At 43.2% G+C, this 72,089-nt stretch overlaps 1 protein-coding gene across 2 annotated transcripts; it reads right to left on the bottom strand.

The window, feature by feature from the left end:
• Window positions 1-29,746: 29,746 nt before the first annotated feature.
• On the bottom strand, window positions 29,747-53,018 carry OGFRL1 (opioid growth factor receptor like 1). 2 transcript variants are annotated; one of them, XM_065911286.1, is made up of 7 exons: window positions 52,581-53,018; window positions 48,413-48,499; window positions 48,180-48,261; window positions 45,255-45,333; window positions 45,093-45,159; window positions 44,841-44,986; window positions 29,747-36,703 (listed from the first exon to the last, which is right to left on the bottom strand). In XM_065911286.1, exons 1-7 carry the CDS (start codon window positions 52,827-52,829, stop codon window positions 36,043-36,045), a joined length of 1,371 nt encoding a protein of 456 aa, XP_065767358.1. In that variant the 5' UTR covers window positions 52,830-53,018; the 3' UTR covers window positions 29,747-36,042. The 2 variants fall into 2 exon arrangements, with proteins under 2 accessions (XP_065767358.1, XP_065767359.1); XM_065911287.1 differs by having other exon boundaries at window positions 48,180-48,258; window positions 52,581-53,017.
• Window positions 53,019-72,089: the final 19,071 nt, after the last annotated feature.

Here is a 72,089-nt window from a genome sequence, read left to right as displayed (position 1 = left end):
CCAGCTGGGAAGCCCTTTATTAATTTCTTAATGATGTATAGTTTCGTGAGCTGACTGAACTGTCTACAACCCTCTGTTTCCTTGTTGGTCATTTACTGCATTGGAACACAGGACCCAGGGGAGCAGAGCTATTGTCCGTTTGTTCTCCACGCTCCTCCCAGTGCTGAATGAAAGAATGAGGCAGTGAGGCAGTGACCATGTGCAGTGCTTAGCACGATTATCTTTCTCCCCCAGCATTTCCTGGAGTCTTCTTCAGAGACCCTGAATCGCTTTTATAATGGGAACAAAGGAAGCTGCTTTTTCTCTGATGAAGCCGTGTTGCGCCTTTAAAAATATTCATCTGTCCTAAAACTAAGTCTTTGGAAAATTCCTTTGTCTATTGTTCTCCTTTGCAATGTTTGGATTTCAAAATGAGACCTAGTTTCTACAATACAGTAATAAGAGCAGGACACAGTTAAATGTTCCCAGAGTCTAAGCAGAGTGCGCAGAATGTCAGCGGGCTGGGGTGGACAGTATCAGGGCGGGTGGCCAGACAGGCAAAGTCACAGAGACCAGATGTCCACAGACAAGGAGCTGGCTGCCAGACTGAGAACCGTGGACAAGGGGAAGAGCCTTATGCTGACGATGCAGACACAGGATTTTGTAAATGAGGGCAGCGCTCTTCAAACTCAGAAAGAAGCAGGAAGGCACCTGAGTCAGCAGGGTGGGCGGGAGGCCAGCTCTGGGCAGGCAAGTCTTCCCCCATGGGAGCCAAGCAAGTCAGCTCCTCCATAAGCAAGAGGGAGTGACCAAGCCCTTCTTCAGAAGGTAGTCTGGCCTTGTCTGGGCTGCAACATCCCATGTTGAAATTGTTCCTATCAATTCTCTGAGTGACACTCAACTGAGGATATTAGGCGATGCTACGGCAGGTGAATCCAGACTTTCTCAGGGTTATTACTCAGATCCTGGTGGGCTCACTGGGGGAGCCCAGACAGGCTTCTGGTTTCCCTTCATTAGTGTTGCCTTTGCCAGTCACCAGGGTCCCTTGACCTGGATTCAGGGTCAGGATTTGGAGAAAAGACTAAACTGGAGATTTTCATGAGGCCCAACTTCACACTCATGGTCAAAGAACCATGCCTCTTGGATAGAACTCCACCAGAAAATGAGGCCAGTGGGGACCTGCAGCCATTCTCTCAGTCACTGAAATAACTCCACCCAAGCCAGAGTGATCTATAAAAGCCACAGGAGCCCCAGAAGCAGAGAGAGAGCTGGTTGTCTGCCAGGGAACACTAAGCTTCATTGCCAGGCACCATGTATACCATCTACTACCAGCCCCCTGGTGAAGTGAGTGCTGGTCCCAGTCATGCAAACCCCAGCAGGACCCAAATCCTGCCAAAGCAATTAACTTACATCAAAGAAGCAGACTTGAAATGAAAACAAAAGGATTTAAAAAGTTCAACTGTGAGTTAAAAAGTGCACAGCTGCTGGCACAAGTGGCTAAGCTGCTCTGAAACTGGTGTTGGGTTCATAATGGGACTTGATTACTTCCATGTGGTACTTAACAGGCTCATGAAATTCCACTAATAGGGAAGAAATGCATTTTAAATGTTGCTTGACAGAAAAAATAATACTTTGCTAAGAAATGCAAAAGGAAATTTTTTGGCAACTTAAATGTATTATCTCAGAATATTGATTTAAATCTGTTCTAATAACGTGGAAGAGCTTAAATGATCATTTGTTATTAATGTGTATCCAGTTGATTATGTTGGAACCTTTTCTTGTTTGTAAGAAACTATTTTAAATAAACTTCAATTATGTTTGAAACTTCCATGTGTGCATGTGTGTGCAGCCGGTCATGTCTGACTCTTTTGCGACCCTGTGGACTGTAGCCCGCCAGGCTCCTCTATCCATGGAATTTCCCCAGCTAGAATACTAGAGTAGGTTGCCATTTCCTTCTCCAGGGGAGGAAACTCTTGACCTGAAACAAATAGACTGCCAGGTATTTCTCCAGTGAACATGGGTTTAATCATGATCTGCAGAGAATTGCAATTCAAGGTCTGAAACTATGATGAGCAGCAAGAAGGTCCCTCTTCTAATTCCCAGTAAGGGAAGATGAGACCTTTAATAGAGAGGAAAGGAAGGTATGAGAGCTTAAGCAATGAGTCTCCTCTAGGAAAGAGGAGTCTTTCTCCTACCTGTTGGGCTATGTGATCATCACAGGGTGTGAGAGCTCCCCCTGCTGGTCTCCCCACTCTACTTAATTGAGATTCCTCTTTATTAATTTGTTACAAAACCTTCCAGCAAAATATTTAAGAGATTTCCAAGACTCCTCGAGCTAGACGTCATCTACTGTCTGGATTAATCTCTTAACATCTGGACCCTTCTGTATTTGAATTGTGGCTGAGCAATTCTGTTCTGTCTGGACTCGGTGACATAAACATGAACCATTACTCAACAGCATGGTTTCATTGCTAACATCTTAGATCCTGGCTAAGCCCCCGATTAGCCTTGTGACAATGAGCAAATTACTTAACCTTTCTCTGAGTTTTCCTCCTCTGTGAAATACAATACTAGCTAAGGTTGGGAACCCAAACAAACAAAGACCCCATCAACAGGGTCATCCACCTTAAAATATGTATCTAAGACTTGCATTGATAACATCCACACTCCCTAGGCCACCTTTCCAGACTGCTAGCTTCTAGAGATTTGTCCCAGCTTCCCCTCCTTCCAATCAGCTCTGCTCTGACCAACAGCTGGCACAAAACAGTCCAGAAGTGCAGACCAACACTGGGTGCTCATCTAGAGCCCTTAAGAGCAAACTCTGCAACAGACCACACTGGGCCCCCAGACACGCTGAAACGAGAGCCAGGTCCACAGTGGGCAGCATCGATCAGCCTACCCGGGAGATGTCACTTGATCAATGTGTGCCTCTCTGCTTGGGCCACGCAGTTAAAGCCCTCAGAAAGAGAGACAGCTCTACATTCTCAGTGCTGCTGTATGCAACCCTGGAGGAGGAAGTGGCAGCCCACTGCAGTATTCTTGCCTGGAGAATCCCGTAGACAGAGGAGCCTGGTGGGCTGCAGTCCACGGGGTCACAGAGAGTCAGACAGGACTGAAGCCACTCAGCATGCACACTGCATGGAAGGCCCTGTTTGTCATCTACAACGTGATCTCGTTTAATTTTCGTCTTTATCTTTGCATGGTTGTGGGAGAAACAAAAATGTCAGCCAATTTCTGATGCTGACTCTCTTTGAGAATAGATAATTCCATTCCCCAAGTTCCTCCACTAATGATATTTTTCAATTCTTTGTATCTCCACTGATGCTATTTTTCAGTTCTTTGTATGAGGGGCTGATGATGATTTCATATTCAATTCTATTCCTATTCAATATTTTTATCAGAACTACAGTCTTGATAAAAAAAAAAGTCAGTATCTAAAATGTAGCAAATTTTAAATTCATTTTTTTGGATTTACCTTTTTATTGAAGTATAAGAAACATAAGGAAAAATGCACACATAATAACTATATGGATTGCTGTATTTTCACAAACTGCAAACAGCACCCAGATGAAGAAATAGAACATGGGCAACATTTTGCACTTCCTTCCTGTCACCATCCTCTCCACAATGACAACAGTCACCCCAGCTTGCAACCCCACGAACATGGTTTTGCCTGTATTTGTCTCTATAGGATAGAGTCACAGAGGATATAATCTTTCATATCTGATTTATTTCACTTAATATTCTGCTTGTGAGAATCAACTCTATTGCTATGTGTAGTTATAAATGGTTTCTGATCATTACTATATAGAATCCCATTTTATAAACACACTACCACTTACTCATGACAGTGGCAGTTTGATGGGCAGTCTGCGGCTGTTATGAATAGTCTGTGTCCTTCACTGCACAAATGTGCACTTCTATTGGGCATCCACCTAAGAATTCAAGTGCTGGGCCACCGGGTATACATGTGTTCTCTCTAACAGCTGCTGGCAACTGGCTTTCCAAAGTGGTTCCTCCAACTTCCATCTTATTGTTAGGGAAGAGGCATTCCAGTTTCTCCACAACTCAACCAACACTTGGTACTTTCCATTTTTTAATTGCAGCCATTCTCATAAGGGGATTTTAGCTCACCTCTGATTTACTCTCTAACCTAGCCTTTCCTGTGGCTGTGAGGTATAGCACACTGCTTGGCAATAGTACAGAATCACTCTGGAGGACAATCTCAGCACAGTAATATGACCTACAAATAACAATCCTAACCCCCAAAGCCTGGAAAAACAATGAGGCCTCTGTTTAGTCTCTTGAGGAGGAGACAGAGAATCAGGACATGCATTGCACAGCAGGACGTCCTGCAGGACACTCAGGGCAGCCCCCACCCCCACCCCCATCATCAGGCCAGCCTCCCCTTCTTCCTCAGGACTCCCCCTCTGGTCTCCTCGTCACTGGACTCTTCCTGTCTTTCTTCTAGCCTTTATGACTTTGGGGCTCTCTTCCCATCCTTCTTACCCTGAACCTCAGGTTCAGGACAAATGGTCTGACAAAAACTTGGTTCCTTCTCCTTTAAAGTGAGAGGAAAGGCAGATCATGAAATTATCCCTGGGCATTGCCCCATGATACCTGTGTGGTGGGAATTTGACATGACACCATCTTAATTTACCCCTGTCCCCTATCCCACACTGGCAGTCAGGCCTGGCAACCCCTTTCTATGAAGGCTTCCATGCTTAGATGGGCAGAGAGCCAAAGTCAGTACCCAAAGGCCTTCTCACTCTTTTGCAAAGTCTTAGATCCTCAAAAAGAGATTATGCTGGGGTTCCCTGAAGAGAATGAGAGGAACAGTGCTTGTGAAAAGTGGCCACTTAGAGAAGAGACTGCCTTCCTGGGTGGGGGAAGAGGACCTGGCAGAGGGCTACGCAGGGCAGCCCCTGGGTCTGGGCTCCCTGGCCATGTGGAAAGGAGGAAGGGCAGGGAGCAGGAAGTGCATAGGAGGAAGCACTGGAGAGGAAGTGTGGGGAGCAGGAAGGGCCAAAGGAGGAAGTGTGGGGAGGAGGAAATGCATAGGAGGAAGTGCTGGAGAGGAAGCATGGGGTGGGGGAAGGGGTGAAGGAAGAAGTGCTGGGGGAGGAATTGTGGGGATGAGGAAGGGTCAAAGGAGGAAGTGTGGGAGAGGAAGTGCTGAAGGAGGAGATGCTGGAGAGGAAGTGTGGGAGAGGAAGTGCTGAAGGAGGAGATGCTAGAGAGGAATCATGGGAGAGGAAGTGTAGGGAAGAGGAAGTGCTGGAGAGGAAGTGGGGGGTAGAGGAAGGGGTGAAGGAAGAAGTGTTGGGGGAGGAATTGTGGGGATGAGGAAGGGCCAAAGGAGGAAGTGTGGGAGAGGAAGTGCTGGAGAGGAATCGTGAGAGAGGAAGTGTGGGGAAGAGGAAGTGCTGAAGGAGGAAGTGCTGGAGAGGAAGAGGAAAGGCCAAAATGAAGAAATGCAGGAGAGGCAGTGCAAGAGAAAGAAGTGTGGGAAGAAGGAAGCACCAGAGGAGGAAGTTCAGAAGGAGGACAAGCAGGAAGGAAGAAGTGCAAGGAGGAGGAAGTGCTGGAGAAAGAAGGGCTGCTAGTCCACAGGAGAAGCTTTTGTTCAAGCGGGAAGAGGCATGTCCCCCTCCACCAGATGCAGGCCAAAAGCAACAGGCTTCCGTGTAGATGGGGCCTCTGCCCAGCCTGTGCCAGTCAGAGCCATGAGCATGCAGGCCTTCAACCCCTAGCGGCCCATACAGCCCTCTGTGCAGATGGACATGGGGCACACCATGACCCCGCGACCCTGGAAGACATGGTGAGACTCGGGACGATCTGCAGTCACTGGTCACCAGGAGGTGTCCCGGGTGCTGGCTGCCACCCCCACTTGCTATGGAGTAGGGCCCAGAAAGTTCTCTTTGGGAGAAGAACCCAAAGGGAATCTGGGGACTCCACAGTGTTCCTGGAAGTCTGAAAACATTGGAGTCAGTCTTTTCAATTTGATTTAAATGCCATAAGAACTGGGATGTTTCCTGTATGCTTGAGTTTATTTCCACACCTATCACACCTGAATTATACTTCCTTTTCAAAATAAACCTATTTTTGATTAATGAAACTATAAATTTGAAACTGCAAAATAAAACTGAGATTACTCCCATGTTGGTCTAAACAAGTAAATTTTTATTTAACCCATGTGAACATTAGAATACAATATAAAGTTTGGATATAATCCTGTATAATTTTATATGACATTTTATGTAGGCTATAATGCTCCTCACATAAAACACGGGGAATTCAAGATTATAATGAGTAAATATCTGACATTTCCAAGTATTCATGTGAGCATTTAAGATTACTTGTCATTTTTTCTCTTTGTTACCCTGTTTTTTAGATGCTATTTTTTTCACAAGGTAAGCAGAAATACCTGAAATATTACTACTGTCTTAACACATACCCTGAACTATTTGCAAGTGTCTGCAACTGAAATGTTTATTTTTGAACACACGGCAGTGATGTGTTTTCATGACAATGAAAAGTGGTACTTGAATAATACACAGCCTGATTTTGAGAGAGCCAAATTAATCATGATTAAAATTGAAAATTAACTTTAAATGTTATTGTGAGACACTACAATCACAGTCAGAAACATCCAGAAACAAAATGAAAAATTGTAATATTATTCTCATTTAACCTAGAATAGGTATGGCTAATAGATTTTCCTTATGAATAAAAGCCTGGATAATAAAACAAGCATTTATTAAAAACTTGCAATACCCTTATATTGCAAATTTTTCATAACAATGACCAGGAGGATTATGTTATATTATTATAGTGAATAAAATCATGATACTAAGAATCATAAAAATCTGATACCTCAATTATGCTGTAGATTTTTAGATGCCTTTCCTTTGAAGTGTTTGAAATACTTGAAAGTGGATTATCTTAACACATTCCATTTTCTAGGATGATAAAAAGGCAAATATGACTATCCCCAATGCATAAACAAACTGGAGCACAAAATTTAATAAATTCCTCAAGACCACAGTTGGCCATTAAATTATTCATATGCGTGTATACTATAATGCTTCTATGCTTTTTTCTTTTATCATAGGATTTTTTCCTTATTGTCTCTTCTTCAAAATAGTTTCTAAAATCTAAGGCCAAACTGAAATGTTACCCCTTCCATCAAACCCCAGGTAGAAATATCTGACGTGGCTGTGTGTTATTCACCAGTTCCATTTTCTTTAATAATTGACTCTCATCCCTTTTGATTTTGAATAATTTTCTTAAATTATGCTTAAAAACAAACCCAAAGGGCTTCTCTGGTGGCTCAGCGGTAAAGAATCCACCTGCAGTGTAGGAGATGCAGTTTCAATCTCTGGGTCAGGAAGATCCCCTTGAGAAGGAATGGCAACCCACTCCAGTATTCCTGCCTGGGAAATTCCATGGACAGAGGAGCCTGGCAGGCTATAGTCCATGGGGTTGCCAAAGAGTCAGACTCGACTTAGCCACTGAAAACACAGAATGAAACAAACTAAAAGCAAATAGAAAATATACCAGAATTGTTAACCATGATTATGTGTGGGAGTTGCACCATGCATAACTTTTCAACTTTCTATTTTCCAGATTTTCCCTAAAGTTCATAGAGTTTATAATTGGAAAAAGAAAAACAAAAACAAATCAAATGGTGAAAATGTTTTATGAGATATCCCTTTAACTTAAAGCTGGGAAAAAGCACTGATCCAAGGCTAGAATATAGAAGAGACATCATAGGAGGGGACAGAGGCCTTTGGATAGAGGAGGGACCAAAAAATTCCACCCCATTCCCAAGATTTTACCTCCTTCATGTATTACATATAGACACGACTCTGCTCTCCAGGAAGCCAGAGAAATGTCAGAGTAGCCACCGGAACCCGTGTCTTAGTTTCAAGAAAGTATAAGACAAAACTCCAGATGGACAGGTGGCATTTGAGAATGCTAGTCTCTCTTCCTTAAATGAAATAGAGAGGAAGGAGTCACTTAGAACCTCCTTGGGCGAAGGAAGAATCTCCTTGGGAGAACTTCCTTGGGCTTCTCTTGTGGCTCAGCTGGTTCTGCCTGCAATGCGGGAGACCTGGGTTCGATCCCTGGGCAGGGAAGATCCCCTGGGTTTGATCACCCGGTTGGGAGAAGGGAAAGGCTACCCACTCCAGTATTCTGGCCTGGAGAACTCCATGGACTGTATTGTCCATGGGGTCACAAAGAATCGGACACGACTGAGTGACTTTCACTTTTATTTTGGGAGAAGTAAGAGGTGGTGATGAGTCCATCTCCGGAGGCTAGAGCCCAGCTGAAGTGAGTCTGGGAAGAGGCAGCAAGTCTGCTCACATGCTGGGTGGGGAAACGGGCCCCAGAGGAGAGGGCTCTGGTCTGTGGGCAGCCCCAGGCCCTCATCCGGGCACCTCTTTCTACCCACAGAGTCTCCACTGTAGGGCAGGAGTGGGAAAGCTTCAGGCCTGTGAGCCTGATCCAGCTTGCCACCTGCTTTTGTAAAGAATGTTTTATTTGAACCAGCCATGCCTATCTGCTTACCTATCTTCTTTGGGTGCTTTCACAACATGAGCCAAAGACTGTCTGGTAGCAAAGCTGGAAATATCTACCATTTGGCCCTTTCTAGCAAAAGTTTGCACCTCTGCTCAGAGGTGTGGACCTCACTGTGTGCTGGAAGCAGGGTGGTGGGCCCTTTGAAGTTCCAGCTCAGGAAAGGCAGAGAGCGCAGACCCAAGTGCACAAGGTCGTGTCCCTCGCCTCTCGCCCAGAGGGACCCAGGCCCTGCTAGACTCTTGGGGTGGTAAGGCGTCTGGGACATGAGACTGACTGAACCATGGGTCCAGCTACAGCTCCCTACCGGGGAACAAGGGGGAGTGCATTCCGGAGGACAGGCAACAGCTTCATCACCCGCAGAGCTTGTCTGGTCCCCTTGTCTTAACCTTGAGCTTTTAAAAGTAGCATCAGTGCTCATGTGTATCACATCATAGGCAAATGATCACATTTTTATCCACCCAAGAAATGTAGTTTTGCTGCCTCCAAGCCAATACACTTTCTAGTAAAATTTTTCAGATAGAACATTGACAAGGTACAATCTGGTGCGAGGTTGAGGAGCTGCAGAGAAAGTCGTGCCAAAGCTGAGACAGACCGAATTCATATAGGAACACGCAAGGGCATGAGCAGGCTGATCAAGATGAACACAGTTCTTCCCAAACAGCATCATGGTGTCAGAGGGCAACATCAGGAGTGTGCCAGTGAGTCCACAGGTGGGAAAAGTGCCATCCAAAATTCTGTTTTGTGAAAGCATTCCTTAAACACGAAAGAGGCCGAGACCCATTTAAAAAATACTGATCATATGCAAAATATTCTGTAAGGTTCCAGATGAGCTCCATTTAGAAAGGAAAAATAATTGTATATAAAAAGATCTAACGAAGAGTCACAGGATCCATAGTGAACTTTATGGTCCATTTGCTCTACCACCTTATGAGGTTAGAAGTAGAAAACGCATCTAAGCTCATCTTTTGCCAGGATGGCGCCCCTAGCAAGTTCCACTACCTTCTTGAACTCAATTCTGAGTGTCTGGGGCCGTGTGCTCTCCTTGTCCTTCTCGGAGGCAGTAAAATGTCCTAGGGGAGAATTGCCCAGCACCCTGATGGAAAAGGTAATGCAGCAAGGAATGGGGAAGAGAAGATTGGCCCTCACTCTGCTATTTCTCAACCATCAGAACCCACATGATTCCACAGATTCATTCAATTGGTGTATTCTTCCTACTAGATGCAAAGCCAGTGCTGTGGGAGAGACAGATTCTGGAGACAGAGCCTGAGCCTCTAGGAGTTTATGGGCAAACAGAGGAGCCACTGCAGGAGGAAGGAACATGCTCTGGGAGGTGGAGTCACAACCCACATGTGCAATGGTGGAGGAGGGACCTCCAAGCTGGTGTGGAAGGCCAGGTCAGAGGGGAAGTGTCCCAAGTGTGAAGGACAGAGGCAGAGAAGGAGATGAAAAGGAATGACTCAGGGTCAGATTCAGCTAGAATATGCCATCACAGGGGGGCAGTCCATGGTCAGTTAGGCAAGATAGACAGGACCCAGATTGGAAAACAAATGAGGCTGGTGTTACTCTGAGCAAAGTGAAGGCTTCTGAGAAGTGAGGCAGTGGTGATCTGATCAAGGAAAGACTTCAGAAGGATTATTCACATGGTAGTTTATAGATTGGAGTTGGGAAAGGTTTCAGTTCAGTTCGGGGCTTCCCCAAGAGCTCAGCTGGTAAAGAATCCACCTGCTATGCAGGAGACCCCGGTTGGATTCCTGGGCCTGGAAGATCTGCTGGAGAAGGGAAAGGCTGCCCACTCCAGTATTCTTGGGCTTACTTCATGGCTCAGCTGGTAAAGAATCCGCCTGCAATGCGGGAGACCTGGGTTCGACCCCTGGATTGGGAAGATCCCCTGGAAAAGGGAAAGGCTACCCACGCCAGTATTCTGGCCTGGAGAATTCCATGGACTATAGAGTCTATGGGGTTGCAGAGTCAGACACAACTGAGTGACTTTCACTTCAGTTCAGTTCAGTTCAGTTCAGTCACTCAGTCATGTCTGAGTCTTTGTGACCCCGTGGACTGCAGCATGATAGGCTTCCCTGTCCATCATCAACTCCCAGAGTTTACACAAATTCATGTCCATCACGTTGGCGATGCCAACCAACCATCTCATTCTCTGTCGTCCCCTTCTCCTCCCATCTTCAATCTTTCCCAGCATCAAGGTCTTCTCTAATGAGTCAGTTCTTTGCATCAGGTGGCCAAAGTACTAGAGCTTCAGCTTCACCACCAGTCCATCCAATGACTATTCAGAACTGATTTCCTTTAGGATTGACTGCTTTGATCTTGCAGTCCAAGGGGCTCTCAAGAGTCTTCTCCAACACCACAGTTCAAAAGCATCAATTCTTCAGCACTCAGCTTCTCAGTTTTCTTTATGGTCCAACTCTCACATCCATGCATATATACTGAAAAAAACAATAGCTTTGAATAGATAGACCTTTATCAGCAAAGTAATGTCTCTGCTTTTTAATATACTGTCTAGGTTGGTCATAGCTTTCCTTCCAAGGATCAAACGTCTTTTAATTTCATGGCTGCAGTCACCATCTGCAGTGATTTTGGGGCCCAAGAAAATAAAGTCTGTCACTGTTTCCATTGTTTCCCCATCTGTTTGCCATGAAGTGATGGGACAAGATGCCATGATTTTAGCTTTGAATGCTGAGTTTTAAGCCAGTTTTTTCAACTCTCCTGTTTCACTTTCATCAAGAGGTTCTTTTGTTCCTCTTCACTTTCTGCCATTAGGATTATGTCATCTGCATATCTGAGCAATCTTGTGCTTCATTCAGTCCAGGATTTCCCATGATGTACTCTGCATATAAGTTAAATAAACAGGGTTACAATATATAGCCTTGACATACTCCTTTCCCAATTTGGAACCAGTCTTTTGTTGCTTGGCTGGTTCTAATTGTTGCTTCTTGATCTGCATACAGATTTCTCAGGAGGCAGGTAAGGTGATCTGTTATTCCTACCTCTTGAAGAATTTTCCAAAGTTTGTTGTAATCCACACAGCCAAAGGATTTAGCATAGTCAATGAAGTAGAAGTATATGTTTTTATGGAATTCTCTTTCATTTTCTATGATCCAACAGCTATTGGCAATTTGATCTCTGGTTCCTCTACCTTTTCTAAATCTAGCTTGAATATCTGGAAGTTCTCGGTTCACATACTATTGAAGCCTGGCTTGAAGAATTTTGAGCATTACTTAGCTAGCCTGTGAGATGTGTGCTATTTTTCAGTAGTTTGAACATTCTTTGGCATTGCCTTTCTTTGGGACTGAAGTGAAAACTGACCTTTTCCAGTCCTGTGGCCACTGCTGAGTTTTCTAAATTTGCTGTCATATTGAGTGCAGCACTTTCACAACATCATCTTTTAAGATTTGAAATAGCTCAATTGGAATTCCATTACTTCCACTAGCTTTGTTCATAGTGATGCTTACTAAGACCCACTTGACTTTGCACTCCAAGATGTCTGGTTCTAGGTGATTGATCACACGATCATGATTATCTGGGTCATTAAGATTTTTTTGTATAGTTCTCCTGTGTATTCTTGCCACCTCTTCTTAATATCTTCTGCTTCTGTTAGGTCCATACCATTTCTGTCCTTTAGTGTGCCTATCTTTGCATGAAATATTCCCTTTGTATCTTTAATTTCCTTGAAGAGATCTCTAGTCTTTCCCATTCTATTGTTTTCCTCCATTTCTTTGCATTGATCACTGAGGAAGGTGTTTTTATCTCTCCTTGCTATTCTTTGGAACTCTGCATTCAGATGGAAATATCTGTCCTTTTCTCCTTTGCCTTTCACTTCTCTTCTTTTCTCAGCTATTTGTAAGGCCTCCTCAAACAACCATTTTGCCTTTTGCATTTCTTTTTCTTGGGGATGGTTTTAATCACTGCCTACTGTACAATATTTTGAACCTCCATTCACAGTTCATCAGGCACTCTGTCTATCAGATCTAATCCCTTGAATCTATTTCTCACTTTCACTGTATAATCATAAGGGATTTGATTCAGGTCATACCTGAATGGTCTAGTGGTTTTCCCTACTTTCTTCCATTGAAGTCTGAATTTTTCAATAAGGAGTTCACGATCTGAGCCACAGCCCACTCTGGGTCTTGTTTTTGCTGATTGTATAGAGCGTCTCCATCTTTGGCTGCAAATAACATAATCAATCTGATTTCAGTGTTGACCATCTGGTGATGTCCATGTGTTGAGTATTCTCTTGTCTTGTTGGAAGAGGGTGTTTGCTATGACTAGTGCATTCTCTTGGCAAAACTCCGTTAAATTTTGCCCTGCTTCATTCTGTACTCCAAAGCCAAACTTGCCTGTTACTCCAGGTATCTCTTGACTTCCTTCCTACTTTTGCATTCCAGTCTCCTATGATGGAAAGGGAATCTTTTTTTGGTGTTAGTTCTAGAAGGTCTTATAGGTCTTCATAGAACCATTCAACTTCAGCTTCTTCAGCGTTACTGGTTGGGGCATAGACTTGGATTACTGTGATATTTAATGGTTTGCCTTGGAAATGAACAGAGGTCATTCTGTCATTTTTGAGATTGCACCCAAGTACTGCATTTCAGACTCTTCTGCATTTCAGACTTGACTGCAAATGGGTTACTCAATTTCTTTTAAGGGATTCTTGCCCACAGTAGTAGATATAATGGTCATCTGAATTAAATTCACCCATTCCAGTTCATTTTATTTCACTGATTCCTAAAATGTTGATGTTTACTCTTGCCATCTCCTGTTTGACCACTTTCAACTTGCCTTGATTCATGAAGCTAACATTCCAGGTTCCTATGTAATATTGCTCTTTACAGCATTGGCCTTTACTTCCATCACCAGTCACATGCACAACTGGGTATTGTTTTCCCTTTTGCTCCATCTCTTCTTTCTGGAGTTATTTCTCCACTGATCTCCACTAGCATATTGGGCACCTACTGATTTGGACAGTTCATCTTTCAGTGTCATATCTTTTTGCCTTTTCATACTGTTCATGGGGTTCTCTAGGCAAGAATAATGAAGTGGTTTGCCATTCCCTTCTCCAGTGGACCAAGTTTTGCCAGAACTCTCCACCATGACCTGTCCATCTTGGGTGGCCCTACAGAGCATGGCTCAAGTTTCATTGAGTTAGACAAGGCTGTGATCCATGTGATCAGTTTGATTAGTTTTCTGTGATTGTGGTTTTAATTCTGTTAGCCCTTTGATTGCTAAAGATAAGAGGCTTATGGAAGCTTCCTGATGTGAGACTGACTGTCTTGTTCTGATGGGCGGGGCCATGCTCAGTTCAGTTCAGTCGCTCAGTCGTGTGCGACTCTTGGCGACCCCATGAACCACAGCACACCAGGCCTCCCTGTCCATCACCAACTCCTGGAGTTTACTCAAACTCATGTCCATCGAGTCAGTGATGCTATCCAGCCATCTCATCCTCTGTTGTCCCCTTCTCCTCCTGCCCCCAATCCCTCCCAGCATTAGGGTCTTTTCCAGTGAGTCAACTCTTCGCATGAGGTGGCCAAAGTATTGGAGTTTCAGCTTCAGCATCAGTCATTCCAATGAACATCCAGGACTGATCTCCTTTAGGATGAACTGGTTGGATCTCCTTGCAGTCCAAGGGACTCTCAAGAGCCTTCTCCAACACCATAGTTCAAAAGCATCAATTCTTCGGTGCTCAGCTTTCTTCACAGTCTAACTCTCACATCCATATATGACCACTGGAAAAACCATAGCCTTGACTAGATGGACCTTTGTTGGCAAAGTAATGTCTCTGCTTTTTAATATGCTATCTAGGTTGGTCATAACTTTCCTTCCAAGGAGTAAGTGTCTTTTAATTCCATGGCTGCAATCAGCATCTGCAGTGATTTTGGAGCCCCCAAAAATAAAGTCTGACGCTGTTTCCGCTGTTTCCCCATCTATTTGCCATGAAGTGATGGGACCAGATGCCATGATCTTAGTTTTCTGAATGTTGAGCTTTAAGCCAACTTTTTCACTCTCCTCTTTCACTTTCATCAAGAAGCTTTTTAGTTCCTCTTCACTTTCTGCCATAAGGGTGGTGTCATCTACATATCTGAGGTTATTGATGCTTCTCCTGGCAGTGCTCAGTAAGTCTTTAATCCAATTTTTCTGTTGATGGGTGGGGCTGTGTTTCCTCCCTGTTATTTGACCTGAGACCAAACTATGGTGGAGATAATGAAGATAATAGGGACCTCCTTCCAAAGGTCCTCTGAAGGCTCTGCAGCACTCAGTGCCCCTGCCTGCACCAGGCCCCTGCAGACCCATGCCTTCACCAGAGACTCCTGGACACTCATGGGCAAGCCTGACTCAGTCTCTTGTGGGGTCACTGCTCTTTTCTCCTGGGTCCTGGTGTGCACAAGGTTTTGTTTGTGCCCCTCAAGAGTCTGTTTCCCCAGTCCTGTGTAAGTTAGCTCTGTAATTAAATCCCACTGGCCCCCAAAGTCAAATTCCCTGGGGGTTCTCAGTCCCTTTGCCAGATCCCCCGGTTGGGAAATCTGTTGTGGGTCCTAGAACTTTCTTAACAGTGTGAGAATTTCTTTGGTGTAATTGTTCTGCAGTTTGTGGGTCGTCTGCTCAGCAGCTCTATGGTGGGCTTAATGGCAACCTCCTCCAAGAGGGCTTATGCCACAGGCTGTGTGACCCAGGTAATTGCACCCAGAGCCCCTGTCCCTGCTGCAGGCCACTGCTGACCCGTGCCTCCACAGGAGACTCAACTAGGTCTGGCTCATTCTAGTGGGGTCTCTGGGTCCTGGTGCGCACAAGCTTTTGTTTGAGCCCTCCAAACATCTCTGTCTGGTATGGTGTTTAATTCTAAATGTGATTTTGCCCCTCCTACCACCTTGTTGGGGCTTCTACTTTGCCCTTGGATGTGGGGTATCTTTTTTTGGTGGGCTCCAACATTCTCCTGTTGATAGTTGTTCAGTAGCATGTTGTAATTTTGGAGTTCTCGCAGGAGAAGATTAAATCCCACTATCCTTCAAAGTCAAATTCCCTGGCGGCTCAGTCCCTTTGCCAGATTCCCAGGTTGGGAAATCTGTTGTGGGCCCTAGAACTTTCAAAAAAGTGCAAGAACTTCTTTGGTATAATTGTTCTCCAGTTTGTGGGGTTAGGAATACTATTTAGAAACTTGTTGGGAAGGTAGGACAAGACAGACATGAAAGAAATGATCAAAGAGCAAATTCAAGAAATTCTTTGCCTTATGTTGAACATGATCCAATCATTTATATTTGAAATGCCATTAATCAAAAAATGACAAGCCAAAAATATAACACTTCCAAAGTCAGAACAAAAAACATTTGAAACTGAAAATAGCAAGAAATACATTTGAATTTTAGCCATTTGATTTGATGTTTGTAAAGATGTTTAACTATTTTGTAAGCTATGGCAGGCAGTAAATCTGAAACCCTGGGAAGGGTAGAGGAGTGTCCCGCATATGAAGAGTATACTGGTGGAGAGAAAATTACTATCCCTTCACTTCCCTGATGGATCAGATGGTAAAGAATATGTCTTCAATGCAGGAGCCATAGGAGACTCGATTCGATCCTTTAGTTGGAAGATCCCCTGGAGGAAGCTATGGCAACTCACTTCAGTATTCTTGCCTGGAGAATAATGTGAAAGAGGAGTCTGGAGGACTGTCCATGGGACAGCAAAGAGTTGGACTTGACTGAAGTGACTTAGCATGCACTCACTCACTCCAGTATTCTCTTTTTTTTAATTGAAGGATAATTGCTTTACAATATTGTTTTGGTTTCTGCCACACATCAGCAAGAACCAGCCATAGATATTCATATGACCCCTCTCTCGCAAACCTCCCTCCCACCTCCCACCCTTTCCCACCCCTCTAGATTGTGACAGAGCACCAGGTTTGACTCCCTGCATCAGATAGCAAATTTCCACTGGCTATCTATTTTACATATGGTAGTGTATGTATTTCCATGCTCCTCTATCCATTCATCCTACCCTCTCCTTCCCCCATCGTGTTCACAAGTCTGTTTTCTCTGTCAGTGTCTCCACTGCTACCCTGCAGATAGGTTCATCAGTACCATCTTTCTAGATTCCATATTTGTACATTAATATATGATATTTGTTTTTCTCTTTCTGACTTACTTCAATCTCTATAATAGGCTCCGGGTTCATCCACCCCACTAGAACTGATTCAAATAGATTCCTTCTTATGGCTGAGTAATATTCCATTGTATATATGTACCACAGCTTCTTTATGGATTCATCTGTCAGTGGACATCTAGGTTGCATCCATATCTTGCATGTGTGCATGCTAAGTGGTTCCAGTCATGTCTGACTCTTTGCAGCCCTATGAACTGTAGCCCACCATGCTTTTCTGTCCATGAAATTCTCCAGGAAATAATACTGGAGTGAGTTGCCATGTCCTCCTCCAGGGGATCCTCCTGACCCAAGGATCAAACTTGTGTCTTCTGTAACTCTTGCATTGCAGGCAGATTCTTAAACACACTGAGACACCAGGGGAGCACCTTCCATGTCCTAGCTATTGTAAACAGTGTTGCAATGAACACTGGGGTACATATGTCTCTTTCAATTATGGTTTTCTCAGGCATGGTATGTGATTGTTGGGTCATATGGTGGTCTTATTCCTAGTTTATTAAGGAATCTCCATACAATCTTCCATAGTGGCTGTATCAGTTTACATTCCCACCAACAGTGCAAGAGAGTCCCTTTTCTCCACACCCTCTCCATCATGTATTATTTGTAGATATTTTGATGATGGCCCTTCTGACCACTGTGAGGTGATACTTCCTTGTAGTTTTGATTTTCATTTCTCTAACAATGAGTGATGTTGAGCATCTTTTCATGTGTTAGCCATCTGTATGTCTTCTTTGGAGAAATTTCTATTTGGGTCTTCAGCCAACTTTTTGATGGGTTGTTTGTTTTTCTGGTATTGAGTGCATGAGCTGCTTGTATATTTTGGAGACTAACCCTAGGATTCTTGCCTGGAGAATTCCAAAGGAGCCTGACAGGCTAAAGTCCATGGGGTCACAAAGAATTGGACACTACTGAGTGACTAACACTTCCACTTTTGACTTTTTTTTTCATTCCTTCAAACTTGAAATAGGTTAGAGGGGCTTCTAGGCTCACTTTTCCTGATTTTAACTGGGAAGGTAGTCTATTTCATTTATTTATTTTACCTTATCAAACTACATTCTCCATATAATAAGATGCACCAGTTTTAAGTTTGGTATTTGTCAAATTATACATCTGTACAGTCATCACCAAAATTAAGATAGACTATTCCTGTCACCATCCTGCCCCCAAAGTCCCTCCTAACCCTGCAGTCAACTCCAATCCCTTCTCAAGCAGCTGCTGACTGGACCCATGACACTATGGATTTAGTTTCACCTGTTGTAAAACTTCATGGAAATGCAATCATACACATATATCCTTTTCTGCCTCACTTGTTTTGCTCAGAATGTTTTTGAGATTCATCAACGTTGTTGCATATACAGTTTCTTCTTTTTAAATTACTGAATATGATCTCTGAATATTCCACATGTTGTTTATCCATTCATCTTTATGTAAGTGGATGCTTGGTTTTTTCCATCTTGGTGCTATTACAAATAAAGTTGTTATGAACATAGTTTACAGACTCTTTGTGGGCATAAATTTTCACTTCTCTTGAGTAAATACCTAAGCCTGACTTATATGGAAATTTATGTTTAAGTTGACAGGAAACTGAAAAACTGTTTTCCAAAGTTGTTATAGTGTTTAACGTTCCAACAGCAGTGTGGGAGGGTTCTAGTTGCTCTGCACCCTTTCCAACACTTGATATTGTCAATCTTTTCCAATCTTAACATTCTGGTAGACCTGGGTTCACTTCCTGGGTCAGGAAGATCCCCTGGAGAAAGGAATGGCAACCCATTCCAATATTCTTTCCTGGTGAATTCCATGGACAGAGAAGCTTAGCAGCCTCCAATCTATAGGGTCTCAAAGAGTCAGACATGACTGACTAACACACACACAGGTGTGTAGTAGTGTTTCATTGCAGCTTTAATTTCCATTTTACTGATAATTAATGATGTGCTCATGTCTTTATCTTCCTGTCCTCACTACATATGTGTGTGTATGTCTGTGTGTGTGTGTATACATATATAGTGTATATTTAAAAAGTTATATATAGTGTACATTCAAAAAACTAAGATCATGGCATCTGGTCCCATCACTCCATGGCAAATAGATGGGGAAAAAATGGCCATAGTCATAGACTATTTGCTTGGGCTCCATAATCACTGTGGACAGTGACTGCATCCATGAAATTAAAAGAGACTTGCTCCTTGGAAGAAAAATTATGACAAACCTAGGTAGCATATTAAAAAGCAGAAACATTACTTTGCCATCAAAGATCCATATAGTCAAAGTCAAAAACCAAAAGACTATGGTTTTTCCAGTAGTCATGTATGGATCTGAGAGTTGGACCATAAAGAAGGCTGAGCGCTGAAGAACTGGTGCTTTCAAACTACGATTCTGGAGACTCTTGAGAGTCCCTTGGACAGCAAGGAGATGAAACCAGCCAGTCCTAAAGGAAATCAACTCTGAATATTCATTGGAAGGAATGATGCTGAAGCTGAAGCTCCAATACTTTGGCCACCTGATCTGAAGAATCAGTTCATTGGAAAAGACCCTCATGCTGGGAAAGACTGAGGGTCGGAGGAGAAGGGGACAACAGAGGATGAGATGCTTGGATGGCATCATTGACTCAATGAACATGAGTTTGAACAAACTCCAGAGGATAGTGAAGAACAGGGAAGCCTGGCATGCTGAGGTCCATAGACTCGCAAAAATTTGGACACAACTGAGTGACTGAACAACAAGAATATCATGTGTGTGTGTGAAGTGTATATTCAAATCTTGCCCACTTTTTGTTGCCATTTGTCTTATTTTTAAGTTGTGAGAGTTCTTCAGCTCTCTGCGAATTCTGGATACATCCTTTTTTAGGTGTATGTATTGGAGATATTTTCTCCTGATCTGTGTCTTGTGTTTTCATTTTCTTAGTGGTTCCTTTGTAAGTTCAGAAAGTTTTGATTTTAACAAATTCCAAATTATAGGTTTTTATGGATGGGGTTATGGTCTCTCTACAAAATTTTGGCCTGCCCTCAAATCTCAGAAAATCCCTATGTTTTCTTCTAGAAGTTTTATAAGTTTAGATTTTACTCTAGGCCTCTGACCCACTTTGAGTTTATTTTTGTGTACACTCTGAGTAGTGTCCAAGATTCTTTTTTTTTTTTCTTCTCTATTTCAATATCCATGTGCCCCAGCACTACCTAATGACAGTTCTGCTATTCCCTCATCAAATTACCTTGACACTTTTGTCAAAGATCAATGGATTCTGTAAATCTTGGCCTATTTCCTAACTCCCTTTTTCATTCCACCAACCTATTTGTTTATCCTTATACCAAGGTCACAATCTTGATTATTTAGCTCTGATGTAAGGCTTTAAAATCAGGAAATGGAAGTCCTCCAAATTTATTTTTCTTTTTAAGCATTATTTTGTCAATTCTAGGTCAAATGTATTTCCATATATCCATTAGAATCAGTTTCTACAAAGAAGTCCTGGGGCTCCCATTGTATCTAGAGATCTGTTTGGGGAGAAATGGCATCTTAACAATATGAGTTTTCCAGTCCCAGAATATCCTTTATTTTTATTGTCTTTTTTTTTTAATTCTCTAAATCTTTTACAGTTTTCAATGTATGTATTTTACACATATTTTGTTAAATTTATCCCTCAGTATTTCAAACAGCCTGCCTTAGAAGTTGTCTACTGGAGAAGGCAATCTTCCATTACTTATTAATTTTATTAGTGTAATTCCCAGAATAACAATTTCTTCAAATTGATGGTAGTGGAGGAAGGGTGGTACTGGGAGAAAGGTCATTCCCAGTGGGAAGCATTTTTCTGTTACAAGATAATTCCCTGCCATATGAGAAAAAGAGATCTCTGGATGAAAGCTCATTCCACCCCGCTTATCAGGTCAATACACACACATCAAGGGAGACTGCAGATGTGAGCAAGTGTCAATGCCAATAACGAAGCTACTTACTAAGGTAATTAGGTCTTTAAAGCTGAAAGCAGCTCTCCTATAGATTACCCAGTCTACAGATCTAGTGGGAGTTACCACTAAAACATTATCTGATTTGGACACTTTGAACTCTTTTTCCTAGGGCTAGATATTTCTTTTTGCAAAATTTCCACATTTCAGTTTGAATTGGTGATAGCATTTGTGCAATTAAAGAGCACTTGTAGAAGACCAAAGATTAAGAAAAATGTTTATCAGCAGAACTTTACCTAAATGCACAAGATTCTCTTGAAAACACTTTCAGGAAATGTAACCACCTCACTCATCATTTTGCTTTCCACAGAAAAATATTGATGATAAAGAGGAAACCATGATAAAGAGGAACCATCAGATATTATATTATTCCTCTCACCAAATTCCCTGATGGGCAATTTATAGATTTTCCTTCATTTAAAAAGTAGATTATTCAAGATTCTTGAAAGAATTATATTACAAATATAATAATACCACATTAACTTCCACAGTGCTTATTCTGTAATATCAATGTTTTCCTCTTAACCATCAAATTAGATAAAGAAGGATTAGGTGTTATTATCAAATCATGAGACCAACCCTAGAGACAATGCAGAGAGCAATGTTATATGGAGACCTGGTTATGTGTTTGTTTTTTTTCTTCCCTTTCTTCTTTCCTTCCCTCTTTCTCTCTTTTAAATTTTGGGCTTTCAAAGAAAAACCCAGAAGCCACAAATATTTAAGCAGTACCAACAACAATTATATTAACTGATCTGTTTCAGGAATAAGCATTGCAATTCTATAACCTCAGACTCCTTCAAGGTCAATATTACTGTCCCCATCTAACAAAGAAACTGGAGCTCATGGAGTCTAGTGGCGTGCCCAAGGTCACATGGCCAACTGTGGAAACAGGACTCAAATCACAGAACCAGCTCTCTCACACATAGCTGCCTCTAAAAGCAAAATATTTAATTAATTCAACCAAGTGAAAAAGTTGGTTTGAAATTCAACATTCAAAAAACAAAGATCAGAATAGAAAGCCCAGAGATAAATCCACGAACCTATGGACACCTTATCTTTGACAAAGGAGGCAAGGATATACAATGGAAAAAACACAACCTCTTTAACAAGTGGTGCTGGGAAAACTGGTCAACCACTTGTAAAAGAATGAAACTAGAACACTTTCTAACACCATGCACAAAAATAAACTCAAAATGGATTAAAGATCTAAATGTAAGACCAGAAACTATAAAACTCCTAGAGGAGAACATAGGCAAAACACTCTCCGACATGAATCACAGCAGGATCCTCTATGACCCACCTCCTAGAATATTGGAAATAAAAGCAAAAATAAACAAATGGGACCTAATGAAACTTAAAAGCTTTTGCACAACAAAGGAAACTATAAGCAAGGTGAAAAGACAGCCCTCAGATTGGGAGAAAATAATAGCAAATGAAGCAACAGACAAAGGATTAATCTCAAAAATATACAAGCAACTCCTGAAGCTCAATTCCAGAAAAATAAATGACCCGATAAAAAAATGGGCCAAAGAACTAAACAGACATTTCTCCAAAGAAGACATACAGATGGCTAACAAACACATGAAAAGATGCTCAACATCACTCATTATCAGAAAAATGCAAATCAAAACCACAATGAGGTACCATTACACGCCAGTCAGGATGGCTGCTATCCAAAAGTCTACAAGCAATAAATGCTGGAGAGGGTGTGGAGAAAAGGGAACCCTCTTACACTGTTGGTGGGAATGCAAACTAGTACAGCCACTAAGGAAAACAGTGTGGAGATTTCTTAAAAAACTGGAAATAGAACTGCCATATGACCCAGCAATCCCACTTCTGGGCATACACACCAAGGAAACCAGATCTGAAAGAGACACATGCACTCCAATGTTCATTGCAGCACTGTTTATAATAGCCAGGACATGGAAGCAACCTAGATGTCCATCAGCAGACGAATGGATAAGGAAGCTGTGGTACAAATACACCATGGAATATTACTCAGCCGTTAAAAAGAATTCATTTGAATCAGTTCTAATGAGATGGATGAAACTGGAGCCCATTATACAGAGTGAAGTAAGCCAGAAAGATAAAGATCATTACAGTATACTAACACATATATATGGAATTTAGAAAGATGGTAATGGTAACCCTATATGCAAAACAGAAAAAGAGACACAGATGTACAGAACAGACTTTTGGACTCTGGGGGAGAACATGAGGGTGGGATGTTTTGAAAGAACAGCATGTATATTATCTATGGTGAAACAGACCACCAGCCCAGGTGGGATGCATGAGTCAAGTGCTCGGGCCTGGTGCACTGGGAGGACCCTGAGGAGTCGGGTGGAGAGGGAGGTGGGAGGGGGGATCCGGATGGGGAATACGTGTAACTCCATGGCTGATTCATGTCAATGTATGACAAAACCCACTACAGTACTGTAAAGTAATTAGCCTCCAACTAATAAAAATAAATGGAAAAAAAAAGAAACAAGAAAAAAGTCAAATAAATAACCTAACTCTACACCTAAAGCAACTAGAGAAGGAAGAAATGAAGAACCTCAGGGTTATTAGAAGGAAAGAAATCTTAAAAATTAGGGCAGAAATAAATGCAAAAGAAACTGAAAAAAAAAGAAGAAGAAGAAGAAAGCTGAGCACTGAAGAATTGATGCTTTTGAACTGTGGTGTTGGAGAAGACTCTTGAGAGTCCCTTGGGCTGTAAAAGGCTTGAACCAGTCTATTATGAAGGAAATCAGTCCTGAATATTCATTGGAAGGACTGATGCTGAAGCTGAAGCTCAAATACTTTGGCCACCTGATGGGAGCAACTGACTCATTGGAAAAAGACCCTGATGCTGGGAAAGATTGAAGGCAGGAGGAGAAGGGGATGACAGAGGATGAGATGGTTGGATGGCATCACCGACTTGATGGGCATGAGTTTGAGCAAGCTTTGAGAGTTGGTGATGGACAGGGAGGTCTGGCGTGCTGCAGTTCTTGGGGTAGCAGAGTCGGACATGACTGAGCGACTGAACTGAATTCAACCATAGGGTGAATAAAAAGGGAGACTCTAGCATGTAGTTTCGCAAGTCTTCCAACCTGCATCTATTTAGGAAGCCACACATACAGAAAAGACTGCCCTGCTTCACGAATGTGCACAGAGCTGGGGCAGGGAGTTACCAGATCATACTGTTACAAAATGAAAGGAAAATCTTTAAACCTGTTCCTTTCTTTCTTTCTTTTTTTTAAAATAAATCTGTTTCTTTATAAGGAAATGCAGATGTTGGGCTTCATGCTTCTAAAATCTATTCCGACTCTAGATTTTACCCCCCAAAAAATGTGCCTATTATTACAGGGGTAATGTTCTTTCTTCTTTTGAGTCTTACCTGAGTAATCTTTTCAACTCAGATCAGAGTCTTTGGAAACATCAGAGACGTATAAAGAAGCTGGAGTCCAGGCAGTTTCCCCTCTTTCCTGGGTGACCTTTGTGGGCTGAGCCTCCAGGAGACACTCCCAGCAGCTGCTTCCACCAAGGCTGAGATGACCACAGAAGGTGGGCAGCAAAGTGGTCCCCTATCAGTAATTCTGGTTTCCTGTTGACCAGGAGAGCCCAGGGGAGACAACATGGCCACAGTCCAAGGAGGTTTGGAACCTAAATGGTGTGGCTGCTGCTCCACACTGAAGTCTGTTACCTCCATCAGCAGCACCCCTGGCCTATGTTCAAATCCCCAGCTGAGACCACGAGCGTCAGCGGTTACCAACTCAGTGGCAGCCTAGCCCCGCCACTCCACAGGGGCACCCAGAGGATACCCCAGGCATCTTTCCACCTGTTCTCTGCTGTCAAAAGTGTCCAGTGAGACCACCTCAACACCACCCAAAGTCTTCTTGAGCAAGAAAAGAGAGTGGGGTATAAAAAGTGAATGACTAGTACTTTATCAAAACAAATAAGGTCATTCCAAAGAAGCTATCACTCCATCCACGATCTAGATTTTGAAGAGTTGGAATATTTAAACCAAAAGTACAATCCATAGGGTTGCAAAGTGAAGTGACTTGGCAGCACACACAGAATGTGAACAAGAGTGGCAAAGACAGCTTCAGTTGGCAAGCCTACAACATCCCCATCAATCAGTGAGGTGGGACTCATGAAGAAGTTCAGATAAGCTAGGAAGAAATAGATGCTCCATCTTCTCTACACATCTGATTGTACTGCAAATGCTTTTGTGACTTCATAACAATTTCAGAATTCAAGTTTCATTATAAAAAGCTAAAAAAGGACAAACAAAACAAGGAACCACCCTCTTTGCAAAGTCAAGTTCAGCTCAGATGCTTTCCTGAATATATAACATACTCAAGCCTTCTCAGGCTTGTAAACACATGTTCTGAAGGTTAAAGGAATTTGGGTGACAACTTATTCCAGCCCTGAAGAGTTCCATAGCATTTCCATTTAATGAAATCTTTAGATAAGTGAGTTCTTAGTTTCAATTTGGCTGTTAACATGGAGGAAAAAGAAAAACTCACATCACAGAAGTAATAGAATCAGAAAATTACACATTAAGAGGGAAAGCCATTTCTTAAAGCGTAGCCTTTACTGTTAATCAGAATTTTGGTCTGAGATGTAAACCAGAGAGAAAAAGTGAGCTCTGCTGTGAACTGCCAAGAAATTGCCTTTATTCTGCCAAATGCTCCAGATGCTTTTCTTACAGGAATACTTCATGTCTCACTTGCACTTATTTCCTCACATCCAGCCCAGCCAGGCACAGAAACAGGTAGTCTGCTAATCCACCAAATGTGATTTTTTAATGGCTCCATCTTATCTCAAAGTTCAAACCAAACAGGACAAGTAGGACCAGGTACTTCCCTTTCTTTTTTTAAAACCTCAGATTTGAAACTTCTGTTAACTCAGTTTAAAACCAGGTAATCACATTTGTTACTAAGTGACCCAAGAAACCAGGAAGAAAAAATTATGATCTAGGCTTGTCAAGCAAAGCATTAAATATTTAGGAAACATTTCAAAATTAATCTTTGTACTGTCATACAGGTGATTTATTTTGAAAGCTGTTTGTCTTGTGGAAGACATCTTATTTCAGAAATGGATCCAGTAATAGCTATACCATAGTTTATGCATCTTGTTCCAAGATGTCACTGCTAAACATCTTTTTATTCAGTGGCCATTCATTGAGTGTTTATACACTGTGGCATCTTGTGAAGGCTGCATTCTCTCAGGATAAAAGCCTATAGAAGCAACAAGGGTTCAAACAGAGGGGTGGGTGGGAGAGGAATTCCAGAAGGAGACTCAACAGAATTTTCTGTCAAGCCGGTGTGTGTGTGCTGGCACTCAGCTGAGTCCGACTATTTGCGGCCCATATAGACGGTAGCCCACCAAGCTCCTCTGTCTATGGGATTTCCCAGCAAGAATACTGGAGAGAGTTGCCATTTCCTCCTCCAGGGGATCTTTCTGACCCAGGGATCGAACCCACATCTCCTGTGTCTCCTGTAATGCAGACAGATTCTGCACCGCTGAGCTGCCAGGGAAGCCTCTGTCACACCAGATAATGTGATGAGAGAATATTCTGACACAGCTCCTGGTTTCATCTGTTGAGGGGATCAGGTGATGCCATTCAATGGGATTAGGAAGATCAGGGTGCATAAAGGCTACCCAGCTCCGCGTCACCCCAGCCTGAGTTCGAGGAGCAGCTTGTGTAGAAAGGCATATGTGGGAGGCAACCACAGAACCACAGTGGTTCTTCCCAAACAGAAACCTCTGACCCAGCTCAGAGCCCCTCCGTGGGAACGCTGGCTGGCAGCAAGTGCCCGGGTGGTGAGAAAGCCTCCTTCTGGACAGGACCCTAGCCTTGGATCACAGCACTGCACACTGGCCGTGTTGTCCAGGCTGACGCTTTTGCAGCCCTCTGACTCTCAAAGGGCACTCACAGGTTCAAGGGCAAACACGCTGCACTGGGAGTCTGGGGCTGGGATATCCCCTGAGCTCCTGCACCTGCAGCGTCTGAAGGAAGACAGTCTTGTCCCTTCTGCATTGTCTGCGACATTAGCAGCCACCCTCACTGTCGATTACAAGAGTCTGAAATACCCCTTCTCATTTCTGGACCTGGAAACATAACATGAGGGGGAATCAGTTGAAATGAATGCTAGAGGATAAAAGGAAATGTCCAACTTCTACTGATGTCAGTGAGAACTCATTTCCTATCTTATTTATAGTGTGTGTCTGTGGGGTGCATTCTGAAAGGATTAATGGTTGAACAAGACTGTAGCCCTGTAACTCCAGTGACCCCATTTTAACTTCACAGTGTAAAGGTACCTACAGGTTAGGTTTTGAAAGATGAGTATTTATTTAGCAGAAGATTCATCCTCCTGCTTCTGGTTGTCAGAAAACAATGGCAAGAAGGCCACCAAGTTCATAGAATTGATTACAGACACATTTTTAAATAGTGTTAACTGTTAAATGGCCTTCTACTGAGATATGAAGCAAATGTCTATTTGGAGGATTTTAAGTTAAAATTTCCTGCCTTCAGTAACAATCAATGCTGATAATGTCCTAAAATAAGCTCAGATCATCTCCTAATCCTGACCAAAAGGCTTTAGCTTTGCCCCAAATGCCAGCTCTTTCTTGGCAAAGAAGGGAAACCAGTTGAAAGTTATTCAGTAAGTAATAAAGGGCTATTTTGTACATTTCTTATATTCACAATAAGGGAATTTTTCTATCCTGTCAATATCAGTGTGTCTAATATAAAATCATTCATTTCATACTTAGTAGCTTTTATAGTAAGAGTTACATTAAAATAATAAGCAAAGCTTACGATGTTTATTTTGATCTATGAACTTGGGAAACGTAGATTAGGTCAGATGCTCTCCATTGAGATAAATGCTGCACAATGTCTGCAGTGACCACGCATTTAGATTTTTTTCTAGAATGCTAGCAGTTGCTATACAGAGGTGTCTTGAATACGTCCCTGGCATTTCAGCTACACGCTAATCCTCCCAAGAAACTCACAAAGTAGACATTGTCACCAACGGAGGCCAGAGACCCCGAGGATTCATGTGACCCACGCAAAGCCACACGGCCAGCTTTGACAATGTCGCCATAGGACGACCATAGTTGCCAGAGGACCCAAGTCCCTCTGGTCTCCCAGCCAGCTCTCCCCAGTAAGCAAAATGCCTCTTGCCTTTACATTTTCCTCCTTTGGGGCTTTTCCTTGAACTTCCCTTCCCGACAAGAATGAAATCATCCACTCAGGGATCTCAGACACCCTCAGGGTCCTAAGGTGAGCTGTCAGGCCTTATTTGGCTCACATCATCCACCACTTCGCTGTTTATTCCTTCTCCCTCTAACCTCTTCCTTTTCTCAAACTGAGAGCAGAACAAGCAAGCTATTTGAATCCCAATAAAATACGTTTTACACCATTTGAGAAGAACATATGTGTATATTCCTTGGTCTTGATGAATATACACTGCTGCTGCTGCTAAGTCGCTTCAGTCGTGTCCGACTCTGTGCGACCCCATAGACGGCAGCCCACCAGGCTCCCCTGTCCCTGGGATTCTCCAGGCAAGAACACTGGAGTGTTCCTTTTCCAAAGTATGAAAGTGAAAAGTGAAAGTGAAGTCGCTCAATCGTGTCCGACTCTTCGAGACCCCATGGACTTCAGCCTAATAAAAATAGTGGGACACTAACTATTAGAGCAAAATTAATAAATGCAGCCTTCCTGGGTGAAGTCAGGTCCACACTGGCTCTCTAATCTCTCCCGTGGGTAACCTATTTTAAAAATGCTCTTCCGATTAATCCCGCATATTCATGGGGATAATCCCAAGGAGAGGATCATCCTTCTGTGCTCCGTGTAATCAGCCTGACTCTTCAGTGAGTCATAATTCGGGGCCCTAAACTCAACCATAAGAGGCCACCCTGCCTGTCATCACTTTTCCCCTGGCTGAGATTTCCCTCTGTCCCTGGACACCAAGTTCGCCTGCGCTGTGTGCATGCGCGGCTTAGAATAAGGCATGTGTTTTATTATAAATCTCTTCTGCGAACTCTCTCCCATACTAGATCTTACACCTTGAGGAAATGCAGACTCCATCCTGACGATTTCACTCTACAAAGAATCTCTGTCCTCGGAAGCCTGCCTTCTGACTTTGACCTTTGGGGAAAAGCAAACCTCTCTCTTTTCTGTCACCAGAACACAGCCTTCCTCCCTTAGGATGGTAATTGCTTGTGCGCCTTGCCCTCTCCCTAAACAATTCATCCCAAGGTCAGGCAGTTACAACCCTGCTCGTTCACACCACGGCTGTGATCGGTTCCTTTTCTCTCACTGAGCTTCACATTTATGCACAATGTAATTTCATCCCAATTTCATTCTTGAAAGTGAAAGTGTCAGTCGCTCAGTCGTGTCTGACTCTGAGACCCCGTGGACTACAGCTCACCAGTCTCCTCTGTCCACCGAGTCCTCCAGGCAAGAACACTGGAGTGGGCTGCCATGCCCTTCTCCAGGGGATCTTCCCGACCCAGGGATCGAATCTGGGTCTCCTGCATTGCAGGCAGATTCTTTACCGTCTAAGCCACCCTGGAAGCCCTAATTTCATTCTTAACCACAGTTTATTCTTTGTTCTGTCACCCACTCTTTGCCTGCCTCTGCAGGTCCGCACAGCCACACTCCAAGGTAACGCTTTCCCTCCCTCACCTTCAACCCCACTGTCCTGTGGCATCTTGAGCAGCCTCCTCACTTGTACCTCACAGCTGCATTTTTCTTAATCCAAAAAAAAAAAAAAAAAAAATTGTTGTTAAAAGATTGCCCTACTAAAGTGAAAAACATATCTTCCATCCGTTATTCATGTTGCACTCATTTATATTAATACTTTTAAACCTTTACATTAGAGAAAAGTGAAAGAGAGCCATAAACAGCCAGCTCACAACACATGTGAGCTGCCCTCCAATCATCCCTGACAAAAATCACTGCCTGTGTAAATAAGATTTCACCCTGCAAAACACAACATTTATTTTAGAGGATAAAAAGGGAATAATGTTGATATTATACAATAACCATAAGAAAGTCTAATCATAGAAAAACAGCAAAGTCATTTGTTCCGGCTCTTTAAAAATAGTTTAATCATGCAAAGTCAACATAATGTACTCTAACATAAGGCTAGAATGTTAACCAAGACGAAGTGGCTTTTAGTCATTTTACAGGATGTATATTTGGCACTAGTTATTAAAAATAATTGAAGGGACTCTAAACATACAGTTTCAGAAACGATCTTTTTAAACACAGCAGTAAACAAGAGAAACTATTGCTCTTTATACATTTTTGGCATAACACTGCCATACAGTTACAGGATTATAAAATAAGTGTTTCATAGTACCAGACATATCCAGAAACTGGTTACAGCTCCTACCACATATACGTGGTATTGGTGCGCAGACATGCGCCAGCATTCTCTAATTCATCCTGCAGAGGACGGCGCGGGGCGGAAGGCCCCCAGCTGCGGAAGAGACAGCTCTCACGGCGGCAGGAAGCACCCATCTTTCTGAGAATCACACCCATCCTCCTGAAATACTCGAAATACAAAGGGCACTAAAGTTTCCCGACTGAAATGGTGACTGGACCCGGTTGGCCATCTGTCTGATCAGTTTGCACAAAAGAGGAGTGGACAGCTCACTGAGGAACAAGCAAACCAACTTTTTACCAGGAGGAAAACAAAAGGCTTGTAAATGGACCTAACGCTTGGTCCAGTTTGTTGCTCTTCATTGTGATGGTTCGGGAGACACGGTTACTTTGCCATAAGCCACCCATCGCTGCCTCTCCTTCTTGGGTCTACAGCCAGCCCCTCCACTTAACTCAGTAAAAGCACCGGCAGAGGAATTCAACCTGGTTCCGGATCCCGTGATTATTTCTCTCAGGCTGTACAAGGTCTGTCTGCTGTGGAATAAGCGGAATTCAGGCTTCAAAGGGGAGCGAGAACCGGACTGTTTCCAGACAGGTACAGATCCCCCCGGCACCTGTAACCCAGGGCACGTCCCCGCTGGAAAGCTCTGCAGACCCTTCCTCATCCAGTCCTCACTGCACTCACTCCCCACTACACAAACCTACAATCGGTTACATCTTCGTTTCAGTGGGGAGTCTCTAGCTTCTAGTTTTGTGTTTCGATCGTGGTTTCCTCTCCTCCACATGATACTGAACCCAGCAGCAGTGACAAAAAGTGTTCATCTGACCAGTGAGTGCAGAACTTGGATGTTTCTTAGGACCAGAGCTAGGACACAACTAATCTCTCTAGTTAATGCAACTGTTCCACAAACTCCATTATAATTTAAAAATGAAAATAGGATAAACTGTATAACTTCCATATATTTTACATATTAAAATATATAAGGTTTCTGATTTTTTTAATATATATAAAAAGGTCTTTCAGCATAACAACACAGCACTGGTGCCTTTTTCCTTTCATCTTTACATTGAACCATTTTATGAAGACTTTTATACAGAGGCCTCTGAAAGAACAACCCAAGCAATTTTTGATTAGCGATCAGGAGTTTTGAACTGGGGGGGGGAGGGGTAGGCAGAACTGGTATGTCAGTTTCCTGAGATACATTTAGCTGTAACCTACACAGCAGGTGTCCAATTGCTCACAATTTTCTAAACAACTACAAAATGGTGGCGAATGAACCTACAACAGGTATTTTTATGAAAACTGATACCCACTGAACCAGTGTATGGAGTCCAAGGTGGCCCCCACTCCTCAGAATTCAGCAATCACAGACCGAGACCCTGGTCACTCAGAGGATATTCCAGGGACCCTTCCTCCACTGGAGGAGCTGCACCCAGGGTCAGTTCCCCTTCACAGATGCCTTCTCTGGTTCTCAGCTACCTCCCCTCCTCTGAACTCAACCCCCAGGCAGAGTTTGGACCATAAAACAAAGCAGTTAATTGTATCCTCCACACAAGCATGTTAATTCAAGGAAACAAACATATTAAGAAGCCATTTCCCACAAATAATTAAAACAATAAACTTCTCAACAACAAAAGAAAAAAAGCAGATGACAAAATATTTTCTCCAACCGAAGGTAAAAAGCAAGAACAGTACTGTTTAAGTGTTTCGAATAAAACTACAGTATCAAAGTCCAAATGAATTTCAGATTCCTCCAAACATCTATTGGAATTAAACTTTTAAATCATTTCTCTAATCCCATTTTCTACATCCATCTGCATCTAAAAACAAAAGACAGATAAATATTACTTGTAGAAACTGACAGATGTTTATAGTGAAAATTACAGCATGTAGCAAAATTAGGGAGAAGCATAAATAAATGTAACAATGTAGCTAATCTTTCTTACTGTAAACGCCTTTTGTCAAATATAACACGTTTGAACACTGTGGCTAGTACACTCACTTTTGAACTGATGTTACTGATACAAATGGAAATGTCTCCAAAATGAAAAAGCACCAACCAAAGTAAATTTCACTAAAATAACTGATCTTCATGGTTTGGAATGTCCCCTATGGCAAGATTTTATAATGGAGTAAAAATTTAAACTTCTGAATGAAAGCCTGATCACATTAGTTAAGGCACATCTGGACACCCCCAGGCATTCATTTATTTATAACTATATTATTATCAACCTCAGTAATTAGGAATTTCTAAAATACAGTCTGTCCCCCAGCATAGTCTGCTGGGTGGGCTGGAACATGGGAGGAGGCAGGGTGTACTCACTGTTACCCTAGAGATACCCACACAGATCTGCTCGTGGAACAAACAGAATCAGATGTAAAAGACATCAACACGTGTACACCCCTAACTTTCTGTGTTCTACTAACCCATGCCATCTGTCTATACAACTACACCTACAATTGAAATGATTTCCAATGTGTCTAACTCCAGCTTACCTTACATTTAACAGAAATACCCCAAAAGAAAACAAAATGGGTATTTTTAAAAGTGGAAACAAAATAGAAATCTACAAAACTATTGCTATAACAAAGAATCCCTGCTCACCCCAAATAAACTTGAGAGCCCACAGATGCAATTAGAACCAATCAAGATCAAGACTGTCCTTTCCTCAGGTTAGAAAATAAAGCTTTTATAAGAGTCTCAATTATAGAAAGACAAAATAAAAGGGTTGATTTAGTTGCTCAGTAGATTATAAATCAAACATAACTCTACTATAAACTAGGGAAATTTAACTTTAAACAATTAACCGAATAGTCTCTATTGGGTCAATCAGTTTTTGACCACTTTGATATGGATGTTTACTTACTAAAATGATTTTTTAAAGAGTGACTCAGAGGTAACACTGTATTGTTTTCCTGTTTCACCAGATAATTCCTTCTGTCAGATTAAAGTATAAAAATTAGAAACAAAGTAGATAATTATGTAAACATAACATTTATATTTTTAAGACTTGGCAAAAAAAAATCTTGGAACTTCTCTGCTAACTCCTGAGTTATAAGTTCTGTTCTCTCCTTGATGCTGAAAAAAAGCTTTTTATCACAACTAAAATTCAAAATAAAGCTATATCATATAATTTTGAACTTAGAACTGGACCTGACTTAGAGAAAGCAGACATATTTTCAGTTGTCATTATTCTTTTCCATTTCTTATAAGATTGAGCATGAGAATGTATAATGGTATCATATTCCTAATGTTATAAACTTTTTCTCTACTATACAGAAATATATCTTATCATTATATATCACTTTATAGTATTTCAAAATATTTTCACATATATTATCTCCTTTGGGATATGAATGCACAAAATATTAGAAATATACTAGACTAACCAAGCAGTATAACATCTATTTGCCATGAAACGCAAATTAGTATTTTATCAATAGCCAATACTGAATATCCTCACAGTCCATGGTACAATGATAAAGTCTATAGAATTGCAAAAGTTCAATAGTTCCTAGCTATTTGGTCATGCTCCACTGCATTTTTATAATAGCTTCTCAGTAAATTTCTGCAAGCACATAGTAGTTTTTTAAAATACAACACATCAGAGTCAAACCCAGAGGGCTGTTTCATGTCTAACACACACATAAAGACACATCTATAATCTTATTTTAAAACTACTGAATGTACAAAATATTCTTAATAGAAAAAAAATTTAGGTGTTTGTAATTTTTATATGCAAAAGGAATGGCACTCTCTCACTTCTTTCCACTGAAGAATTCTCTCATAAGTTATTTACAGATTAAATGTAGAACTGATACTGTTACATGTGAATATACCTTTCAAAACCAGCATGGTAGAAAAAGGCCACTGTTTTAAACGGAAGCCAGGCAGTTTTTCCCTTGAGACTAAATAGTCTCAAATTAAATGGTACAACTAATCAAATCCCTAATTAGGAATATTCTAAAAGTTAAATTATTGAATGAAACATTTTTACTTCTAAGGGCTCTGATATACTACTAGCTTCTAAGTAATTCAGATTATACCCATTTTAGTATCAGTCTGCTGCTTATTAATATTTTAATATCTGGTCACAAAATTTTAACATTATGTACTTAGAAAGTGGTGTGAACACTTTATCATGTATGCAAAATTGGTAAGATATTTCCAATGTATTATATTTCTACAATTCAGCCCGATGTGACAAGCTACTTTCATGCCCTAACCCTGCAAAATTGCTTACTGAGCTCAATGAGGCCATTGAAGAAAGAATGGGGCCATGAAAGAAATCCTTTTTTACATTAAAGTAAAAAAAGGAACTGAAATCCAAAAGCAGAATTGTTTCCCAAATCCTATCGCTCACTTCAAACAACAGAAGAAACATAAAACTGGTGAATTATGAGAAATTAATAATGAGAAAATATTCTATATTTATTGGAATACATATATAACACATGTTGCTAACATTCATAAAAAATTAGTCAGATTTGAGAAACAGTGATATTTCATGTAAAATTTCAATAAAATCCTTCTAAAAGCATACTATTGGTGTGTTTATTTTCTAGAAATCCTCTGCTAAAAATCCTCTGATCAATAAAGGTAACAGAAGATGGTATGATGTGATTAAAAAACAGGAAGGACAGAGTAAACATAGTAAAAATTCTTTGGGGGTTAAAGTGAACAGATTTTCCCTTAAAGGCCTAAGAAACACACAAAGGCAATTTCTTTCTAAATGAAATGAAGTTTAAAAAAAAGGTCTATTAATTACTTTCACTGTATTTGTAGGTATGCTGAAGTTTTCGCCAGTGTTTGTTTCCTAATGTTATAATAATTAGTAACAATATTATAGGAAATAAAGCTATTTGCTCTTACCCAATTTTGACACATTCTGTGCTTACTAAAACTGAATACATGGGATGTCAAATCTACTCTCAATTTCAAGGCCTGACAACTGAGATGCAGCAAATTGTATTTTTTTTTTACAGATACCCTGTGGCTAAGCAATATGAACTTCATAGTCCACATAACACTGAGATATTCATAGTTTCAGGGACCACTGCCTTGTTGCCAGTACAAAATGCGTGCATTTTAAAAATGAATAATTTCCTCTCTTATTTTTTAATTCTTTAGTCATTTGCATTCAGACACAAGCACCAAATTTATGTGGAACAGCCATAAAAGGCATGATTTTCTTCTTGGACTTTTGCATCAAAATTTGTTTTTAAGTACGTTAATACAGAAACACATGTTTATTATTTGAAACAAAGCAAATTCTTGAAATTGTACAGTTGACAGTCCCTTCCGGCCCGTGCAAATGTCACTGTAGGAGACCATTTGAATGTCTAGATGTCAACAGTAGAAATGCACGTGCTGGCCGACACGGGTGGCTGATGAGAATGAGGCCAAGGGTGGAGACAGAGGACAGGAAAGACGGCGGGACTGACACGCAGGGGAAGGTGATTCCAAGTCCCCAAGGACATCCACCTCCTTACCAGAACCAGAAGCAAACACGCTGCAGTGATGGAAAAAAAAAAAAAAAAATCCAAATTCCTTCCTGATTATCTCAAAGAAGACCAAATTCTTTCTTGCAGCTTAAACATAGGAGCTTTTAAATACGGCAAAGGTGTGGCCACATAATGAAATTATCCTCTCAGTTTCCTCCAGGTATAGTACGATCCACTCCAAGAACTGATTCCTATCTCAGTTATATCAAAGACTCCATGATTATTTCCAGATACACTGAAAATAATTTAAAAGGAATTGTGTACGGGATGCGAAAACTCACATCCCCAAAGTGTTACAGGACACACTCATTCATTGGGTCTCGTCTTCAGACTTCCTTTTAAATATTAAATTCACAGCCATCCAGACTAAAATCCAGCTGACAGCTCCACGCTGACCACAGAAATCAGGAAAGGCGCCCTTGCTTCTCAGACCCGCCGCAGCCTCGCCTCCCGCGGGCGCACAGGCGCGGGGGCCTGCGGACAATTCACGGCAGCGCGGCGGCGTCATGGGCACCCGCATGGCCCGGACTCCCACCGTCCTGGCTCCGGCTGTCGGCCGCCTCAGCCTTCTCAGAGGGAGACGCGTTTTCCTTTTGCTCCTCGGGGTGAGTCTGTTCTGCCCGAGGACTGGGATCGTCCGCAGCCCCGTCCCGCTCTGGCTCTCCGGGCTGGGCGGCCTCGCTGCCTGGCTCCGCCCTGGGCTTGTCCGCCTCTTCGGCTGCCTCCTTAGAGGCCACTTTTTTGTCTTCGGCTGCTTTGCTGACTCCGTGCGCGGCTGAGGAGGCGTTTTTGGACTCTTTGGGTTTTTTGTGCATAGACGTCTGGCCTTGCTGCCCAGCGGTGGGCGGGCCGGGGGGCTTCTGGGCTTTGCTGCCCTCGGGCTGTGTCTTCCTCGGGGGTCCCCAGATAAAATTCTCCGAGGGCGTGTAATGTTTCTGGGCAAACCGTAGGAGCTTTCTCCTCTCCCTTCTGTCTCTAATTGTGTACACGAAATACTCCAGCGCGCTCTGTTTAATATTGGGGATAGTATTTTCCACCAGAGCCTCGTGAAGGATAAATTTCACAAGAGGAGATTTAAAACTTTCATATCCCAGCTCGCCAAGGCTTTTCAGAATACGAGTGATCCTCAAATAGTTGTGCTGAGACCTGGAAGCAGGTTGAATAAAATGAAGGAAGAAAATTAGGTGGGGAAAGAAGCCTGGGAATGAAAACCACTGGGAAAATATTTTTGATGCAACTGTAAACCATGAAAACATGCCTCATAATGACTTTGCTAAAAGGAGCATTAGACTCCACGAAGAAGCATAAAACAGAAGGTATTAAACCTCTGTACCTCAGTGTAATGCCAATCGATATAAAACTCAAATATATAAAATAAATTCTCCCTGGTTTGTTAGTTCTTCACATTTGAAAAACATTTATATTTAAAATGTATCCCCACAGATGTTGAATTATTATTTATAAAACACAGTGCGGTTGAATATCGACTACACAAAGGTATCATTCCTGTCACAGGTAACCAGTGCTGGGCATTAGCTACCAGCCGAATGTATGACTTCCAGGGTCAGCTGGTCAGCAGAATCCACCATAAGAACCAACTCGGAAGGAAAGCAGCAAAAGCCATTCTACCTGGCTAGAACAATTCTGACAAAGGATGCAAAACGGACTTATTTAGCACAGCAGAGAGTGTGGGTTTTGGAGTCTGAACTGACCTCACATCCTGGCTCTGCACCTGCATCTGTGTAAAATGATGGCATCTCAAATGCTCAGCATCCCAGTTTGTAGAATGGGGAAAAGGGCCACACCTCCCTGAGCTTGTAAGAATCAAATGAGTTGACCCATAAGCTGACAATGTGAAACTTAAATAATAGACACTAATTAACCATATAAATATTGGTGCTGGTATACTAAGGACCACCACACTTATACCTATCATAACATAATCACCCCAACTCTTTTCCATCTGTGACCTCTCTCACCTCATCTTTCCCTATCATAGAATTGACAATTTTGCTTTTAATGCCACTGATTCCAAAGATGCTTCTTTCCCCAGATTGCACTAATATCTCCTTTGTCTGAAAACTAAGGCCATTATTAGATGAAAGCCTTCCAAGCCTATTCTGTCACAATTCATAATCTCACCTCCCCGACCTCACTCAGCCCAAGAGTTGCTTTATTACAAATACCTGGCTGTGTCCAAAAGGAATCCTCAGGTTCAGGTGTTAATCACATGTGTCATCAACAGCCCAGTGAGTTATTCACACAATACTGCCCCACAACCACCACTTATTCCTAACTTCCCTAAACCTCTTTACACCTCAGACACTGAACTTTCTACAAGCATCACATATACCTGCCTTGGCTTCCACAAATGCTTGGTATTCACTTAGGAATCACTGGCAACTTATTTGGGTAGAATAAAGAAGGATGCTGAATTATTTGAGGAGTGGAAGGGCATGGTTCCATGACCTTATAGTTTGACAGTTAGTTTGGACAAAACTAAACAAACCCTGAATGATTCGGGCTCACCAAATGTTGGAAAAGACAAGTACAACAGTTTTCAATGTTTCCATCTTTCTGTGTATTTACCAAAGTAGTGTTCCCCCAACAGTCAACTCTTTGAAGGCCAAAGGATAAAACATAGCACAGATAATGCTTGTTTTATGAATCAAGTACCAGTCTTTTGAGACAATACCAATTTGAGTGAAGTTAAGACAAGGCGCCATTATCAGCAGGACAACCTAGTAGTTAGGTTAGGATAGCATCTACATAGTCGGGCATCCCCAGTGGCTCAGACGGTGAAGAATCTGCCTGCAGTGAGGGAGACCCAGGTTCGATCCCTGGGTCTGGAAGATCCCCTGTAGACAGGCGTGGCTATACACTCCAGTATTCTTGCCTGGAGAATTCCATGGACAGAAGAGCCTGGCAGGCTACAGTCCATGGGGTCACAAAGAGTCAGACACAGACACAGACACTAACACTTTCACTTTCGCTACATAGTCTAATAACTTGGTAGTGAAATCCCAACATCTGCTTCCTAAGTTTATGACAAAGAGAGGCATGGTAAACTGCAACAATATTTTCCTTTAAAAATCCCAAAGAGGAGTTATATGACACAACAAAATTTACTATATTTGCAAGAAACTCAATTTCACACATCCAATCCAAGATGAATGACCATGATAAAATTTTCTCTATCAACACATTCTCCAATTTAAAAGTTTACATAACAGTAGAAAAGGACAAACACTTGGGTTAAAGTGAATAAAGATCAGGATTATGGAACAGAATTATACAAGAAAGAAACTGGGTGTTTCAGTATGATTTGAAACAAATGGCACCAAGAAATACAAAACACCTCCACTCTCCTAATGATGTGGGTAGACTCTGGGGTGGCATAGCAGATAAAAGAGACAAGTTGGGCTTGCAGACAGAGGTGAGAGCAGTGAGAAAGGCTGAAATATTTCACCTCTTTTAGTCATGGTAACTTGTTCACTAAACTTTATTTCACTTGACTTTCTTTTAATATTTTTCTCTGCTGGACTATAATCAGTTCAGTCGTTCAGTCGTGTCCAACTCTTTGCGACCCCATGAACCGCAGCATGCCAGGCCTCCCTATCCATCACAAACTCCCGGAGTTTACTCAAACTCATGTCCATCAAGTCAGTGATGCCATCAAGCCACCTCATCCTCTTCTGTCCCCTTTTCCTCCTGCCCCCAATCCCTCCCAGCATCAGGGTCTTCTCCAGTGAGTCAACTCTTTGCATGAGGTGGCCAAAGTACTGTAGTTTCAGCTTCAGCATCAGTCCTTCCAATGAACACCCAGGACTGAGCTCCTGTAGGATGGCCTGGGTGGATCTCCTTGCAGTCCAAGGGACTCTCAAGAGTCTTCTCCAACACCATAGTTCAAAAGCATCAATTCTTTGGCGCTCAGCTTTCTTCACAGTCCAACTCTCATATCCATACATGACCACTGGAAAAACCATAGCCTTGACTAGATGGACCTTTGTTGGCAAAGTAATGTCTCTGCTTTTTAATATGCTGTCTAGGTTGGTCATAACTTTCCTTCCAAGCAGTCAGCATCTTTTGTTTTCATGGCTGCAATCACCATCTGCAGTGATTTTGGAGCCCAAAACAACACTGTTTCCCCATCTATTTGCCATGAATTGATGGGACCAGATGCCATGATCTTAAGTTTTCTGAATGCTGAGCTTTAAGCCAACTTTTTCACTCTCCTCTTTCACTTTCATCAAGAGACTTTTTAGTTCCTCTTCACTTTCTGCCATAAGGGTGGTGTCATCTGCATATCTGAGGTTATTGATATTCCTCCCGGCAATCTTGATTCCAGTTTGTGCTTCTTCCAGTCCAGCGTTTCTCATGATGTACTCATTGAAAAAGACCCTGATGCTGGGAGGGACTGGGGGCAGGAGGAGAAGGGGACGACAGAGGATGAGATGGCTGGATGCTATCACCGACTCGATGGGCATGGGCTTGGGTAGACTCTGGGAGTTGGTGATAGACAGAGAGGCCTGGCATGCTGCAGTTCATGGGGTCGCAAAGAGCCAGACCCGACTGAGCGACTGAACTAACTAACTAACCCTGCATATAAGTTAAATAAACACGGTGACAATATACAGCCTTGATGTACTCCTTTTCCTATTCGGAACCAGTCTGTTGTTCCATGTCCAGTTCTAACTGTTGCTTCCTGACCTGCATATAGGTTTCTCAAGAGGCAGGTCAGGTAGTCTGGTATGCCCATCTCTTTCAGAATTTTCCACAGTTTATTGTGATCCACACAGTCAAAAAAGCAGAAATAGATGTTTTTCTGGAACTCTTGCTTTTTTGATGATCCAGCAGATGTTGGCAATTTGATCTCTGGTTCCTCTGCCTTTTCTAAAACCAGCTTGAACATCTGGAAATTCACGGTTCATGTATTGCTGAAGCCTGCTTTGGAGAACTTTGAGCATTACTTTACTAGCATGTGAGATGAGTGTAATTGTGTGGTAGTTTAGGCATTCATTGGGATTCCCTTTCTTTGAGATTGGAATGAAAACTGACCTTTTCCAGTCCTGTGGCCACTGCTGAGTTTTCCAAATTTGCTGGCATATTGCGTGCAGTACTTTCATGGCATCATCTTTTAGGATTTGAAATAGCTCAACTGGAATTCCATCACCTCCACTAGTTTTGTTCGTAGTGATGCTTTCTAAGGCCCACCTGACTTCACATTCCAGAATGTCTGGCTCTAGGTGAGTGATCACACCATCGTGATTATCTGGGTCATGAAGATCTTTTTTGCACAGTTCTTCTGTGTATTCTTGCCACCTCTTCTTAATATCTTCTGCTTCTGTTAGGTCCATACCATTTCTGTCCTTTATCGAACCCATCTTTGCATGAAATGTTCCCTTGGTATCTCTAATTTTCTTGAAGAGATCTCTAGTCTTTCCCATTCTGTTGTTTTCCTCTATTTCTTTGCATTGATCACTGAGGAAGGCTTTCTTATTTCTCTTGGCTATTCTTTGGAATTCTGTATTCAGATGGGTATATCTTTCCTTTTCTCCTTTGCTTTTCGCTTCTCTTCGTTTCACAGTTATTTGTAAGGCCTCCTCAGACAACCATTTTGCCTTTTTGCATTTCTTTTCCATGGGGAGGTCCTGATCCCTGTCTCCTGTACAATGTCATGAACCTCCGTCCATAGTTCAATAGGCACTCTATCAGATCTAGTCCCTTAAATCTATTCCTCACTTCCACTGTATAGTCATAAGGGATTTGATTTAGGTCATACCTGAATGGTCTAGTGGTTATCCCTACTTTCTTCAGTTTAAGTCTGAATTTGGCAATAAGGAGTTCATGATCTGAGCCACAGTCAGCTCCCGCTCTTGTTTTTGCTGACTGTATAGAGCTTTTCCATCTTTGGCTGCAAAGAATATAATCAATCTGATGTTGGTGTTGACCATCTGGTGATGTCCATGTGTAGAGTCTTCTCTTGTGTTGTTGGAAGAGGGTGTTTGCTATGACTAGTGCATTCTCTTGGCAAAACTCTATTAGCCTTTGCCCTGCTTTATTCCATACTCCAAGGCCAAATTTGTCTGTTACTCCAGGTGTTTCTTGACTTCCTACTTGCATTCTAGTCCCCTATAATGAAAAAGACATCTTTTTGGAGTGTTAGTTCTAAAAGGTCTTGTAGGTCTTCATAGAACTGTTCAACTTCAGCTTCTTCAGTGTTACTGGATGGGGCATAGGCTTGAATTATCGTGATATTGAATGGTTTGCCTTAGAAACGAACAGAGATCATTCTGTCATTTTTGAGATTGCATCCAAACACTGCATTTCAGACCCTTTTGTTGACCATGATGGCTACTCCACTTCTTCTAAGGGATTCCAGCCCACAGTAGTAGATATAATGGTCATCTGAGCTAAATTCACCCATTCTTGTCCATTTTAGTTCACTGATTGTTAGAATGTCAGCATTTACTCTTGCCATCTCCTGTTTGACCACTTCCAATTTGCCTTGATTCATGGACCTAACATTCCAGGTTCCTATGCAATATTGCTCTTTAAAGCATCGGACCTTGCTTCTATCACCAGTCACATCCACAACTGGGTATTGTTTTTGCTTTGGCTCCATCCCGTCATTCTTTCTGGAGTTATTTCTCCACTGATCTCCAGTAGCATACTGGGCACCTACCAACCTGGGGAGTTCCTCTTTCGGCATCCTATCATTTTGCCTTTTCATACTGTTCATGGGGTTCTCAAGGTAATACTGAAGTGGTTTCCCGTCCCTTCTCCAGTGGACCACATTCTGTCAGACGGCAGATGCGTGGGTGCAGGAGGGCCAAGGGGAGCTACTCCAGGTCCAAGGTCAGGAGGGGCGGCCGTGAGGAGATAGCCCTCGTCCAAGGTAAGGAGCAACGGCTGAGCTTTGCTGGAGCAGCCGTGAAGTAATACCCCAAGTCCAAGGTAAGAGAAACCCAAGTAAGACAGTAGGTGTTGCGAGAGGGCATCAGAGGGCAGCACACTGAAACCATAATCCCAGAAAACTAGCCAATCTGATCACAGGACCACAGTCTTGTCTAAGTCAGTGACACTAAGCCATGCCGTGTGGGGCCACCCAAGATGGTCGGGTCATGGTGTACTACTATAGACACAGAATTCCCTGCTTACTCTAAAAGACTCAAGATGCTATGCAGATTAAAACACACAAAAAAGCTGTCTGCAGTACCCATGGAAAGGAAAACTGGTGGTGGGAAGAAGGAAAGAGGACAGGGAGGGAAGGGTCAGGTAACAGTCAGGCTCCCCTCTGAGTCTCAAGTCAGAAACTCATTTAAGGAAAGCCTTCTGCTTCCAACCACCAGTTAAGAGTGGTGGAGACAATTAAACCCCAGGGAGGATTTAGGCAGACCAAAAAAAAAAATCAAGTTGGAAATGGAGGCTCTCCCAAATGACATTCATGCGCACACAGAAGGTGAGACATCATCAGATTCTCTTCTAAGGTCGGCTCTCGCCATCCTTCATGTCAGCAGACTCCCTGCACACAGCTGTCGTTGAGGGTACGACACCAGTGCTTAGAAACTGTCCGGGGAGCGCTCTCTGCATGGCTTCAGGGTAAGTACCCTGTCGTCACCTAGTCGTTAAACTGTGCCCGACTCTTTGCGACCCCATGGACTGCAGCCCACCAGGCTCCTGCATCCATGGAATTCTCCAGGCAAGAATACTGGAGTGGGTTGCCATGTCCTTCTCCAAAGTGCTCTGTATAAATCAAATTTAACTTGAGTTATGAGTTAACAGGTCTTTTAGTCAAGATCATAAAATTTTATGCCCACATCTTGAGTGTTTTACTACAAGTCACCATTTTAATAGTGTTGATTATAAATAATAAAGTAAATAGAAGGAGCAAACATTAATGCTTCTACTCATTTTACCAAAGCAAGATCCAAGTTGTAGAAAAGTACAAACAAAAAATTAGTTAATCCATGTACAAAATACTGTTTGGGGCAAAGACATATATTTGAGGTTAGTTTTAATTTTTTTCTCTTGGTATTTGCCCCATTCAGCTAATTATAATGTGCTAAAAATATTTTAAAGTTGTTGGTTTTATAGTCCAGTACTCATAAGACACCCTATAATTAAGAAGGGGAAAAAAGGCCAGTTTGCATGCAAAGAAAATAATATTTTTAATTGGGATATAAGTATTAATGAAAGTTATAAATATCCAAGGAAAAGAATACAGAAAATCAGTTCCGGATAAACTGCTAAAATTTTCTTCACAGGTGTTTGGATTTATTAACTAAAAATGGGCTTCTGATTTTGACCCATAAGGTGATGATCCTAATTTTCTCTCTTTCTAAAATGTATGAATACCTCTCAGTCTTATAAAGTGGTTTTTACAGTAAGTCCCCTACATACAAATGAGTTCACTCCAAGAGCATGTTCTAAGTCCATTTTGTTTGGAAGTCCAACAAAGTTAGCCTAGATATCCAACTAACATAATTGGATATATAGTACTGTACTGTAATAGGTTTATAAAACTTTTCACACAAGTAGGACATAAAAAAACATAAAAATTAAAGAAAACATTTGTAATCTTACAGTACAGTACCTTGAAGAATACCACCCACACCACTGCTGCTTTTACACTTCCTTCCAGATATCCTGGGCTTGAAATAAAGATACTGCACTCCTATGCTCTATACAGTACTGTTCACACAAAAGCACCGCTGCTTGTAGAGGATGCACACACGTGACAATGTACACCAGGCCCATGAACGAACTTACAACACGGGACATGTGAACGCACGTTTGCACCTTTGAAAGTTCACAGCTGGAAGGTTCCTATGTAGGGGACTTACAGCATATGTCATGGGCTCAATTATGGATTTGATCTAAGAAGGCACAGTGCCTGGGAAGCAGCCCGAGCTACCAGAAGCATACAACCTAGGAGCGGGGTCTAGAAAAGCCTATACAGACAACCACCACAAATGCAGAGAAACACGTATAAACACGGAGTGACGCTACTCTTGGTTGTGGGCAGCAGAGTGGCTGCAGGAGGAAACAGTTCCGAAACCAAGCAGCCATATTTCTACCTGGAATATCGTTCTTTTTTTTTTTTTTTTTGCTGTTGTTATTTCGTTTTGCTTTAGAATATAGAACAGGGAATAAAATGCATTTCAGATGAGCTTTTGAATTCAAATCCATGGGTCCATGCTTGTGGCTCTATGTGCCACAGAGAATTCCAACCCAGAGAAAAGCCCGAGCCTTGGGGACTCACTGCAGGGCCTCTACTTACTCATTCAGATGCTGAAACCTCTCCTGCCAGTTAACAGCCCGGGCAACATTTCCAGTTTTATCTATCAGCTTTATTCCAAAAAACTCTAACATCATTTTATAAGCCAGGAGGAATCTTCTAATTGCTTCCTTTGTTTTCTTGAATTCCTGATGAAAAGAGGAAAATTCGGCAGAGTGACTCAGAGTTACCAGGGCCATCAAACGGCAACATTAATTTGGCTAACTCGCATGAGATGAAATCAGCTTGCCTCACCTCAATTTCATAGGTAGTTAGTTCTTTAGCATAAAAGTTCAAGCCTTGTTCTCTCAGGGGGAAAAGCCTATGTTTTAGAGAGATAATATTTGTATATTAGTGATCTCTGGGAAGCACATGTGATTAAACAGGTCACGGTTCGAGAGAGAGCAGGCGACTGACCATTGAATATAGGTGTGGTTGTGTTCCAGCTTCTCGTAGTCCCCTTTCCACTTATTGAGAACTTCTTCAATGTAAACACCTGAAGAGGAAAGATTCAGAACACGAACCAGGTGTTAGAACATTGTCGAAGGCATTTAGAGACAGAATCACTTAAGCTTTGTGTTAAAACTTTTTAAAACGTAATAACAGCACACAAGAGCAATGCCTTTATAAGGTGAAAACCCTATGCCACAGACTCAGTGATGAAATAAGCCTAACTGAAAATGAAAAATCATGGCACCTCAAATCACAGAAAACTCTGTTGGACAGTTACTCCAAAGTAGAAGCTGGCAAACTATGGCCTGTCACCTGCTTTATAAATAAAGCTTTATTGGAACACAGCCATGCATATCCATTCAGGTATTATGTATTTAAACAGTGGAGTTGAGTAGTTGCAACAGATCTGGTATGGCCCACAGAGCAGAGGATATTTACTCTCTGGCCCTGGACAAAGAAAGTTGGCCAGCCCCTGCCCTTGAGGGCCACTGAGTTCTTTAAATACAAGACCAGATAAAAATGAAATGTACCCCGGGGCAAAAGGAAGGAAGGGGACCAAGGTGGGAGGGAGGGAATGCAAAGAGAAGTGGGAAAAGGAGAAGGAAAAGGAAAGAAAAAGCAAAGGCAGAGGTGGTGAGCGCTCCCTAGCGGCGGGACCCGGGTCTGCAGGGCAGCCAGCCCGCTGAATCGGCCCAGCACCGCCTCAACCCAGCATTTCTGGAGCATTGGTCCTCCTGCTTTACTACTGAGAAAACAGTGAGATCTGCTCAATCTCACACCAGCAAAACCAGGAGCGGAACACAGGGCTTCACGGTCCTGAGACGTAAGCCCTCTTCTTCACCACGTCCTGTCCTTCTCCTAGAAGAACTTATTCAGGCAAAATTCTGCTTCCCAGGTCTGTCTAGGTCCTCACAATTGACTGCAGCCCCTTAGTCAATTTTACAGACAAAGACACAACAACACGATACCATTCTAAACATAGCTCATCTCACTGCTCTTTACTCCAGAGGTCACCGGTTTGTATCAGAGACCCTCACGCTCAAGGATTTTAGTAAAACGTTGCTACTTAATCCTCAGCCTATTGAAAAGATTTACCCCTATAATTTCTCATTTGTTTCCCTTTCCATCTACCCTTCCTCCTACTTAATAAATAAAATATTGCGCTGGCCAAAAAGTTCGTTCAGTTAGTGAATATGTTTTTCAAGACGTTCTTTGTGAAAATGAAAAATAGTCCTTTTATTTGTACTTAAAACCTAACAAACTTTTGGTCAACCCAATACACGTCATTGCAGGCTTATGCTTTCTAACAAGTGTGGTGTGTGTGTGTGTTCACACATACTGGGGGGAAAAGTGTGAATTGATGTAATTTATATAATAAACCAGAATAACATTTTATGTGACCACACCTAAAACTTCTGACCCCCACTAGTCTTATAAGATTTCCAAATAAATTTTGTGATAAAGATTACCAAAAAAAAAAAAAAAATTCATTGTTTTAAGTTATTGCTCTAGATTACTACCTCAAAAATAAATTCACTGTTAGAAATACAAAAAAAAATTAAGTTAAACATTGTCATTATCTCTGTCTTCAATGTGTTCAGTATTAGAAGGCATCCCTTTGAGTAAATTTTGTCAAAGTCACATCAGTGTCAAATTAACAATCTACCACTGCATTTCTTCAAAAGTTTTTCTTACCCCAGGTCCTAAAAAACCAATTAATTAATCTTATTTCAATTAGTATATAAAGCAGTTTCTACCATTAGTAAATACAACAGAGCATTTTCACCTAGAGGGTCCCTTTGAAATCAGGGCAGACTTCTGGGACACCAGAAATTAACTAAAATCAAGTGGATCGGGCCATGTCAGCAACACACCTTACTTCCCAACTGGTTTCTCTACCAGTGCACAATGTAGGGAACTGCTTAGGCATTTCTTCAGGCAGTTAGTGCATCAAGAACTAACTTGGTTCTGCTCTGCAGCCCATGACCCTCATTCCCTGATTCACTCTGCTGTGAGTGTGGCTGTTTCCACTAAGAGCCAAGAGCTGCAGCCAGGGCCATCTGGTCACCTCACAGAGGCAAGGGCTCTGTGGAGAGCAGTCATCTTTCCGGCTCGACCTGGATAAAGTGAGGATGCCCACCTCGAACCACAGTCTGGTGCCGGGGGGAGTCAGGCATAGGTACCACGGGGACTGCGCCCTCTCACTGCAGGTTTGGAAAAGACCCTGGGAAGGGACCTGCAGAGCTGTGGAGGGCGGGCTTATCTGACAGAGTTGTGTGGAGACCTGCAGTGCGTGAAGTTCCCTCCCTAGGATAGAAGTGGGGCTCCTCTAGCTCCCTGGCCTTGAATCTGAAAACCAACAGGGAAGATGATCCCAATAGGAACATCACGTTCAATCATGTTCTACAGACTTTGGGGTGTGGCACAGTGAAAGGAACACTAAATTCTGGAACCGAGACCCAAGTCTATGATGGAGTGAACCAACCAACCAGTCATTCCAGCATCAAGATCCAGCAACTTCATCTTTAAACTGAGGAAACTGAATTTGTTCTCCCCTACTGTTTCTTAATAATCTGACACCCTAGGGTTCTAGAAATCTCCTTTTTTCCTCTCACAAAAATGGCCCCCACTACCTTCCAGACAGGAGTCACCACTGTAAACAGGTGGTGGGAAGGACTTGGTAATCCTCAGGTCACTCCCCCAGAATCTGCCGAGTGGATGCTCACAGCTCAAGGGTCTAGATTCTGGGGACATAACAGACTGCAGGGCAGAGTCAAGCCAGACAACGAACCAAGACGCTGAGAATGGACCGAGCGGGAATAAACAAAGATAGCTAGTGCTACACCACTATTTAAAGTTTGCTTTTTACCAAGGTAGTGGATTACTCACCATCGGGCTTAAATGGAATTTTATTCTTATAAAAACGAAGATTGCTCAAGTCATTTTGATATCGGATATCTTTGAAGTTCTGCTAAAGGAAAAAATAAATCAATCTCCAGCACATGGACACATAAAAAAGGCACAAGGACCTTCCTTGTACATTTGCTCATTGGCACCATAAAATAACAGAAACGGAAGGGAAGTATTTTACAGTTTAGAAAAAACTCATTCTATGGTCTTACTGGGTACTGGTGTCGGTATTTGTACAAATCCCTCGCAGCATAAAAACTTCTCTTTGGCTTGGCAGGTGCTTCAGTGGAATCAGTCCCCTAAAATAAAAGGGCAAATTCCGTTTACATTTTGAAGCAAGATATTTTCACCCGAAGAATTTTCAGAACAAACTTGAAATAACAAGCAGATGTAAAGAAAAGCTGAACAGTGTCCAGGTATCTACTGAGTGAAGATATTTTAAATGTCCTTTTAATAATGCTTACTAGCAACATTTGTTGGCTCTCTCATTTCCTGACTTGAAGCCAGTAACATTTGTTATGAGGTGTTTTACTAAATAAGAAACTTTATTATTTACCAAAAGCCTATAGAAGCCAAATATTGTGGATCAGTATCTATTAGAAATAGAACTTACAATGAATTCAAGACCAGAGGTTAGACAAGTGGTTTTACGAGAAAACTTATTTTAAAGTATTTTATATAACATGAAAAGTGTTGAGATAATAAATCAATCCTACAAAGAAGATTGTCATCAATCTTGCAATGTTTAGCTGTACTTGGAAGTCAAGTAATATTTGTGAAGGGAAAGCGGGCTTTTAAAACAAACTAAATAGCTTTCTAAACTCCATCCTTCATAGTATATAACAGGTACACAAAGGAATGAATAACCTTTGGTTAATTCAGTGATAATACAATGTGATATAAGGTGTGTGTCCGACTCTGATCCCTCGGACTGTAGCCCATTCGACTCCTCTGTCCATGGAATTTTCCAGGCAAGAATACTGGGGTGGGTAGCTATTCTCTTTTCGACGGTAGCAGAGATCAAACATATACACACAGAGTAGTATAATTCTCAGTTGGAATGAACTTCACATCGCAGTAACCTGTATGTGATAGTTTACTTACACTTTTAAAATTCTAAACAAAATTCCCAGCCCCACGGCAATTTTAAAAGGATAAGATAAAAGTCAATATAATCAGTTCTCATGCTCTTAACTCCGCGTGCTATCATAATGTACAAGAACGTGCTTTGGGTCCAGAGTCACGCAGAAGGGCAAAGAGACGGCTGAGGAAGATGAAACAGATGACAAAGCTGAAGTCTGAATATTCATTAAGAGGTTCGCCCACCTTTCCTCATCGGCCCCCGGCCCCGACGGTGCTGACAGACCGGCATCCTCCAAGCAGTTTCTGAAGCGGCATGATTCTCACTATTACTACAAGTACAGAGCGGCTCACTTCAACTCCAAACTAGTTGATATTTAACAATAGCTGCTCCTTACATAAGCAAGGAAAAGCTTATATTCTGGTCTTCACCACATGTTTTAAAATAACTCTGCCTAGCAGGTTTCTGGATCTCTTTAGCCTATGCTACAACCCCATGACTCATCATCCCAGAAGCATAGAGAAAGCACTTTTCCACTTACCAGGCACATATATTATTTCATTTGATTCTTATAACCCACCTGGCAGGCCGTCAGGAGTGCTTCCATCTTAGAGACAAGGGAACCCAGGCTTGGAGTAAAATTCAATAACTATCGCCCAGAGCCCAGCGATTGGGCCAGACCGAGAACCCCGGGCTGGAGGCTCCAAGTCTGACTAATTGGATCTGAATCAATTTCAGGTCCACCCAATGCGAAGGACTGTCATAGAAACCATGGTGGAATATCAACAGTTCAAAACTAGGAGTCAGGACACTCGGGCTGAGTCTTTAGCTCTGCTGCTGACGTGAGGCTTTTAACTGCATCTTCATTTGATCATCTGAGATATGAGGAGAATGACTCACGCCCTACCTATATTTCCCAGCGTTATGCTGAGAATGCCTGCCTCCTCCAGGCTGTAAATGCGCCAGCCTGCCAGCATCATCCGTGCTCCCTCCCCTTCCTGCTCCTCCAGGCTCTCCTCCCCACTCCCTTTTCACCTGCTCAGCCACAGATTTTGTTCCTTAATGTTTTATCACTAATTCCTGTGTCCCCAAAATTTCCCTGTCTTCTGGGTCATTGCCTTCAGCAAACATGCTGTAGCATCTCTAATCTTAAACATGCATCAACTGGGACTGACCCAAACTCCCCTCAATGACAGATCCATAGCTCTGCTCCCATTTATAGCAAAACATCCCTAGAGAGGTGCCCATGGTCCCTGCCTGTCTCCCTTCTCTCACAGCCCACCCCAATCAGGCTATCATCCTCTGCATGCCATCAAATAGCTTTTATGAGCATCACCTGACACTTTCCCGTCTCACTGAGTGTCTTTCCCAGTGCTCCCCGCAGGTGACTTTCCAGCAGCTCTGGGCCAGCTGACACCTCTCCTTCTGAAACACCACACACACCTGCCCCAGTTTCCTTCTGCTCCATCTTACTGGTCACCCCTGGGCAGCCTCATCTTTGACTTCTCTTCCTCACATGGTCTCCATGGAGCAGTGCACAGGGTCTGTCCACACTTCTCATGCTCCTTGATGACCCCAGATCTTCCCATGACTTTAAATACCTCCATTCTTACATTCCAGTAAGAATGGAATCATGACGATTCCAGTCCTGGACTGAGGCTCCACTCATAATGAACTACTCATCAACTCCCCTTGGATGTCTTACAGGATATTAAACTCAAGGGGATTCTTTTTTTTTTTTATTCAAGAGGATTCTTGATTCACCTTCTGATGCTGCTTGCTACCTTAGACTTCCCCATCTTGGTTAATGGCACCGTCATTTGTCAAATATTCACTTGGACTAGGAATACAGCAACAGAGCTGGTGAAAAGTAGTTTTTCTACTTTTTAGCAGTCTAAAAAGTAGACTGGGTTAGACTTTAAAGGTAGCTCCCTTAGTTCTTGCAAATGACCATGGGGTCAGGTAAGGTGGACATTCAAAAGCAGCATTAAAGAGTAGACATTACATGGTCATCCTGACAAGAAATATTAATCATTAAAGGGGAAAAGAAAAGATTGAAGGCATCTACCATTTACTGGGGTTGTGATTAACTGATTGAAACATGAATTATAAAACTGCTTCATATAGATGGACCAGGTTAGTTGGACTGAATCTAAACAGGTGTGTTTTTTTGTTTTTTTGTTTGTTTTTTTTTGACATCACAAACTTCTTCACTGAGATACAAGTGGAAGGGAAAAACAATGAATTCACAAGGCAAGACGACCAGCAGCAGGAGCAAAGAGAGTCAGGTCTCGGGTTCTGCCGCAGGTGAAAGGCAGACTTGGGTCTGCATCTCTCCCTGGATGATCCTGGGCAAACTTCTCTTTCTAGGCCTCAGTTTTCTCCAAAACGGGAGTTCAAAAGAGCAGCTGCTACCACACTCCACTCCCAAAATTGCAGTTGGGAAAGAACGTGTATAGCACAGAGCCTGCACAGTTTGCAGCTGACCCAAACAGATGACTGTCAAGACGGATGAGGCAGCCTTCCTGTAAAATATACCTGCTGATTCCTCTGCTAGAGCCGAGAGACCCTGGGCTCCATTTCCCATCCTCTTCCCCTCAGGGCTGATGGAGAGGAAGGTCTGACCCAGGACCCCGGCCTGTTAGAGCTGAACTGGGCGCCCTTCAGAGGCTTGGCCATGCAGGTCCTCCCTTCTAAAGTTTCCTGATTCAGTCCATCAGAGGTTAGAAGGGTGACTAACCTCTCCTCCGAACTGAAGTAGGCAGATGACTTCAGCACATCTGGATCAACAAGTCTTCTGGGTGAAAAAAAGATGTTTGGAGCATGCCCTGAACTCCTGGGTTAGAAGGCCTGACATGGACTAGGAACTCTGGTATTTTCCCGTCGGATGGGGGCCTTCCAGAGATTCCTAAAGGCTGGAGACCCCGCTGCAGAGAGAGGGCTCGCTGCCCCCACCTCATCCTGGGTGATTTTTTTTTTTTTTAATCAATAACACGCACTAGACGGGTTTTCACCATCCTCTAGTCTCAGGCAGGTTGCCCCCACCCCGCCTTCCATCACCCGGCAGCGCTGCGGAGGCTGGGAAGACACCCCGCCAAGTTGGGTTCTGCCCGGGGGCCCGCCAGCCGGTGCCAGCGCTCAGGCCCCAGGCCGTCCGGGGCGGCCCCAGCGCGCAGGCCTGGGTCCCGAAGCGGCCACAGGAGGACGAGTCGCCGCGCCCGCGCCCGGGCTCTGCGCTCAGGGGTCGCCCGCGGCCGCCCCCCGCCCCACCCCGGCCCGAGGCCCCGGCGGCCGCCTACCTGCTCTGCCCCCGCCGCCTCGGCGTCCGGCTCCGGCGCGGGGCCGGCGCGGGGCCGGCCGCCCGCTCGCTCTGGGGGCTCCTGGGGCTCCGCGGGCTCTGGGGGCTGCGCGGGCTCCCGCCCCGGGCCCTCGCCGCCGCCCGGCCCCGGCTCCTCGAGCTCGGGCTCCGAGTCCGTCTGCCAGGTGGAGTCGCAGTCCTCCACGGTGGTCGGCTCGCGCACGCTGACCCCGCCGAGCAGGTTGCCCATCGGAGAGGCGGGCGCGGGGCGCGGCGGGGCTGCGGGGCGCCGGCTCCAGGCTCCGGCTGGCGGCGGCGCTAGGGCCCGGGCAGGGCCGCGGCCGGGGCGCTGGGCGGCACCTCGGCGCCCGGCCCGCTCTGCCTGCGCGCGGAGAGCGGCGGGCGCAGGGCGGGGAGGAGCCCGCGGCCCCGGGGCCGCCGCCCGCGCCCGAGCCCGCCCATCGCTCCCGCCTCCCGTCCCGGAGCGCGCTGCTCCCGCCGCGCTGCCCCTCGGAAGGCCCTCGGCCTCCGACCCGCCCCGGGCCTGGACCGGGGTCGGGGGAGGTGTTGCCGTCTGCAGGCGATTCCTGTCCGCACCCCGCCTCCTCTCCCGGCGGGTCCAGGAGGGAAAGATGAATTGGCAAGAATTCGCAGCTGCTGGGGACCGGGCAGCACATCCACAGAAAACCCGAGCTACGGGGACTGCGTCTGGGCAGCCACTCGCAGCGTCGCGGACACAGAAAGTCAAAGCTATAGCCACCTCATCCAGGCGGCAAAAGCAGCGAGAACCACCAGCTGCTCACACGCATCCGTGCACGGTTTCGCTAATACCCACTCTGCATCGGTGCTCGGGATAGGAAAAAAAACTCAGGAACCTTGACCCCTTATCTGTTCTGAAATGGAAGGGACAGCCAGGGAAATGGTGTCATAGAAGTAATTAAAGCGGGCTTCCTGGGTTCAATCCCTGGCTTGGGAAGATCCCGTGGGTTCCATCCCTGGGTTGGGAGAAGGGAAAGGCTACCCACTCCAGTATTCTGGCCTAGAGAATCCCATGTATATAGTCCATGGGGTCACAAAGAGTTGGACACGACCGAGCCGCTTTCACTTTCACTTTCAAAGGTAAAACAGCACGGTCTGATAGAAAAAGTGGCTCCTGTTAACTTTGTATCATGACCTTCGGACTAGAGGCCGCTACGCCTGCACCTGCGGAACCTGTGTGCTGACTGCTGGCTTGTATACATTATACAAGTCCAATGTATGAGACCAAGTTGCGGTGCTTGAAACAAACAGTTTCTTTCTAAATGTTTCGTGATGTAACAGGAGACTTCATCAAGAATGATGGGAGGCTTCTAGGGCGAGAAGAGGCGAACAGGATGCCCATTCCACGGGTAAGTCAGGATGCCTTCTCTTCAAGCATTGCAACTGCGGCTCCGCCCATAATCAGTTTCTGACCTTGGCCAGGTCACAAGCTACTTTAAACCTAAATTTCCTCCTCTGTAAAACAGGACTCAATTCTCTCTTCTGCATCCCTTGTAGCCCTGACTTACTATGATCCACGAGTGACCTGAAATTAGTAAGTAACAGACACACAAACAGACGACACATAAAAAGTCTTGCTTGCCATAGGGCTTAGTGAAGGGAAATGAGCAGCACTGGGACACGGGAGTCCAGATGGTCAGATCTGGGAGTTTGGCGTTGTCTTCCATTGGCCAAGGACCAAAACATGGCGCAGAAGGAAATGGTGTCCGTCTAGCCTTGGGCATCCTAGAAAAGAAAGTTTAGTGCCAGTTGCTGTGCTCAGGTGCTCCAGCAAATGGTCTAGATGTGTGTAAGTTAGAATTGGCCTCATGTTCTTTGCTCTCCTCCCACTGAGAGGGACAGTCTAACTCTCCACCTTTTGAATCAAGGCTGACCCCAGTGACTTGCTTTGGAAAACAGAATATGGAGGGTTTTCCAGGATATCTGGAATTTACAAGGTTAAGGTATAAGGAACCTTGCATCTTCCCCTGAAGCCTTGGGAACCTACTCTTGTGTAGCCCTGAACTATCATTTAAGAAGTTATACTCCCTTAAGGCCACCACGCCGGAAAGGCCCCCTGTCTGTCTTTTGGTCACCAGTGCCAGCTGGGGGTCCTACCTTCCAGGGTCCCTTGCTGCATCCTTCTGGGTTTTATTGAATCTTTCAGACTCATCCATCTACCTGCTGACCTCTCAGTGACCTCCACTGATGCCATGAGGAACAAAGGAACCACCCAGCAGATTCTTGCTCAAATTGCTGACCTTCAAACTAGTAAAAACAGTAAAAGGGATACTATTTAAAGTCACTGAATTTTGCAGTAGCTTGTTACACAAATGATGGCCCAATGAAAAAACATCTGTGAGAGCCTGTATATATTTGTATATATAACTGCTGCAATTAAGTCTTTACCTTTTCCACCACCTTTTGGCAAATGTATCAGTTTTTACGGGGCTATAGATTTTGTGCCATTGTGCGGTATATTTTCTAAAGAATGTAATTTACATGACCTATTGCCAGAAACCTTAAGTAGTGATTTTTAAAAGTAAGTTTGGAAGCTATGATTGATCACACTGTGTCCAATATATGTGTTTAAGAAAGTTAATTCTGGAGGTCTTTCATCTTTTAGGTTGTGTACACAGGAATTACCTTACCTGAACACCTAAACTTTTTCATTATTCCTACCTTTGAAAGTATCTAACATTCCTTCATTGACACCAAAGAAGCATGTCTTTGTTTCATAGTGTTGAAAAAATTCAACACTCATTGCCATGCACATATTAATTTTTAATCAATACATATTAACTCTAATCAGTATTCACTCAGTGAATCTTCAAAGAATATTGAGTTCAGTAATTAAATAAATATACATGTAATGAGGAGAAACTACTATCCTAATGGCCTATAGCTTCTGACTCCCTGCACCCAGAAGCTATCCTAAGCTCTGGAGATACTATAGACATGTTCCAGTGTAGCTGTTTCCCACCTCGTCACGGTTTCAGCCATGTCCTTGAAGGGTGAGGCAATAGTCAGGGACTTCAGGATCTAAACTTTTTTGACTAGAATCCAAGACATATGTGCCATAATTTTTTTTTTTTAATAGTGAGTTGTGTCTTAGGGATTTTAATAGAGTTATACATTTCCTTTAAGAGCTTTTCAAATAAAAGGAAAAGGCAGACCAAAGGCCATTTTATCTAACCTCAGGAGTTAGAGGTCATGTCTAGAGGTAATGTCTCAGTAGCTCTTGGGAACTGAAGAAAAAATAAAATAAATATGTTATTAAAAAAATCACTCTCTTTTAACAAAAGCAACTCCATTGCCTTTATTTCCAAGGGGACACGTTTTGGTTTATTGTTTTAAGAGGAAAAATCTTCCCTGGGGGCTCAGATGGTAAAGAATCTGCCTGCAATGCAGGAGACCTGGGTTCAGTCCCTGGGCAGGGAACAGTGCAGGGAGAAGCAACTGACATCCTCGGCAGACCTGGGGAGTGACACAGTCAGCTACCCTGGCTGTGTCCATCACGCATCCTCTGCAGCCATTTGCAGGCCACAGGAGTGTTTGGCTAAAGTCCCAAAGTAGGAACACAACACATCCAAGGAGTCTAAGAAGCAACGGATTCTGTGTGCATCTTATTCCAGAGATATTTAGGTGTGAAGAACTGTACATTCTACAATTCATGCAATATGGTGGTTTGCTAAAAGAGAAGTTTAACATTTTTAAAGGACTCATTTATTTCTAAGAAACAGTTTACAATTCAAAGGCCGACTCTAGAGCCATATCCAGTACTGAGTATTTTCATAGCTTAAAGTCCTCTATTCAATCACATGAAAATTATTAACAAAGCAAAAGTAAATGTTCATAGAATTTATGAGTGTTTAATTAGTGTATAATAAGATAACAGTGGAGGCAGGTTGAAATTAACCTGATAAGAATTTGGTAGTAAATCATCATTTGCATGAATATGCAAATAAATTCAGCCTGTAGACTAAAAATAGAGTCATGTTTAAATTTAAAAAGTAATAACATTTGTTCAGTAACAGTGATTAGAGTCTTGAACAAGTCAACAGTTTTTAGACCTATACTTTGGGTTTTCATTTCAGACACTGTGCTGAAAATAGAAATGAAAAGATCTTTTCTAGCTACACTTTAAGAAAACAAAACATTCAAAATTTTTAAAGAAAATTGGCATAAAAGCTATTAAATATAGGAATTTTTTTACCTCAATCAAAAAAGGAAAAGAAACTTTGCCTATCACCTCCAAAGTTATTTTTTATTTTCTGTGAATAAAAATAGATATGTAGCCCCGCATTTCCTTTTTCCAATGATTACCATTAAGTATTTGTTATTATTTTATATAATTCTTGTTTATAGCCCTTTAAATTTATCTGATCACCTAAAAGCACTACAGTGACAGTAAGAAATAGGTATGTAAACACATTCTGGACTGTTGGCCAGCTCCAAAGGATGCCAGCTCCAAAGGATGCTTGTTATTAAATGCACAGCTGGGGAATGTGTGATTCTTGTGGGTTCTTCAGGGTTTCTGCCCTTCTCTTTTACAGTTACTATTTGTCTTATGGAAAGACTCCCCGAGGCATGCTGTAGGAGTGGGTCTCCCCCAGGCTTCTCAAAGCACAGATGCCCCTGGAGGACACAGCAGAACCAGCAGAGGTGCTGTCTCCGAGCCCAGGGACACGCCAGAGAGGCTGCAGGGAGACCCAGAGGCAAGCATCCAGTCTAGCAGGCTGCGATGGCAGCCTCAGCACAGCAGAGGAGCCAAGTCTCACTTCTGCCCAAAGACGAGTGTAGGCTGCTCAAGTCTTCACCGACCCCAGACTGCAGACTGGCGTCCCAGGAGATGGCTGTGCTGTCTGTGAGGTTAAAGAGTCACTTTTCCTGGACTGTCTACAACTCCATTGGAAGAGAACTTGGGCCTGGATGTTGCATGGCATCCATGCTGATGGCCGCCTCTTCACAGAGAGCCACAACAGTTTCTTCCAGGCTTCAGAGCTCACAACCGCCTTTAGATGAATGCCTAGGGAGTAGCTTTGCCTCAGTTTGAAACTTTGTTTTCCAATGGCTAATCCTGTACCCTGCCCAGTTTCCAAGATGGTTCTAATGATCCTCACTTGATATCCAGGCCTTTGCAAAGTCTCCTTCTACGATGGATGAGGACTGGCCGAGTGCAGTCAGTGAAATACGGGGACAGGATTGCATGGGACTCCTGAGGCTGGGTCACAAGAGGCACTGGGGTTTGCACCCTGACCTGCAGCACTTGCCTGGGGGGAGACCGCCTGTCATGTCCTAATGATGCTTAAGCAGCCCTATGGAGAGGCCTGCAAGGAGGGGAACACGGGACCCCAGCCAAGAGGCAGCACAGACTTGTCAGCCATGTGAGCGAGCCTTCCTGAATTCTTGGTAAAGCAGAAACCATGAGGAAAAATAATAAGTGATTATTGTTTTAAGTCACTACATTCTGTGGTGATTTATTACAAATCATTGGAGTAACTGGAGCACCATTGCTGAGTCACAGCAGTCCCCAGCTTCATTTATGCCGCAGACTTTTCCTGAGCATCTATTATATGCCAAGCCCTGTGCTAGGCCGGGAGCCAATGGATGCTCTACACCCCTTGGGAACACAAATGAGGAATAATAAATGACCACAGAAGATCTTAAGCAAGATGCTATGGGAGTCCAGAGAAGAGATGATGCTTATCTTTCCTTCATCAATAACAATTATTCATTCTTTCAATAAAATGTATTGCATGCTTTCTGGGAATCAGTCACTGTGCTCTGTGACAGACACTGGTGGAAGCATTCATTCCTGCTCTCAAGACCAACATCACAGGCAGAGGAAACATCACAAGAAAGTGGAAATGCGGTTGAATTTGGCGATTGTGACTTCAGTGAGAGCAGTTTCTGCAGAATGGTGAAAACAGACAATAGAATAAAAAAAGGAAGTTGAGGTTGCTGGCGTAGAATTTTTTTTCCCCAAAAACTATTAGTGGCAGAGGAACAGAATGAGGTCAACAGCTTGGTTCTCCTTCCTGCCTGTACCCTGGGTCCCACCTGCTCTGCGGGTTTCATCCCCAGGCTGGCGTCTGTCTCTTGTTCGCAGTCAGCAGGCTGAGATGATCAGAAAGGTCAACTGGCTCTTACTGTGAGAACTTCCCGGGAATGGGGGAGGGGAAGCAGGCAGAGTCTGCAAGTCTGAGATGCCACCCTCAGCCCAGGCCCAGAATCTCTTAACTTGTGAGCATCACCCAGTTGACCTAGCTTGAGGGCATTTGCTCATTACCAGGGCTCTCAAGAGATTAGTCCATAAACCCAGGAGGCCTGTTCTTCATTCTCACAACTGTACTCGGCAGTCCCTAGTACATACCGGTGTCTGCCCACCAGGCTTGGTGAGTGCTTCTCAGAATGCATGGGTTGGCATTCATCCCCTAATGTGATGATACTCGTGGGGGGAGGGTACTGGGGGTTGATTAGGGCATGAGGGTGGAGCTCTTAGGAAGGGGATTAGTGCCCTTCTAAAGGAGACCCCAGAGGGCTCTCTGGTACCTCCTGTCATGTGAAGATACAGTAAAAGATGGAAGTCTATGAATCAGAAAGTAGACCCTCACCAGGTTTCAAATCACACCTTGATCTCAGACTTATTAGCCTCTAGAACTGTAAGAAATAAATGTCTGTTGTTGAGGCCACTCCGTCTACGTAGTTTTGTCATAGCAGCCAGCACTTACGAAGGGAGTAAGCATGAATCAGGACAGGGACACTGTGTATTGAATTCAAAGTCTGAAGCCTCTTGTGCGTGATGGGGGCACGGCGGGGCACCTTCTAATTCAGGCACTGTTCTGTTAGGCCCCCTGTGCCTCTGGGACTCTGGTGCTATCTGAAGATCCATTAGCGATCAAATGATCCTCAGTTCATAGGTTGGATTATTCAGGGAGACTATTCCAAGTCTCTAATGTGCACGTCTGCTAAGTGGCTTCAGTTGTGTCTGACTCTGTGTGACCCTATGGACTGCGGCCCACCACGCTCCTCTGTCCATGGGTTTCTCCAGGCAAGAATACTGGAGTGCATTGCCATTTCCTCCTCCAGGGGATCTTCCCAAGCCAGGAATCCAACCCACATCTCTTGTTCTCCTCCCTTGGCAGGTGGGTTCTTTACCACTAGCACCACCATGGAAGGCCCATCTCTCAGGACCCATTCAAACAGGATCTAGCCAAGCTGAATGCCTGCAGGAGGGCTGGAGGCCCCTGCTCTGCCAGCTGCTGGGTTTGGGGAGCTCCAGGGTGGCTGGAAAAGGGCAGGACTCCTGGGGGTGGCGGTCATGACTGTCTCAGTTTTCAGCTCCTGACACGCTGAGGGTCAGCCTCTTGTGCATGAGAACACTTTGATTGGGACAGGCTCCCTCAGAAGTCTTTGTCTTCGCGGTAATTGCTCATTTCAACCCCAAACTATTTAATGCTAAATCAAAATGTATTTCTCAGAGGAAAGCTCAGTTTCTAAGTTCTTGAAGATACACCATTGTTGCCCCAGGTATTATTTCTAATAAAAGGCAGCAAATTGCAATGCGTTGATATTTCTCTTCCCCAGAGCCCTTCACAGTAGGTGACACATTATAGGCACTTTTAAATGCTCTCTGATGAATTATTAGATTAATGAACAAACAAGACTAACCCAGGAACAGCATGTTCCTTCAAACTGATATCTATGACTTTCATCAAAACTTGTTAACAAATAGAGTATTAATACAAAGATAGCTCACTGGTCTCCTTCTCACTGGGAACTCTTAGCAGTTCATGGATTTCAATAGTCATTCAATACCTTCACTACAATACATTCACACACTGTGATTGTAATGACATGATATCTTTGCCATTACAAAACACAGAAAGGGGTGATTTTTGTTTTGAATTTCAAAAGTATAACAAAAATTAAATGAGCCATAAACATTTAATGTGTCTTGCTATAGTTTTGATCATTCAGAAATTCTTGGAGGGATCACAGAGTCCAGTCTGACCCCAAGTACCAATGAACCACAACTGCCAGATATTTTTTAATGTATTTTTTAACTTTGAAATAATTATGCCATCTTGTCATTTTTCCTCCCAAAGTAATGGCACAAATCATCAGCTGTGACTAGCCTATTCATGTAGGACTTCATTTAGCAATCCATTTAAGTGGAAACTTTCTTCTCTAATTTCTTCTTTTATGTTTTGTAAGATAGAAGAAACAGAAAAACTGAGTGTAATAGATTTCTGGGCTTGCACTTGGGAGTCATGGAAATCTATATGGAATAATTCCCAAGATAGCATTTTCAAAGTTCTACCATAATAAGTAAAATGTCATTCCTAGGAATTTATAGTAGAAACCAGTCAGCCTGCACTGTCTTTAATTCCTGACATAGAAGGAGTTCCCCACAGAATATTAATTGATGGTGACAGAATATTACACGAACTCTTAAGGTGAGAAGAGGCAAACCTGAGTAAACTCAATAGAGGAAATCGATCTTGAAGTGTTAATTCCACTTATTGAATCAGTTATATCCTAGAGTATTTCGGTAGTGGTTCAGAAGAATGTAAATGCTCTAACAGTTTTACAGTTTGGTTACAAAAACAGAGGTGAAGACTGAGGTGGAAAATAGAGTGTTGCAATCTCCTTCCTGCCAGTCCTAGGGGAACTTGATTTAATTCCTCTCACTCTTCTGCCAACGTTGACGGTCTCTTCTTGTTTACTGGCATGCTCTCTCTCTCTCTCTCTCTCTCTCTCTCTCTCACACACACACACACACACACACACACACACACAGAGGTCTTCCTTAGCTTCAAAAAAAGTCGTAAACTTAAGCAGATGCTGCTGTGGATACTGTCCCTGTCTTCACCTTCCATTCACTACCAACCCCCTCCACAAATGCCAAGTGATCTACACGTTTCCACATCATCATGATTCACTCCCTCCAACGTGGTATTCCTTCCCCACCTCTCCACTGAAACTGGAAGAAGTCACTGCATAAGTTGAAATCTCTGTGACAAGTCATTCTGCTCACTGCAGTGACCATGGTGTGACCTGCTCCGTCGTTACCCGTGTTCAGGAGCCCCCCGTCCAGGCTCTCCTCACACCACCTCCCAGCCTTTCCTTGGCTGCTGACTCTTTTCTCCTTATACGGACTCCCTTGAGAAAGTCATCAGCTGTCACAACGTCAGCTCTGAGAATCTGACCTCTCTGCTGAGGTCCACCATTCTATACCTTCCCCTTTGTCTTCTCATGAGTTCTATTGTTGTTTCAAAAGTAGAGAAAGAAAGCTGGTTATTTAATTTTTTTTTAATTTTTTCATAAGTTGAACTCTACTGATCACTTCCTCCTGGTTACAGGTTTGTTTATGAAAACCAGAGACACAAATCTTCTAGGGAGAGGTATGACAGGTACACATGCATTGATGGAAAGGCTACATTTTGTGCCACATTCACTGCCATTTGCACTGAATGTGTCCTTCTCAAGAGGAGCAATGCAATGGGCATGTAATTGATGTCACTGTGTGTATCACAATACCCTAACTGATATATTCTTGCTATGTCTCCAGACCCCAAGGCCATCCTATACTTCTGTGCCTTTGAATGATGAACACATAATCCTATGGGATACTTCCCACCATCTTCAATTCTCAATGACATTTATCCAAAGAACAAGCATTGAGTATCAAATGCTGTACTAGGGGTTGGGACACAAAGATGAATGACCCACAAGCCCTGTTCAAGAGATCCTAATCTAAACTCATGACCTTTCTCTTCTGAAACCACAGGCTGTCTTAACTTCTCACCCAAATTAAAAATCTTGGCCTCATATTTGATTAGTTCTTCATGCTTATTTCTTATACAGATACATCTTCATATTGGGTTCATTTTTCTCTTTAAAATTGTTGTCCTGTCCTTCTATTCCTTTATGTTTCCATGACCTATTGTCACAATGCTAGTTAAGCTTCAGACACTGCAAGCCTATATTTAATAGTCTCTCAGTTGCTCTTTATCATTCTACCCCAGCCCCTTCTTCTAACGCATGGAGTATATCATTGCTGGGATGATCATCCCTGAGAATCCATTTAAAGATCCTTATTCCGTGCTCATCTGGCTAACATTGGCTCTTGCCTTTGTTGACCTGTCTTTATCTCTCATTTAAGCTGATGATTGCTTACTCTTGGTCCATTTGTCTTCTCATGGACACCTTGGGTTAGTCAATGAATTTTTAGATGTGAAACCAAAAGCACAATTCATAAAACTTTTTAAAAGCCATGAATTATTTTTGATCAAAATTTAAAACTTTACTTTGAATGATTCTGTTAGGAGAATTAAGAGACAAGCTACAGATTGGGGAAAAGATTAGCAAATCATACATCAAAAAATTACTTGTCTACAGGATATATAAAGAACCTTTAAAATTAAACAATAAGAAAAGAACCACAATTTTTTAAATGGGCAAAATACTTGAATAGGCACTTCACCAGAGAAAATATACAGATGGCCAAAAGACATTTGAGCACATGAAAAAAAAAATGTTCCATAATATTAGTCATTTATGGAAATGCAAATTAAAATTACAATATGATACCACTACATGCATGCGTACATGCTAAGTCACTTCAGTCAGGTCCAACTCTTTCTGACCCTATGGACTGTAGCCTGCCAGGCTCCTCTGTCCATGGGATTCTCCAGGCAAGAATACTGGAGTGGATTGCCATGCCCTCCTCCAGCGGATCTTCCTGACCCAGGGATCGAACCCATGTTTATGTCTCCTGCATTGGCAGGCAGGTTCTTTACCACTAGCACCACCTGGGAAGCCACCTACCTACTTGGGAAAGTAGCAAAAAAAGAGAAAACAGAACACTGACAACAGCAAGTGTTGAGAGGATGCAGAGCAGCTGGAACTCGCATGTTGCTGACGGAGATCAAAATAACACAGGCACTCTGAAACAAGCCGGCAGTTTCTTATAAAGTTAAAAACACACTTACCATATGATCCAGCAATCCCATTTAACCTAGAGAAATGAGCACTTATATTCACAGCGGGGAGAAAAGCTAGAAATGTTATTCATAGTCACCAATTTTTAAAAAATTTTATTGGAGTATAGTTGCTTTATAACATTGTGTTAGCTTCTACTGTGCAGCAAAGTGAATCAGCTACATGCACACATTTAACCCCTCTTTTCTGGATTTCCCCCGTTTAGGTCACCACAGAACACTGAGTAGACAGAGTTTCTTGTGCTATCAGTAGTTTCTCATTAGTTACCCATCTTACACATAGTATCAGTAGTGTAAACATGACAATCTCAATCTCCCAATTCATGCCACACCACCCTTTCCCTTTAGGTATCCATACCTTTGTTCTTTACATCTGTGTCTATTTATTTGTAAACAAGATTGTCTATACCAATTTTTTCAGAGCCCACTTACATGCAAAAATAAACAATATTTGTTTTTCTTTTTCTGACTTACTTCACTCTGCATGGTAGTCTCTAGGTCCATACATGTCTCTTCAAATGACCCAATTTCATTCATTTTTATGACTGAGTAATATCCCATTGTGGGTGGTAAAGAACCCATCTGCCATTGCAGGAGACATAATAGATGCAGATTCGATCCCTCGGTTGGACAGATCCCCTGGAGAAGGGAAAAGCAACCCACTCCAGTATTCTTGCCTGGAGAATTTTGTGAATAGCGGAGTCTGGCAGGCTATAGTCCATGGGGTTGCAAGGAGTCAGCCACAACTGAGCGAGCAATAATTTTTTCACTTTTTTTCACAGGGAGGAAGAACAGATGAGGGGATGCAGGGGTTAGGGGTGAGGGAAGTGGTGAGTAGAGATTGTATTAATATTAGAGAAAGTTTGGCGGTTATAGAACTGCTCTCTGTCTTGATTGGGTTAGTGATTATTTGAATCTATACATATATTAGGGCTTTCCTGGTAGCTCAGTGGTAAAGAATATGCCTGCAATGCAGAAGACACAGGAGACACCAATATGATCACTGGGTTGGCAAGATCTCCTGGAGGAAGAAGTGGAAACCCTCTCCAGTAATCTTTCTGAGAAAACCCCTTGGACAGAGAAACCTGGCTGGCTACAGTCCATGAGATCACAAAGAGTCAGATATGACTATGCACACACACACAAACATGAATTAAAATATATAGAGGTGTATAGCAAAAGACTTATTTTCATGGTATGTTAGTTTAACAGAAATTTAATAGTGATAAAAATAATAAAAACTTAAATTTTGTACCTACATATAATTCTAGTGCCATCTCAATTATTATTTAGGTTATTTAGAATGTTTTGCTATTTAAAAAATGAATGTGTTTAGTACCAGGTGATACAGATAGGAGAAAAATCTCTATGAATTTTCTTCTACAAGTCTTCCCAATACAGAGACTTGCACAGAGTTGAAAATCACAAAATATCACCCTTGATCCCCAAAAGGAAGATATCAAGATTTTCCATAAAAACTCAATATATACTTCATATCTCTAATACACCTTACTCTTTGTAAGACATTCAGTATGCATTTATTGAATACATTTGAATTAATCTACTGCAGTGACTAAAAAGCTAAATAAACAATGCAAATCGAATTTGTGGGGAAAAAGCAGGCCCTGACGTACTGAGGGAGAGGCCATCACCATGATGACTGGTTTTCTAGATGCCGAAGAACCTTCACAGTCTTCCTGGCCAGCATGTAAAAGAGACACGGATAGGACTCTTCTTCAGGATGGTTCAGTGAAACTACAGCCAAACCTGCCTGCTTCCAGATGGACATGCCTGATGGAGGCCAGTTACGAGTCCACTCGCCAACCCACGGCCATGATGAACTGAGTGAGTGGAGTCTGTGTGTGCATGCAGTGTGTGTGCAACTGAAATTTTTGGATTAGTACAACTGTTACAAATCAAAGATTTGGCTCAGGGATGTAGAGCACTTAAAAGAATGTCACTTCTTCAGCACTGATGACAAAAAATAAAACTGTCAAAACAACTGCAAGTCCATCACTTTTCTAGAACCCTTCTGAGAGCTGAGGTTGCAGGCCACCAATGAGCCCCAAACCCAGGGATTGACAGGCTTCTCCTGGAGGGGTGAGCCATGGCCACTGCTACCCCAGGGCAGACACAACCAGACCCTCAGCCAGACCAGCCAACAAGCTGGTACAGGCTGAGTGTGAGCTGGTGAGAGATGTGGAGCCTCTGAAACCTGCAAGTGGAGGAGGGTGTGCACCTTCACAGGCTCTTCTCCATGGACCTCAGAGGGGACTGAGAAAGCGCCCTGGTCATGGAGGTCTGACAGCCAGAACAGCAGTCTCTCCTGGAGGAGGAAATCCACCCTATCAGGACCTTTCTCCCTCATCTCGCCTAGGCAACAAAAGCCTTAAGGTCTAAGTATGAAGTGTTACTTAGTTGTGACCAACTCTTTGTGACCCCATGGACTGTATACCTCCAGACTCCTCTGTCCATGGAATTCTCCAGGCAAGAACACTGGAGTGGGTAGCCATTCCCTTCTCCAGGGGATCTTCCTGACCCAGGGATCAAACCCCAGCCTCCTGCACTGGCAGGCAGATTCTTTACCATCTGAGCCACCATGGAACCCCCAAGAGAGTCAGATAGCAAATGTTGTCACCCATAGGATGTGGGTGAAAAACTGTTGCAGCTGAGAAAAAGAACAGAAAATAATCCTTCAACCCCTAGTTTCAGTTCACCTTGGACAGACATGGGGTCTTCAGCACTAAGACTGGGGAAGTCCCTGCAGACTGGGAGGAGGTGGTTACCCTAAGCCTGGGCAAGGCCCGAGAATTCCTTTCTGGTGAAGGATCACCATGTGGCTGAGAACTACGGACACCACAGCCCCAGATACTGCGCCTGTCGAACACGGAGGCGTCACAGCAAAAAACTCCCTCCCCTACCAGGCTCACAACCTGAGGGACAGGCTGCTGCTAGAAGAGGGCCTGAGGCTGCAGACAGACCCTCCCCAAGGGGCAGTGCAATGGGGACCTAGGGCAGAGGGTGAGCAAACAAAACATAGAGCAAAAACTATCAGCAACTTGCCCTCAATGGAAATATGAGAAGTCGCTAAGGTGTCTGATGCCTGTGGGCACACCAAAGAGGGAATCTCAGACTCATCCAAGCCCACCTCAAAGCCACATGGCTGAAATTCTAGCAGGAGGACATGTGCACACATTCCCAGGCATTTTTGTTTCTGTTCAGTTGCTCAGTCATGTCCGACTCTGCAATCCCATGGATTGCAACACACCAGGCCTCCCTGTCCTTCACTATCTCCCAGAGATTGCTCAAAATCACGTCCATTGAGTCAGTGATGCCATTCAACCATCTCATCCTCTGTCATCCCCTTCTCCTCCCGCCTTCAATCCTTCCCAGCATCAGGATCTTTTCCAATGAGTCAGTTCTTCACATCAGGTGGCTTAAGTATTGAAGCTTCAGCTACAGCATCAGTCCTTCCAATGAATATTCAGGGTAGATTTCCTTTAGGATTGACTGGTCTGATCTCCTTGCTGTCCAAGGGACTCTCAAGGGTCCCAGGCATAAAAGCTCTTTTTCTCATCTCAAGAGTCCTAAACAAGGTATCTGGCTTTCAATAAAAAATTATGAGGCATACAAAAAGGTTAGAACAGATAACACCCTGTCAAAAATTAAAGCAATCAATATAACCAGATTCAGGTATGGAGAGATGTGAGAACTACCTGATGGAGATTTAAAATAACTCTGAGTAATGTGGAAAAAGCTCTAAGAGGAGAGGAGGACAGCATGCAAGATCTGAGGGGTCAGGTCAGCAGAGAGATGATAAGTATAAGAATCAACCCACTGAAACACAAACCACAGAAATGAAACCACAGTAGATGCCTTCAATGGACTTGTCAGTAAACTTAACAAGAAATCAGTGAACTTGATGAGTGATCAGCAGAAATTACATAAACTGAAACACAAAGAGGAAGAAAATATTATTGGGTTGGGCAAAGAGTTTGTTCGGGTTTTTCCACAACCAGAATGAATATTTTGGCCAACCCAAATAAATCCCCTAGGTATTTACCCAAGAGAGCTGGAAACTCGTGTCCACACAAACACCTCTCCGACCTCTATTCAGAAGCACCCCAAATGATTTCTCATCTGTGAATGGATGAACAAGGTGTGTCACCTGCTCAACAGTCAAAACAACTGAACTATTCACTATGGCAACAACACTGGCGACTCTCCCCTATATTTGCCAATGAAAGCAACCAGACTCTGAAGATCACAGAGTCTATGACTCTAATGGTGGAACTTTCTGGAAATGGCCCAGAGACAGAAAATAGCAGTGTGACCGCTTCAGACTGGAGGTGGGGTCATGCTTGTATACACAGAGGCAGCCAAGGGAACTTTGTGGGGACAGCATAAGTTACCCTGCCTCATGGTTGTGGTGGAGGTGATGGCACCCCACTCCAGTACCCTTGCCTGGAAAACCCCATGGATGGAGGAGCCTGGTGGGCTGCAGTCCATGGGCTCACTAAGAGTCAGACACAATGGAGCGACTTCACTTTCACTTTTCACTTTCACACATTGGAAATGGAAATGGCAACCCACGCCAGTGTTCTTGCCTGGAGAATCCCAGGGTTGGGAGAGCCTGATGGGCTGCCATTTATGGGGCTGCACACAGTTGGACATGACTGAAGCGACTTAGCAGTAGCAGTAGCTATGGTTGTGGTGGTGGATACCTGGATTGAAGCATCTGTCAAACCCAAAGAATTAGACACCACAACGAGTGAATTTTACTCTAAATGAAAGGATAGCAGGATGTGTGGGGCACCTCCAAATGGAATACAAATCTTAACAAATGTTACTCATCTAACCTATGAATATGTGACACCACTACCTAATACAGTTGGGATAGGAAGGACCCAATCCAATAGCTTTGGAAAGCAGTATTTTGACTGAATACTATTAAGGCTAAAAACAAAAAGTATTCTAGTTAGCCAATGTGCTCCTCACAGAGATATGAGTTAGCAATTCTGAACTATTTTGTGTGAGCTAGAGTGGGAGCTTGAATAAAAAGGCAAGTCATACTGTAAACCCTGAGCACCAGGTTTCTAAATGTCAGAGAAGGAATAAACTCTGTTGTATTGGTATAGGGTGGAAATTGGATTGAAAGATAGATATTATTGGATTGGAAGATAGCTACATAGACCAAAATATTACAGACAGACCAATAAAATATAGAATAAACATAAATGTGCTTATATACACATACATGTAAAATGTGTATCATCATCATAAGTGTGCATGCATGGAATTAATTACTGCAGATGGTGACTGCAGCCATGAAATTAAAAGATGCCTGCTCCTTAGAAGAAAAGCTATGACCAACCAAGACAGCATATTAAAAAGCAGAGACATTTCTTTGTCAATGAAGGTCCATCTGTGGTTTTTCCAGTAGTCATGTACGGATGTGAGAGTTGGACTATAAAGAAAGATGATGCTTTTGAACTGTGGTGTTAGAAAAGACTTTTGAGGGTGCCTTGGACAACAAGGAGATCCAACCAGTCTATCCTAAATGACTGATGCTGAAGCTGAAAGGCCAATACTTTGACCACCTGATGTAAAGAACTGACTCATTTGAAAAGACCCTGATGCTGGGAAAGACTGAAGGCAGGAGGAGAAGCGGACGACAGAGGATGAGATGGTTGGATGGCATCACCGACATGATGGACATGAGTTTGAGTAAACTCCAGGAGTTGGTGATGGACAGGGAGGCCTGGCGTGCTACAGTCCATGGGGTCGCAAAGAGTCAGACACAACTGAGCGACTGAACTGAGCTGAACTATGTTACACACACATCTGCCTTTGTTGATTCAAATTCATGTGCCTCCTTTAACACCGGCTCAATGCCACCTCCTTCATGAAGCTTCCCAGTTACAGCTCTGCAGATTTCCATGGCACTCTATAGCTCTCACAGCGCTGATCAGATCTGTCTTGTGCTTTTGTTCATATCTTGGATACCCTTCCATAGAGCAAATTCCAAAAGGTCTTGTTTGACTTTTTTCTTTTATGACGTGCCACCTCCCCATCCCCCACCTCCACCATGACCTCTTAAATGGTAGAGTTCCTCAGAAAATTTACTGAATAGAATTCATGTCAGAGGTGCCAAGATACAAATCCAAATGTCAAGGGATCAACTGTACCTTTGGGGCAGCAGTTCCCTTTAAGCTAGATTGTCCGGGGCCTTAGAAAGCCCCAAGAACCTCTCTAGGCTTCAGTCCTGCAGCCTCGAACCTCCGCGTTCTCCGTGGCGTCATCTAGTCCCAGTAGCCATGGAATGAAAAGGCAGCCCTGATGACCCCACGTGGACGCCTCCAGCCTTCACTTCCCCTCACCCCCTGTGCCCAGCCCAGCCCGCTCTCCCCCAGCTTCTGCTCCACCAAGAACGCTTGTGCCAGCCCTCATCCCATTCTCCCCAGCCACCCTCTCCTGTCCATTGCTGCCAGAGCCTCTCCTGGAAACTTCTGAAGGCTTGAGAGCTGATCATCCTGTTTTGTACACTTTACATCAGCTCCCTCTGTATATGGCAGTTAGAATGATTATTTAAAAATCTAAATCGTATCATGCATCTGTTGCCAATTCTTCAGTAACTTCCCATTGTGCTTAGAATAAAACCCAGCCACTTTTTGTTTATTTTTGTCTTCAAGGCTCTGCACACAACTAGACACCCAGTCATGAGCCTCCTCTCAGTTCCTGAAACTCAGTTGCCTGTTTCCTTCTTCAGGGCATCAGGGATCACAGCGTACTTCTGCTACAGCAGAGCATCTTAAACCATCCACTGTGAATTAGCACCCGAACAACAACAACAAGGATCAGATCACGCTGCCTCAGTCTATTGTGTAATTCTATTTTGTAAAATATAGCAAAAATTGAATACCAGAGAAAAAATTTAAAGACATTTTGTTTTTAGGTTGAACAGACATCAAGGAAGTCTATCAAATCATTACAAATGTTTTCAGATGGGCATTCTCAATTTCTGTACAGATGGCCTTAGGGTTCAAGAACAGCTTGCTGATGTGGGCTACAGAGTTACCCTGTGTATGACTGGTTCCATCTGCTCTTTAAGGTCACGGCTTAAATGTCATTTCCTCCAAGAGTCTGCCCTGATCATACTGTCTAGTTGGGCCCATTCCCCTCTATAATATTTTCTATCACCACATCCTATTTGTTTCATTCATAACACTTACCTAAATTACGTGTGCGTGTGCGTGCACGTGCACACACACACACATACACACACATTTCTCTGCTTACTGTGTTCCCTGCCTCTTACTTGCAAATTCCAGGTGGCAAGAACTGTGAACATTTCTTTCCCTAATGCATATCAATTGCAAAGTCAAAAAGGTCAAATTCTATTGGACACTAATGGATTTCTCAGAGGCTTTAATGTGCTAATATGAAGTGTGACATTCCAAAAACAGGTTATAAAGTGCAGAGTTTCCCAAACTCATTTGCCCAAGAGACCCTTTCTTAGGACGTATTCTGTGGAGTATATTGTAGAAAATACTGACCTAAAGAAACATCCAGAAATGTTGTTTATGCTGAAACTGCTTTCGCTAGTTTATAAACTTTAAGTTGCACTATATTTGAACTTAACCTGTCATCATTTCATGGGTGGAGAAAGCGGAGACCTAGCATCATACCAAAGACATGGGGGGACAGGACATGTGACCTTCATTTGTCCATTTTGCTCTCAGACTCCTTTCTACCTTTTCATATTCTGGGGTTAAAACACTTAAAATTAAATTTCCCAGATTTCTCAGCCAGATGACTACTCTGGACAGGTTCTTCCAAAAAGAGGTGATAGAAGGAGACTGGAAAGCTGAAGGAAAAGGAAGCTTTTTTAAAAATTCTGCTTCTGACAGCCGTAGGTGACCTTAGGCTTCCCTGGCCTTGCAGATGCCAGCTGGTGGTTGCTGTTCTCACGTCGTCCGTAGGCCCAGTAGCACAAACCGGCCACAGCCGTGCCTTCCACAGCCTTCCGGGGCTGCAGCAGCAGACAAGGGGTTTTGCAGTGGAGTGGCTCCCAGCCTGCAGCAGTGACTGCTGTGAGCATCCTCCCACGTCTGGCGACACTGCCTGTTCCCTGGGGTCCCCCAGCCAGGGCCGGGAGCGACTTGCTGTCATCACTGACCCTTTCTTAGCCCATCTTCTACTCCATCAGACCTTTCAACACTGTTGACACCAATTTCCTCCATCTGAAATACCTAGAATGAGTTCTGACACTGACTGATATGAGGTCAGGGTGGGAAACTGCTGGGCAGTTTTGGGCATAATATCCCCTTAACTGGGAGAAAGAACTTGGAGAAAATGAATCAGGCAACTCCATAAAGTACGGCCATGAAGGTTATTGTGGAGAACTTACCTACAGGCAGGATCGGGTGGATGACAAAGCAGGTCATCAGCAGCTGCAACTCTGCACCAACAGAAAGGATACA

This window comes from Muntiacus reevesi, chromosome 19, assembly GCF_963930625.1.
Source record: "Muntiacus reevesi chromosome 19, mMunRee1.1, whole genome shotgun sequence".
NCBI lineage: Eukaryota > Metazoa > Chordata > Mammalia > Artiodactyla > Cervidae > Muntiacus > Muntiacus reevesi.
Note: the sequence above shows the minus strand (reverse complement) of the source record. Positions and strands in the feature narration are given on the sequence as shown.

What these genes read in the sequence shown, in the direction of transcription:
- OGFRL1 (XM_065911286.1), bottom strand. Translation starts at nt 52,829, where the DNA reads ATGGGCAACCTGCTCGGCGGGGTCAGCGTGCGCGAGCCGACCACCGTG. An exon ending in AATTCCATTTAAGCCCGATG is followed by an intron (nt 45,334 to 48,179) that starts GTGAGTAATCCA and finishes TTTCCTCTTCAG; the next exon opens with GTGTTTACATTGAAGAAGTT. An exon ending in AGGTTTCAGCATCTGAATGA is followed by an intron (nt 36,704 to 44,840) that starts GTAAGTAGAGGC and finishes ACCTGCTTCCAG; the next exon opens with GTCTCAGCACAACTATTTGA.